This window comes from Octopus bimaculoides, chromosome 9 (genome assembly GCF_046866305.1).
Source record: "Octopus bimaculoides isolate indiv1 chromosome 9, ASM4686630v1, whole genome shotgun sequence".
Taxonomy (NCBI): domain Eukaryota; kingdom Metazoa; phylum Mollusca; class Cephalopoda; order Octopoda; family Octopodidae; genus Octopus; species Octopus bimaculoides.
In genome coordinates this window covers 36,634,287-36,706,375 of record NC_142936.1, presented here as the reverse complement: position 1 = coordinate 36,706,375, position 72,089 = coordinate 36,634,287, and the positions used below count along the sequence as shown (strand labels likewise).

The 72,089-nt window shown below is 36.9% G+C and overlaps 2 protein-coding genes across 2 annotated transcripts; one reads left to right on the top strand and one right to left on the bottom strand.

Annotated features, from left to right (window-relative positions):
• Window positions 1-14,796: 14,796 nt before the first annotated feature.
• LOC106874404 (sperm-associated antigen 7 homolog) lies at window positions 14,797-43,647 on the bottom strand. Its single transcript, XM_014922131.3, has 7 exons — window positions 43,449-43,647; window positions 41,916-41,983; window positions 29,257-29,345; window positions 28,523-28,607; window positions 26,723-26,812; window positions 25,330-25,483; window positions 14,797-17,306 (listed from the first exon to the last, which is right to left on the bottom strand). Exons 1-7 carry the CDS (start codon window positions 43,525-43,527, stop codon window positions 17,161-17,163), a joined length of 711 nt encoding a protein of 236 aa, XP_014777617.1. The 5' UTR covers window positions 43,528-43,647; the 3' UTR covers window positions 14,797-17,160.
• Window positions 43,648-44,226: 579 nt separating this feature from the next.
• LOC106874405 (uncharacterized) lies at window positions 44,227-63,870 on the top strand. Its single transcript, XM_089357443.1, has 2 exons — window positions 44,227-44,324; window positions 58,837-63,870. Exon 2 carries the CDS (start codon window positions 58,837-58,839, stop codon window positions 59,164-59,166), a length of 330 nt encoding a protein of 109 aa, XP_089213569.1. The 5' UTR covers window positions 44,227-44,324; the 3' UTR covers window positions 59,167-63,870.
• Window positions 63,871-72,089: the final 8,219 nt, after the last annotated feature.

Here is a 72,089-nt window from a genome sequence, read left to right as displayed (position 1 = left end):
TAACACCTCCCCACTGAAATTGATGCTACACAAGAAGTATCAACAGCAAAGTCTCTCTTGGGTTTTACGGGTTCTCTTGGATCGTCTTGAGTTGTCTGGTCCATACTCTGGAACGGGTAACATGGCCTTGGGTCTGGTTTGTCTTTGAGTTAGTGGCACAGTTTCCGAGATCTCCATCGGGTGATCTGTTGCAAATTCAAATACAGTGTTTTCTGCATCACCAGGTTCATTGTCTTCCTCAGTTGTGTACCGCGGTCGCAGCTGTTCCCAGTGTCGTCTCCACATCGGGTCATGAGGTATGACCTTCACGTTAAAGCAGCGAGTACCCAATGACTTCTTAATGATTGCTGGTACCCATCGGGGATCTTTGTCTCGGCGAGGTCCATAGTATAGTGCATACACAGGAACTCCGGCCTTGTACTGCCTAACTTTAGCGACATCAGCCGAGCTTGGAGTCACCTGAGACTTATCTGCTTCCTTAGACTGTTTGCCTTGAGCAATGTATGCTGGCGATGGCAGCAGAGAATCAATCCTTGTTCGTATCTGTCGGTGATTCAAAAGTTCACTTGGAGAGAATCCACAGGATGTCGGTGTTCTCCGGTACTGCATCAAGAATTCTTGAAGTGCTCGTGTCGGCGGAAGAGAAGACTTCCTCAGAGCTTGTTTGAAGGTTTGCACCAAACGTTCTGCTGCTCCGTTGGTAGCTGGGTGGTAAGGTGCCCCTGTCAGGTGTGTGATCCCACGTTCTTTGCACCAGCTCTGGAACTCCCCAGACGTAAAAGTTGGTGCGTTATCGGTGACCAGTGTGTGAGGAAATCCGAAGTGCGCAAAGTCTTCCTCAAGCAGATTTAAAGTGGCTTTGGAGGACGTGGAGGAAGTAGGATGAATGCATGGGTACTTGGAATAAGCATCTGTGATTACCAGCCAATCTCTACCCATAAAATTTATTGCGTGGTCTAGGTGTAAGCGGCTCCACGGCTTTTCTGGTAACATCCATGGGTGAACTGGAGGCTTAGATGGCTGCCTTTGATGTTCGTTACACGAATCACATCGTCGACTGGTTATCTCTATAGCAGCATCGATACCAGGCCAATAAACAGCAGTTCTTGCTAGTTGTTTCATGCGTTCCATGCCAAAGTGTCCGAGATGCAGAAGATTGAGGATCTTTGGCTGCAAGCTATGTGGAATCACAACTCTAGATGCATGTATAAGGCATCCATGACAGATACTAAGTGAGTTTGATAACTTACGGAACTTGTTGACTTCGTCATTGATCTCCATGTTCTTTGGTGGCCAGCCTTCACGGACATAGCGCATCACTGTAGATATCACTGGATCTTTCCCTGACTCTTGACGGAGGAGATTAGCATCCACAGGTTGGACTTGAATACTAAGAGCTTTGATGGCACACACCATGTCTATGTCTTCACCATTTTCCCTTCTGTCAAAGTCATCGTCATCACCAAATGGCAAGCGACTGAGGGCATCAGCATTGCCATGATCTGCTGATTTCCGATATTCAATGGTGTAGTCAAACTGGTTCAGCCACGGGGCCCATCGTGCTAGTCTGTTAGCAGCGAGAAGTGGCGTCCCTTTCCTCGGACTGAATAGTGATGTCAGTGGCTTGTGGTCAGTCACGAGTACGAATTTACGACCGTACAAATACTGGTAAAACTTCTGCAAGCCAAATATGATAGCCAAGGCTTCCTTTTGAATTTGGCTGTAGTTACGCTGTGCAGAAGTGAGAGTCTTGGACATATTGGATATTGGGCGCTCGCTTCCATCAGGATAGCGGTGAAACAGGACTGCTCCAATACCAACGTTTGATGCGTCACAAGCCAATCCCAAAGTTTTGTTTGGATCGAAGTGTATCAGAACTTGACTTGATGAAAGTACATTTTTCAAGTGATCAAAAACTGACTGTTCCTCATCTCCCCACTTCCAAATAGTTGACTTTTTTGTAAAGCAATAGAGTGGCTCTGCTATACTGGCTAGGTTTGGGATAAACTTTCCATAAAACTGAACTGAACCTAGGAAAGATTTCAAGCTTGATTCGTTCGTTGGAGATGGCATCTTTAAGACTGCTTCGACCTTGGATCCCTTCGTGATCCCTTCAGCCGACAAAATGTGTCCAAGGTATTCTACACTGGGTAGTGCAAACTGGCACTTTTCACGGCGACATCTGAGTCCATTGTCGTTTAGACGTGTGAGCAGACACTTTAGGTTGTTTAGGTGACTGTTTGCATCTTTCCCACTGACGAGCATGTCATCCTGGAAGACGGCCACTCCAGGTAGATCATTGGTCAGGTTTTCCATGATCTCCTGAAAGTAACCAGGTGCTGACTTGATTCCGAAAGGGAGTCGTTGTTGCAGGAGTACTCCACGGTGAGTGCTGAGTGCAAGTCTGCGTTGACTCTCTGGAGCCAGCTTGATCTGATTATAGGCATCAGCAAGGTCTACTTTGTATATCCGAATCCACCTCCGAGTTTCTGCATCAGTTCAGCAGGGAGTGGCATTGGATGACGATGATCAGCAAGTTGGTCATTGATTCCCACAGAGTAGTCACCACAAATTCGTAGTTTGGGTTTCAGGTTGCTTGAAGCGTGTGCTTTACGAATCGGTACCACTGGCGTTCCGTATTCGTTGAACTGAACTGGCTTCCAGATTCCCTTGGCGATGCCTTCTTCGTAACCTTTGGCCAGGTCATCACGAAGAGCAAACGGGACCGGACGTGCCTTGTGAAAGACTGGTGTTGCGTCCGATTTGAACTTCACTTCCAGTTCAAAGTTCTTGAGACATCCCAATTCTTGCTTGAAAAGATCTGGAAATTCATCACACATGTTGTGACAATCTTGCTGCAGGGAAACATAGGGCTCACTTGAGGTCTTTGGATATATCCCTTCTGCACCTTCCCTTGGCTTGGCTGTCTATGCTTTTCAAACCTAGAGCAGTGTCTACAGAAATTCCCAGAGTCTGGATAGCATTTCGACCCAGCAAATTAAGATCAGAGATCTTGGTGACTATGTAAGGTATAAGATCCTGCTTACTAGTTGTTGGATCCTTGGTTTGGCCCATGAAAGTTCCTAGAACAGGCAGGTCATGCTTGCTGGCAGATTCATAGCGATGCTTGACATCTTGCAGCTTTGGTCTTCCAAGTTGTTTCCAGACTGACAAGGAAACAAAATTGCCTGTAGTAGCAGTGTCCAATTCCATTGTGAACAGTCTGTTCTGGATTGTTACTGGCACAATTAAACTATGAGCATCTTGGTAAACTTCACCTAGGATCGCCTTGACTAGCTCAGCTTTTGTGATTCTTTTTACAGGAGTTTGTGAATGACCATTGCGTTGCTGGTGTTGTTTTTTTCTACACACCGCTTGTAAATGTCCCTTTTTGTCACAAAAATGACATTTGGATTGTTTGAAAGGACAGTCTGTTGCTTTGTGGGCCTTTCCACATCGGTAGCATTTCTCCTGGTTTGTGGAATAAGACTGCTGATGTTTCTTTTGAAGACTCTTATTCTTGTTCTGTTGGACCTTGTACACCTGCTTGGTTTTGGAACCGTAAACAGTTTCTTTTGCAACCTTTGCTGCGTCTTCAGTCTCGATGGCAACTTGGACAGCACGGGCAAAATTTAATTCTGTGTCTTTTATCTTAAAAAGCGCCTTCAGAACCGCTTCATTATTGACTGAACATATGAATCTCTGTCTCAGAGCTTCATCCTGTGGGTTGGTGATCGCTGGAAAATCACAGGTAGCTGCATCCTGGCGTATACGTGCTGCCAGCTCCTGGAGAGTTTCGCCTGGCTTCCGCTGCATATCACTCCAAAACTTGAAACGCTCTCTCACAATGAAAAGTTTTGGGTCGAACTGTTCTTTCATGAAGTCAACGATTTCGTCCATTATCAAGTTGTTGATATCTTTAGGCGGATTTTGTTGGGTAGCCAGGTTAGCAAGTTGCTTGTAAACAGTCGCAGTCTGATTGGTCAGGAACACTTGTGCCATGCGTTTTTCAGGTACAGCATTAGCAGCCACAAACGTACGGAATCTTGACCAGTAATCAGGCCATAGTTCTGTCGCTGAATCAAATGCAGCAAATGGTGGAATCGACACTGTTGTTGAAGCAGCTGAAAAATAGCCACTAGAATCGCCTTCAACTTGTCGAGCACCAAACAGTTTTAACAGAGCGTCCATATCTCTCTGATGTTGTTGCATTTGCTTGTCCATTTGTTCCCTAAACAATTTAATAAGTTCTACTGTCTGTTTTTCAGCCATTGTTATTACGATGAATAATTTTACGGTAAAGTAAGCATGTATCCTATCGTCGACGCCAATAAACTCTGTTGTATTTCCCTCGGATGACTCGCAGAGATAACACAACGAGTTATACAAATTTAATTATTACATTTATTATTCAATTACATACAAAGAACGCACTCACTCAATGTTCGTTATGAATAAACAAAAGTCATGTCCGCCATATATATATCAATGACATTTTACCACGACAGTCACACAAGACAACAACAATGAAACAATGAACTCAGACGAACCACAGTGACACACGGAACGTCAAACGAATGACACATAGATGTGTATATGTATGTACGTATGTATGTATGTATGTATGTATGTATGTATGTATGTATGTATGTATGTATGTGTCAGTCTATATGTGTACATATGGCCTAGAGGTTAAGGTGTTGCACTTACGATAGCGATATCGTAGTTTCGATCCCAGACCGGGCGGCGAGTGGTGTTCTTGAGTGAAATATTTCATCTTCCGTTGTTCTGCGATCATTTCGACTTCTGATGCGTGGCACAGTCTTGAAACTTGTACAGGCAATGTCAATTTGATGGAGTGTGGAGCTTATACGCGTCACAAACATTTGACTACCATAAACAAGGCATTTGTGCAATTGTTCAGTTAGAAATTGCAGAACCATCAGCCATCGTTTAATGAGAGGAGAGTCCAAAATACACATAACCAAATTGTTGATATACCAGCTTCTTCGCTGCGGATGTTTTAGCAGCCAATAATCAATACTGAAATAAATCTATCACTAACAGCATCTTAAGATGAACCGAGCCCCGACTATCTATGGTAATTTTGTCGTGCATTCAATGCATCAGAAATTCTTGGCAGATGTTGTGTGTGTGTGTGTGGTGTATACGGAGCAAATAATTCAGGAGAAAATATTTGCGAAGATATTATTGACTATCATTATCTAGCGTAACAATTAGAAATGATAACAATGGAATCAATAATATAGGCGATTGCAGGCCCCAAAAAGCATTAAATAACTGAAGGATTAAAACTGATCAAAGGACATACTAAGTATGTGTACCTGCTGGAAATAAAAGTCAAATCTCTTATTTAAATCGCCGAAAAAACTGATGATAACTAAGGAAATCAACCGTCTGCGGGCAAACGGGCTAGGACAATTTCAACACACATTCAAGTATTTGGACTCACGTGGACCGGGTTCTGGACTGGCATTATAGCCTTACTTTCCTCAGCACGCGTTACCATGATGGAAGAGCAATTGTCCTAGCCCGTTTGCCTGCGAACGGTTGATTTCTGTAGTTATCATCAGTTTTTTTAAAGACGATTTAAATAAGAGATTTGACTGTTATTTCCAGCTGGTAGACATACTTGGTATGTCCTTTGATTAATTTTTTATCCTTCAGCTATATATATATATATATATATATATATATATATATATATATATATATATATATATATATACATATATATATATCATATATATAAGGTGTCAGTCCGAGATGAAAGTAACAGTCTCCAGTCAAATTTCCCACGTCTATCTATCTATCTATCTATCTATCTATCTATCTATCTATCTATCTATCGTATGTATCTATATACATATATATATACGAGTAGGTACCCCAAAGTAATCGGAAACGTTCTCGGTGGGCTCTGTAGGACAAGCCCATCGTAGTTCAGGCTTCCGCACCTAAAAGTCACTTGATGCAACCCTTAGGCATGAGTCTGCCGACCGGCGTCGTCCAGAAAAGTCGTACTACCACGTGCTGCGTCTTTGTTTTGTAGTGCTTTGTAGTGTTTGTCGATTTTTTGCGATGGTTAAAACGAAAGGAACAACGTGTTTCCGTGATATTCTGTTTTCTGCCGGAGCAGATGGCAGCCGAAACAGTTGTCATGTTTCAAAAGCTTACAAGGACGCTGCCATGAGTAAAACACAAATTTACGACTGGTTTTCACACTTTAGGAATGGTCACTTGTCGCTTGAAGACCAACCTCGCTCAGCGCAACCGCCGACACCTCGAACGAATGAAAACATCACGAAAATTCATAAACTGATCTTGGAGGACCGTCGCCGATCAATTGACGAACTTGGTTCCCAGTCACATGGGTCTGGGTTCACTTCCACAGAGTGGCTCCTTGAGCAGGAGATTTCTACTATAGCCTCAGGCCAACCAAAGCCCTGTGAGTGGATTTGGCAAACAGAAACTGAAAGAAGCTCGTCGTATATACGCGCGTGCGCGTGTATGCGTGCGTGCGTGTGTGTGTGTATGTCTGTCTGTGTGTGCGTATGATGTCTGTGTGCGTGTGTGTGTAATTTTTGTACTGAAATATGTACAGGGGTTTTTTAGACAATCAATCACTGTTGTGGGTCATATTGCTTTCAGTTGTTCTCCCTATATAACCCCAAGCCTGCTCTTATCTGATATGATCCTGGAAACATAAGAACTTAAGAAAGAGTTCTAGTCGTGACCATCTCATCCGATTTTAAGACACAGCATGTCTTGAAATGCATTATGAAATGTGTTCTTCCTGGGACGTATAGCTGAAGGAAAAGAAGAGATGGTTATATTGGCAGTGGAAATATCAAAGATTGGCACTAATCCTCCTCCCCCTCCTACTACTACTACTACCACCACCACCACCACCACCACCACTTTCTCTGCTTTGTTTCCTCTTAATTTACGACACGTCTGTTCACAAGAAAAACAGTGAGGAAGGAAAAAATGAAATGAAGATAAAAGACTATATAGGTGTGTGTGCGTATGCGTAGGTATATGTATATACGTGTGTAAACATAGATCTGTGTGTGTGTGTGTGTGTATATATATATATATATATATTTATATATACACACATACATACATATATATATATACACACACATACACTTATAAATGTATGTATGTATATATATTAATATATATACAGAGAAAGAGAGAGAGAGAGAACAGAGAGAAGGAGAGCGGAAGAGAGAGAGCGTGGGTGAGTGAAAAGAGAGATGTAGTGGCATGTTATAATGCATGATTCCAGGCATATGTGAAGGCCAGGCTAATTATTCCAGTGTACTTAGACAACCCGAAACACCATGGATCAAGCGATGACTGGGGGACTGTTGATCAAATTAATATAGTTTGTTCAAGTGTGTGAGATGATGATATACCCTTAATACACTCTAAATATTAGTGTATTGAGGCATACATAGCAATTAACTAGTTATGTATGGAGTTGTTGCTATTTATCTTTTTTGTTTTATTGCTGGGGCACTGTCTCGAAGAATTTTTAGTCGAATGAATCGACCTCAGTATTAAATTTGCTTTTTGCTAAGCCTGGCACTTATTCTCTCAGTCTCTGTTGCTGAACTGCTAAGTTACGGGGACGTAAACACACCAACATCGGTTGTGAAGTGGTGGTGAGAGACAAACATCAACACACACACATATATACGACGTGCTTCTTTCAGTTTCCGTCAACTAAATCCACTTACAAGGCTTTGGTCGGCCCGAGGCTATAGTAAAAGACGCTTACGCAACGTGCCACGCAGTGGGACTGAACCTGAAACCATGTAGTTGGAAGGCAAGCTCTTTACCACGTAGCCACGACTGCGCCTATTGCAGATAAAAGATTCAGGTTGTGGATTTTTGGATACTTTTTGGTTATCTCACCCCCATTAAATTTGGGTTATCTTCCCGTTTTACAAGAGATATCGGTACTTTTGGTCATCGACCTTAGCTAAAACAAATATTTAACCCTCAATAAAACAAGAAAAATGAAAAATTAATAAACATGAAAACTGAAAAAATTAAACATCTTATTGAATCTGATAACATTTTTATAACAAATCATACCATACGTATAGAGGAGTCCAAACGTCAACAATGCGTTGAAGTATTGAATCAAAAGGATCTCCGGGTTCAGTCCTACTGCGTGGCACTTTGGGCAAGTGTCTTCTATTATAGCCTCAGGCCGACCAAAGCCAATATGATTGGATTTAGTAGATGGAAACTGAAAGAAGCCTGTCGTATATGTGTGTGTGTTTGTCTCCCCCCCCCCCCTACCATCGCTTGACAACCGATGTTGGTGTGTTTACGTCCCCGTAACTTAGCGGTTCGGCAAAAGAGACCGATAGAATAAGTACTAGGCTTACAAAAAATAAGTCCTGGGGGTCGATTTGTTCGACTATAGGCGGTGCTCCAGCATGGCTGCAGTCAAATGACTGAAACAAATAAAAATAATAAAAATAAAAAAAGAATAACTCTTTTAATCCAATCTCTTGTCGCCACATTAACTCGATTTTTTAGTGGGGAGATAACCCAATTTTTTAATGGGGGTGAGATAACCAAAAAGTACCAATACTTGTTGTCAATGGCGAACATTTGTGGTTTGGGTTCGAATCATGACGGGGTTAGGCTGGCCTCAATCTTTCTATGGACCTATCTCAAAAAAGTGTCAACCAAATAATGCTTTTATAACAGATTACAAGATTCTTCCAATTTAAGTTGGTCTTGAGGAGCAGAGCGGCGGTGTGGTACATGCTGTAGAGTATTGCACGAAATGTGTGTGTATGATTATTGCCTCACCTTGTCCAGACGATAACAGTCTCACATTCAGCCTTATCGTGTTGATTTACTTCCATTCCTGCTTGGGCGCGGATAGTTGCCAAGCATCAATCGCTGTAGGATTTTATAAAATATAAAACGGATCAAGAAATAACATGATAGTGAGAAATCTGTGTTATTTGATTTCATGGAAAAAAAAAATTTGGACAACATTTTTGCCACACCTTCGATCACCATGGTAGATTTCCAGTGACGAACATTGCAAGACGACTGGTAACATTGTAACTGCAAGTTTTTGTCAGAGTATCTTTCTTCAAGAACAGCTGCCTTCATCCATGGCTTTGTCAAATGCACGCACACACACACACACACGTGTGTGTGTGTGTTCCTTCTATAACAGGTATAGACCGAACTATCGGTTGTTTTACACTAGTCACAATGCGCTTCCAATTATTTCTTGATTGCGTCTTTCTTTTCCACTTTCGTCCAAGTCGTTTAATCACATCGTCTTCCCATTTTCGTGGAGGTTTTCTGAATGCTCGTTTCTGATCTATCGGATACCACTTGTCAACTGTATAAGTTCCCCTTTTGTCTGTGAACCTTGTGACATGTCTGGCCCAGTGGGAATTGTGCTTTCAGTATTCTACGATCACGTCGTTCACCACGCTTTGATATAGAATTACTTTATTTTGAATATGCTTTTGCAGTGATGTTCCTAGCATAGATCTTTCCATGTCCTTTTGCGTCGTATCCAATCGATATTCTTCTCTCTTCGAGTAGCCCACGTCCCACTTGCATTTAAGATCGCCGGTAGGAAAGAGGCCATTGAAGAGACGGGTACGTATGGTCTTGACCAGTTTTGTTTTGAGAACATCTTTAATCGAGGTAAATACTCTCCATCCTACCTTTATTCTCCTTGAGATTTCAGTGTTCATGTCTCGGCGCGTATTTACTGTGTACTGCAAGTATACGTATTCCGTTACCTTCTCGATTTCATTGCTTCCCACTTCTGTATTTTGTTTTCAAACGGGTCATTTTAAGGCATACTATTTAGCTATAGGTATCCATCTCTGTCAACACGGCCTGCAACTGATCTGTAGTTTCGGAGATGAGTACAATATCATCTGCGAATCGGAAGTAGCTCACCGTTCAAAATCACGCCGCCTGTCTAATCAATGTTTCTGATGAACATTTCTTGACATGCAGTAAAGAGCTTTAGCGAGACGCTCTTCTCAGTTGAATCCCTTACAGGTAGCAATAGCAGAGCTATATCGGTAGGGCATCCTGAGTTCGTACCCCATAGCAGTTTGTGTATTGCGCCTCGACTCCTTGCATTTCCAGAAATTTCAGCACTGCAAACATTTCGGCGAATATCAAGGACTTTTCGTCGTCTACGAAATCGATGAACGATCATAGACTGGAAGCTGATGCACGTTGCTGAGAGAAGGAAGAGTGTAAAACGATGCAAAAGGGAGATGATACTCTATAATATAAGAGGACGGCGCTTAAGAGCAAGGATGGGTTGACGGTGACAGACAAAAAGGAGATGGAAGAGGCATACAAAATTTTCTACACCATCCTTTTTATATCATAGGTGAAAATCGATTTTCGCCGTCACAAATGTTGGCAGATGTGCCACTTGTTTTGGTAAAGGAAATTGAAAATGTCGTCAAGCGGATAAAACTCCAGGAAAAGATGACATAAGAAGGGAGGAGTTAAGAAGTAGAGAAGAACTGTGGAAACTCTCGTTCTATGGTTCAATGGTTATCTGAAGAGGAGTAAAATACTCTCGCTATTTGGGAAGGAGTCAGAAACCATCTTGCTTCATAAGAAGAGTGATAAAGTAGATCTAAGGAATAATCGCCCTATATGCTTCTTCCTTTACCTCTATAAACTATTTACGAAAGTCATAGTCATCAGACTATCGAAACACCTCAATGACTAGCAGCCGAGGGAGCAAGCAAGTTCCCGTGTGAATTACAGTACGATGTATCACATATTTAAATGAATACAGCGTGCCTCTGTGCATATGTATGTATGTGTGTGTGTGTGTGTGTACACACACGCAATACACACAAAAAATCGGTTTGAAGATTGAAAATACACGTAGGTCTTATAACGAATTATAATTTTTTCTTTAATTTTGTTACAATACTATACCGGTTTCAACGATTTTGCTTTGTTTTTAAATAGTAATAAAAAAAAAATACGATGAAAACTTAAAGGAAAGTGAATTCACAAGAAAAAGTTTCAAAGCGATAAAATATTCTCAAAACTCATATATTCAACAAGTTTCAGAGTAAAATTACAGGATGAAAATTCAAGTTTTCATTAAGTTTCATAGAAATAAGAATTGATGAAAGTTTAACTGTTCGATAAATTTCATAGCAGTAATAAATACATGATAGAAATTTGAATGTTCAATAAGACTCATAGCAATAAATTATATTAGCAATTAGATATAATAATTAAAATATATTTAAGAAAATGTTTTGTGAGCTTTATCCTGTTATGTGAAGTAGAACTGTTTGTCGTTTGTTTTATTAGTTCGAATGTTTCAAGCTGATATTGCCTCGTATACATTAGTTGTAAGACATAGTTTCAAGTCCTAATTGGTTACTTAAGACGTCGCTTGCGTAGCCTGACGTTCTGTTTGGCCAACTGCTTGGGGACGTCCGATCACTTGTTATTGTCCAACTCTCCGGTTAGCTAACGGTCTGAATGTCATTTGCTTATCAAATGACCTGGTCACCTGTTTTGTCTGACAGTAGACTAACGTTCCGGTTGACTGATTCTCGTATGAAATAAATTTTCAGTCAATGAAATGTATAACAGCATCGCCCTTTTTCTTCTTTCTTTCCCTCATCGTTTAGTTTCAACCAGAAACAATCCGGTTGATCACTCTTAGCATTATGTCAGCAAAGAGGGTGGTAAAAGGCAATTACACATCTTTTAGAAATTTTCTTGCTGTGAAACTTTTCTTGTGCATTCTCTTTCTTTTAAATTTTCATCTTTTTCTTTAGGTGTTTTTTTTTTATTAGGAAACAAAAGGTTGTTGAAACCAGTGTGATGTTTGATAATTTTTTTTTAAATAAAAAGAATATATCATTTTAAAAGAAAATATCTAGTTTATACAGGCACTGAGCAGAGTGGAAACCAAGGCACAACTCTGAGGGAACCCAGATCAAACTAGGGAAAAATCAGATGCTGAGCTCCCAATCTGAACTGTACAGACTGTTCCAGTGTACAAGGCTATCATCAGCCCAGTCAGTTGAGAAGGTATACACTGCAGCCCCAGAATCTTCCAAAGCACATCTCTGTCCACTGAGTCAAACATCTCCTTCTGAAAGGTCCGCTTGCGTTCAATGAGTACGCGAAGAGCAAGGATCCTATCAATTGACCTCTTTGGCGTGAACCTCGACTGCTCAAGCCACTGAAACGCAAGAAGATATTTCACTGTGCAGAATGATCCTCACAAAGACCTTACCAGGCACTGAGAGAAGTGTAACAACTCAATAATAGTTACAGTCGTCTTTACCTTTCCAGAGTGGGATAATTATGCCTCTCTTCCAGTTAGGCGGTATTATGATGCTGTTCCAGACTGACCAGATGATCTGCCGACAGAACAAGACTGCAGCAGACTCACCTTTCCTGATCATCTCCCCATAGGTGCCACAAACACTGACTGCCTTTCTGGTCTTCAGCTGATTTGCCACTGTACGAACCTCATCTTTGGACAGCAAATTATAACGTGTATGGATTGAATACTTGACCGAAATGTGGCTCGATCAAGTTGTGATGCGCTCATTGTTGAAACTAGGATTACAGACCTAAATTTTGCTGATGACGCAGTTATTCTTGCTAAGTCTTTGGATGTCTAAAAGAGCATTCTCCTTTCACTGAGTGAGGAAATGGAACCACTTGGCCTTAGAGTTTCTTGAGTAAAGACAAAGATCCAGTCTTTTAATGGCTTTTTGGTGGACTCCACCTTATGGCTTAAAGCCAGCTATTAATGTTTTGACAACTTGAACACTACATCAGAAGTAAACACACATCCACACAATCTCCATCCCACAGTCCCATCTGCAACTTTCAAAATCCTACCAATTGTCAACTGGGAGGATCTACCTTTCAAATGCCATGCTGTATAGAGCCATTTTCACACCACCCAATGGTATAACAAGATTTTACATGGGTATGACAGCCAACAACTTCAAGAGGAGATACTTGTAGGATATGCACTCCTTCACATGCAGGCACAGGGAAAACTAATTCCTTGTCCTGCTACACTTGGAGACTATGTGACCACAGCAACAACTCACGCAACATCAATTGGAGTATATTTACAGGGTCTCACCTTACTTGCAATTGTCAATTCTGCCTCTGAAAAAGGCTGTACAGATTCCAGCAGCTGGTAATATCCATCAATGCAAAGACTTGAGTTTCATACTGTTCTCACAGAAGACAAGCACTTTTAATATATTTCAAACCATTGATCCCTGATAATCTTGATACACCGCCCTCAACCAGGCTACCTATATTTGTTATCCATACAGACACTATCAACATTCTTGCATCTCAATGATCCAGCAGACATGCCACCTATATCTACATCAAGCAGCACACACTGATGACAAAATGGCATTCATCTATTGTCACTGAGTTATTATTACGTCCATGTGACTGGAACTGACCACTGGATGTTAAACTTTTTCTGTTATGCAGAAGCCACTCCTTAACATCTCATACCTTAAGTAATAATGCTATGCTTCATTGACTAAACAACATTAATATCCATGTGGAGGGTTAGAGCAATTATTACAACAATGTGACCCAAACTGACAAATGGAGGTTAAATTCTCTAAGAAAGAAGCCAACTTGGTTTTTCTCCATTTTGTCTAAGGAATTGGTTATGTTTTCTTCAAATCCATGAAACTTGAAACATGAGGAGTTGGAAGGGCATCCAGCCATAGAAATCATGCCAAATCAGACTGGAATCAGTGCAGCCTTCCACCTTGCTAGCCCTGGTTAAATTGTCAAACCCATGCCAGCATGGACAATGGACACTAAATGATGATGATGATGAATTCCAACTACGTGTTAAGTGCTACTTTTTTTGTTTGTTTGCTCACTAACGTGTGTGTGTGTGTGTGTGTGTTCGGTGCATCTGTAAACTTTTGCAGCATGACAGTCCCCTTCTGCTATAGACAACAGGAGATTGCAACAATTACAGCACCATCTACCACTGCTATCCCTAAAACAAAATCAAATAATGCTGATGCTACCAGTAAATATTTAATTGTTCTTTCAGCCTACTTCAAAGTATATGGGTTGGTTTCAATGTTGCTGTCATTATTGGCTATTTTACAGTGGACTCCACACCAAGGACAGTTGTAAACACCCAAACACCTAGTTTACAACTGGCTGACCATTTAGTTGTTCTTTACTCTCACCTCAGGACTTTCTTTCACACATGAGTGTTATGCATATAATAAAACATTCTCTACTATTCACTGATCCCTGCTATGTTGTTAAGTTCAATGTCAGTCAAAGAGTACACTCCTGATATTCCACCATCAGTTGAGATATTGTATAGTTTCATCCTCATGTCTAACTTCTTCAGGACCTCAAACTTCAGGTGCTTCTTTTTATGATGCACACTCCATACCTTGTGTAGTATTAATTCCACCCAAGTTGCACAAATACTACTTTACCACTGTTTCAATCATAAATGCAGTGAACCAGTGTCAGGCTCACCTATAACCCACAATACCATTGTACATAAAATTCAATTAAAAAATAAATATAAACATGTCTTTGTGGTTTGCAATATCATGTATAATCACAGCTGAATTAATCCAGTCCAGAATGAAAAGCTAACATCTCACCAGATCCACCACCTTCACTGAAGTTTATACTGTCAGACATGCAAACTATGAGTCTAAAACGTTGGACAATTAATTGATCATATGGTGATCTTTCTTCTTTTATTGATTTTCATCTATTTTCTCAAGGTTTTACTTGAATGGGGAGAAGTAAATTTTTATACATAGATACCATTCCATTGTTGGAAGTTGTTCCTACTGCTGTTGGATTTCATTCCTACAGCTAGATACTGTCCCAACCAGGGCTGGTTTTAAGCCACTTGGACAGATTTGTTCAAATTGGGCCCCATGTCAAGAGAGGGCTCTGTGTATGTGCTCAAGTGGATATACTATGATGAATTTTTAGTATTTCATTGTGGCTGATGATGGAGCCTCAAGCCCTCAATGCATTTTGGCTGAGACTAGCATACTACATGAAGCATAAAAAATCAATCTTCAGCTTTTGTAGAGTAGAAGGCCCCACTAACAATTCTCTAATTGGGCCCTTCACTCCCTAGCACCAGCCCTGGTCTCAACTGCCTAATCACTGAATAATGAAATGGAACTTATTAAATGTCTACCAAGTAAAACTGAAATAATCAGATTGTGTACCTTGTTCAGGATAACACGACACAATAACTGCAACAATTAAGTCCAATACTTTAACGTCTAAAGTAAGGCATATAACACTGCTTCTTTCAGTTTACATGACGAAAATTAGCAGCAGTTAGTGATAATTTAATCCTTCATTTCCTAGCCATCTTTTCATGTATCAAATATTTGAAGGGTTTAGGTAAACAAACATTTTCATTAAGATGGTGTTTGGAATACAGAACACAACACAAGGTTCATAAATAAAAATTAAATATTTTAAAATAGGAAGATTTGTATAACAGTTCTAGAGGCAGCCTCATGCAATTTGAAAATCCAAAGTGCTTAGCACTATGAAAACTGTCCAACTGTTACATTTATGGCAACAAAAATTATTACACCCATGTTAATTATAAATTTTAAAATTAACAAAAATCATCATGCTCATGTTGCTTAAAAATATAATTAACGTTGTTTTGTTGATATTCAAAAAAAAAAAAATTAACCGTACAACCATCTATGTATCATACTTAATTCATATATGCTGTTGAGAGGCATGATGTGGTTTTTACCCGGGAGAAAATCTCTTCATAGATATGTTGTTAAAAACACAATATCAGAACAAGATAAAATATTGTCTCGGCAGTGTTCATAAGATAACCAGAAGCATTTCAGCTTTCTTGGGCCTTGTCAATGACATGTACTCATTAGTCAGATGCCTAGACAAAATCTGTCCCCTATGATATATAGGAAACAATAGATAATACTTACCAATATTGTGAATAGCCACTGGGCTGAATAAAGACTTATGACTGCAACTGAAACAGCATTAAATTAAAACAGCTATCAAGATATTATACGTCATGTATATACACAGTTAACAGGCAAGATAGTGTGGTTTTCATCTGAGAGAAAATCTGTATATAAATATGCTGTTTTAACCCTTTAGCATTTAAACCGGCCAAAATATTCTATCTGTTTTATATTCAAACTGGCTAGATCCAGTCATTCAAACTTACCCTGCAATGACATTCTAAAAATAAACAATCACATTATTGTAAACCCAAAGCTATGAGATAATGCAGGATTAATTCAAAACAAAGTGAATAAATAAGCATTACATTTGACAGAATAATCCGAATGCTAAAGGGTTAAAAGACAGGATATATACAAGAGAGAAAGAGACAAAAAAAAAAGAAAGAAAGAAAATCATCCTGCCAGTGACTCATGAGAACACAAAATGCATTTTGGCCTTTTTGATAGTTGTTTGAATTTTGCTTGGCAAGCTTTTTGCAATGTCAGTGAATGCATTAGTCATGGTTTCCAATATGTTGAAGGGGACAGATTTTGTCTGTGCATGTGACTACTGAGTAACAAGGCCCCAAAAAAGGGCAAAATACATCTGGTGTTTTTTATGAATCACTGCTAGGACCATATTCACCATCCTCTGATATATATGTTTTCAACACAGCAGGTCTACAAAAACAGACTCAGGCAAAAACCATACCATCATTGTCTTCAATGGTGCATATATGTTAAGTATGACGTATAGATGGCTATATAATATGATGCTGTTTCGATTGTATACACTGAGATTTTAACAATATTCTTGTAAATTATGATCAACATTTAACAAATTCTTATATTATTTTACAGTTCATATCATTTAAAAAAATGAACAACTTTGAAATATTATCAAATAAGATGTGGAAAGTTATTAAAAACAATAATAAAACTTGTTAAGTTGTTTTGTATCTTTTTTTAAAAAAAAACTATGATATTAATGGAGGTAAAAAATGAAAGGGGAGGGAAATCTGAAAAAAAAAAAAATTCTATAGATACAATAATTAGAAGACGGGTGTCAAGGCTGAGCAGTATCTTCAGAGGAAGAAGTGACCACGGAGGGATCTGGGATTGAACCAGTGTCAGTCTTTAGTTTTTTCTTAGCTCGAGTGTCAGCCAGGACCTGTTCAATAGTTCTGGAGTCTCGCTTGTTTTCACTCGGAACTGTCAGAAGATAGAAGACAAAAAAGTAAGCAAAAATAATGTGTTTTAAAAGCAGAAAAAAATAACAGAATTAAAAAAAAATTAACAATAATCCTTTCTGCTATAGGTACAAGGCCTGAAATTTTAGGGGATGGTGTTAGTCAATTACACTGACCCCAGTGTGCAACTGGTACTTATTTCATTGATCCTGAAAAGATCAACCTCAGTGGAATTTGGACTCAAAACGTAAAAGCAGACAAAATACCACTAAGCATTTTGCCTGCAGTGCTAATAATTCTGCTAGCTCACCATCTTAATAATAATGATGATTTCAAATTTTTGCCACAAGGGCAGCTTGGGGGAGGGGATTAAGTCGATTACATTGATTCCAGTGCATAACTGGTACTTATTTAATCAACCTCGAAAGGATGAAAAGCAAAGTTGGCCTTGGCGGAATTTGAACTCAGAACGTAGTGGCAGACAAAATACCACTAAGCATTTTACCCGTTGTGCTAATGATTCTGTCAGCTCACCATCACAATAATAATAATAATAACCATTTGTCATCGTTATTATGATCTTCATCATGATCATGTCAAAATCATCATAATCCTCAATGAATTATCACCTGAATAAATTAAGGAAAATGGTCAAACAAAGAACATCCAAAAGATATTGTCAGGGATATGGCACATGCAACCCAGTGGCACTCAGGTAGTGCCCTTATGGTAGCTCCAAATGCTGGGTCCCACTATCAGCAAGGATCTCTCTCACCAAAAGCACGTCAGTAACACAGTTTAGATTGTATCCCTGAATCTGACCATTCTTTTCAGAACCAGAAAATATTTCTCTTTATCATCACCCAGCTACGGATGATGGATTACTGCTTTCACATCTACAATGGTGCTGCTGACATTCACAGAACCCTTGATCACATTTAGAGAAGGGCTACACAAGAGATTGGCATTAAATCACAAATAAACAGGCTCCATCCTCTGGCCCATAGGCATTGTATCTCCTCTCTCTGTCTGTCTTTCCCATCATTACTATAAGGCCCTCTGCTCGTTGGAGCAGTCTGGTTTCATACTTCCACCATTCAAGCACTCTCAACCCACTCATCTCTCTACCTTTCATCACCCTTAATCATCCATCCCAACCCAGCTGCAAGTTAACCACTACGCTCAGTCTTTCCTCTCCCATTAGAATTTTCTTTCTGCTCATATCTTTCCTGCAAGTGCTAACCTGTAATAGTTTAAATGAAAGTTATGGACACATAAAAGGTGCAACAATATCAGAAGAAGGCTAACAAGGAAAATAGTTTTTGTTTGTGGAAGGTGCACAGGTACAATAAACACTAAAACAGAAAATAGACTCCATCCACTGTCAGAGGGGAAAGCTAGATGTAGTCAATAGCTTCTGTTATCTTGGTGACCAAGTCAGTAAAGGAGGGGGATGCTCCAAGAGTGTAGCTGCTAGAATAAAAACAGGCTGGGCAATGTTCGGAGACTGCCTACCTCTGTTGGTAACAAAGAGCCTCTCCTTCAGAATAAAAGACAGACTGTATGATACTTATGTGCGAACAGCCATGCTACACAGCAGTGAAACATGGGCTGTGACTGCTGAGGACATGTGTTGGCTTGAAAGAAATGATGCTAGTATGCTTCACTGGATGTGCAAGAAAAACAACTGTGCTGGTATGGTCATAGGATGCATATGGATGAAGACACCTGTGTAAAGAAAGTGCCGATCACTAACTGTGGAGGGAACCTGTGGAAGAGAAAAATCTAGGAAGACATGGGATGAGGTGGTGAAGCATGATCTTCAAATATTGGGTCTCATGGAAGAAATGACAAGTGACCGAGACCTTTGGTGATATTATGTGCTTGAGAAGACCTGTCAAGACAAGTAAAACTGTAGTCATGGCCGATGCTGTCACGTAAGAGGCATCCATGCCAGTGATACATTAAAAGCACCATTTGAACATTGGACCTTAGGGAGGAGATAAGTGACCAAGATCTTTGGCAATATGCCATGCTTGAGAAGACTTGTTAAGCCAACTAGTGTCACATAACTGGCACCCATGCCAGTGACATGTAAAAAGCACCCATTACACTCTTGGAGTGGTTGGCGTTAGGAAGAGCATCTAACCATAGAAACCATGCCAAATCAGATTGGAACTTTTGGTGCAGCTCACCAGTTTCGGTCAAACTGTCTAACCCATGCCAGCATGGAAAGCAGACATTAGCTGATGATAATGATTAACATTATTAAGTCCACCAGTCTTAGAGGATCTACAAAGGATATGGGCCCTAAACCTTCCTCTAGACTTACTAAGTAAAATTAAAAAACAAAGGCAAGGGTGATAAATGGAGGGAAGCAGATAGTGTATCAGGTAGGAGGGGTGAAGGGACAGTGGACTTTGCTAGAGTAGAAGCCACTACAATGAGCTGGCAGAATCATTAGCATGCCAGGCAAAATGTTTAGCAGCATTTTGTCCATCTTTACATTCTGAGCTTAAATTCCACTGAGGTTGACTTTGCCTTTCATCTTTTCAGGGTTGATAAAATAAGTACCACTTGAGGGCTGAGGTCAATGTAATCGGCTTATCCCTTCTCTCAAAATCGTTGGCCTTGTGCGCCACAATTTGAAATCAATAATAACAGAAAACATTAAGAAGAGAAAATAACAAAACATTAAGAAGAGAAAACAACAGCAAACATGGCACAGTTCCAGAATCAAGAAAGTGGAACATAACACGAGAGTGTGAAGAGAGTTGGATATCAGTGACCTCTCAATTAGCAGCAGGTAAAAGCATGAGTTTCATCAATGACACATTCATGGGTGTAAGGGTTTGTGCATGTAGCTAAGGGATTTTCTTGTTACATTAAACTCAGGTCACACATATAGCATGAGGCCTGAGGCCCAAATTGTTCTAAGATATTTAGAATAATTCTAGGGAAATAATATACTTACTCAAGAATGATGATGGAGGTGAGTACAGTGTTTAAGTAATTCATTATTTCATTTAATCATAGACATGGACGATAATTTCAGTTCTAAACTTAATAATAATAATAATAATAATAATAATAATCCTTTCTACTACAGGTACAAAGCCTGAACTTTGTGGGGAGGGGACTAGTCGATTACATTGACTCGTTGTTCACTGGTACTTAATTTATAGATCTCAAAAGGATGAAGGGTAAAGTTGACCTCGGTGGGTAAAGTTGACCAGAGTGATTACGTGCCAAGGGACATAACCCACGAGATTTTTTTTTAATTCATTCCATTTTAAATGTAGAAAAATTGTTTTCAACATTCGTAAATAAATTGATTGCACAAATTAAAAACAAACAGACCATTATATTTTTATACAGTAAATAGTAATGTAGTTGTTGCAAACATTTTCTTGATGATAAAATGTCAGAGTAACAGAACAGAATCCAATAAAATTGACAAATACTAAGTACCAAAGTTCACAAACTGGAATAAATTGGTTTACAGGGAAGAAGAGGAGAATTTTAATGTTTTAGCTAGGAATCCTTCGTGTGTGTGTGTGTGACAGAAATGGTTTTAGGCAGAATATTTCCTCTCTTGAAAGATTCTACTAGAAGTCCTTCACTAAAGACATTTTTCAGCCACCCACCAGCCATCTATTTAAAGTTATATATATTGCTATGGTACATTCACACCTACAGTTTGCATCTAGTCTGGAATCCTCATTATATCCAGAATATCAATCTACTGGAAGCTTTCAAGATAGGTGCAATTAGGTGAATATCCTCAGTTAGCCATTTACCATGTCTTGAACATGTTGCTACTCTAGACATCGATACATTAAAGTTTTGACATCTTTGTAGCCCACAAGATTATCTATCATCTTTATAACAACTTTGACCACCTCACACTTACTGAATATTTGTTTCTCACTTTAACCAGATGAAATTGTACCAAGTGTTAATTCACAGTCAAATGGTAAATAAACATTTACATTTAGAGTGATTACTGTCCATTATATTTCTAAAATGTAGGACAGTGAGTCTTCTGGATTACTCCAAGGACACCTCTGGAAACATCCTCCATGTGTAGTGTAATCTCTAGATTATACTACACGTACTACTACAGGTAGATTTGTCTATTTATGCATGTGAAGCTTGAATCAGGCAGATACTGTGGAAGAAACCTTCATGATTCAACAGAGGGAAGACACTGCAGCAATGCCTTGTGGAGTGCAGAGGGTAAGATGAGGCAAGTAAGACATCTCGGTCATCTACTGCATTCGTTTACATCCGCATTTGTCTTGACTTGGTCTTGCCACTGGATTGAAGATGATCACAGCCAAGAGAAGGAAGTTAACAGTGCATAACTCTGCACTTTAAACACAGTCGCTGCACAAGTCATCAGTCATCCTTAAGGAGGACTCGGTGGTCCATATCACTTTTCACTTTCATAGACATTATCCACAGTACAGCAAGCTAAAAAAATTCTCGGTCACTTGTTTCTGTTCGGGGTTGTACCTTTTTTACAGTTTAACGAACTTTGTGACTAACAAGTGTATATCTGATGACAATATAAACCCTTAACTTGTCACTGGCTGTCCTGAAGTCCACCACTGCTGTCCCACACTCTTCAATATACAGTATCATCATCATCATCATCGTTTAATGTCCGCTTTCCATGCTAGCATGGGTTGGACGATTTGACTGAGGACTGGTGAAACCGGATGGCAACACCAGGCTCCAATCTAAATTTGGCAGAGTTTCTACAGCTGGATGCCCTTCCTAACGCCAACCACTCAGAGAGTGTAGTAGGTGCTTTTACGTGTCACCTGCACGAAGGCCAGTCAGGCGATACTGGCAACGGCCACGCTCAAAATGGTATCTTTTATGTGCCACCCACACAAGCCAGTCCAGGGGCACTGGCAACGATCTCGCTCGAAAATCCTACGAAGGCCAGTCAGGCGGTACTGGCAACGGCCACGCTCAAAATAGTGCATCTTATGTGCCACCCGCACAAGAGCCAGTCCAGGGGCACTGGCAACAATCTTACTTGGCTTGCCGGGTCTTCTCACGCACAGCACATTTCCAAAGGTCTCGGTCAGTAGTCATCGCCTCGGTGAGGCCCAATGTACGAAGGTCTTGCCTCACCACCTCAGCCCAGGTCTTCCTGGGCCTACCTCTTCCACGGGTTCCCTCAACTGTTAGTGTGTGGCACTTTTTCAGGCAGCTATCCTCATCCATTCTCACCACATGTCCATACCAGCGCAATCGTCTCTCTTGCACACCACAACTGATGCTTCTAATGTTCAGCTTTTCTCTCAAGATACTTACACTCTGACGGGTATTCACATTGACATTACACATCCAACGGAGCATACTGGCTTCATTCGTTGCGAGCTTACGCATGTCCTCAGCAGTTACAGCCCATGTTTCACTGCCATTTGCAATAATGCATTGACTAATTCTATACCTTATAAAAAAAAAAAAATTTTAAGTAGCTAATGACTGCCTCTGTAGAGTCATCAAACCTGCTAGAGATGAAATAACAGCCAAATATCTCTCTTGAATCAAGCTTATGTGACAGAAACAATAAAGTAGTTCTAGATACACTACATAAAGTGGTCGTGGTTGGATTGCCTTTGATCATAAGTCTGTACAAAGTTGATTTATTGATTTGCAGGTAGACAACAGCAACAACAAAGAAAAAACTGAATTTGAAGCCTTCATTCATGAATACACTCTAAACTTCTATCTAAATCCATCTCCACCCTTTCTCACCATATGTACCCCTCACTCTGCCCCACTGCCATTCACCCTATTCTTAACCCTTTACCAAATCCTGCTTCCATTTATGCATTTATCTTGCTTTTTATATATTTTTGTATTGTGTTTTAAGAGTGTGGGTATTGATTATGTCAACCCCAGAATTTTGTCTGATAATTTTTTTATCAAATCCATAAAAGAGTAGACTTGAATATGAAGGGAAGTAATTGCTGTAGATTCTTTTTTTTTCACTCCGCAATACACACGCGTTTGTGTGTGTGCGTGCGTGCGTCCTTTTCTTAGCTTCAGTTACACACTGTGGCCATGCTGGGGCATACATTTACATAGATATAGCTGTGTGGTTAAGAAGTTACATTTCAACCATGTAGTTTCAGGCTCAGTCTCACTATGTATCACTTGGACAGGTATCTTCTCCTTTAGCCCCAGACTAACACCTTATGAGTGGATTTGGTAGAAGGAAACTGAAAGTAACACATCATGTGTGTGTGTGTGTGTGTATATATATATATATAACTGAGAATGTGTGACTGTCTGTCGGTCTATGTGTGTGTGAATCCCTAAAACTTGAGAAATATCCAACCGATTTCATTCAAATTTTACACATGGTTTACTTGGGGTCCATGGAGTGTCATGGGCCAAAAGAATTTTCAACTTCTTGCCTAATGCAAGCCCAGAGCAATTGGTATTGCAATGCCAAAAGTGAAAAAATATGATCTATATTGTAATGTGATATGATAGTGTTTCACTTTTATTCCTGCACTTTTAATTCTAATGTGATAACATTAAAATCATCTTATTTCTATTATATTTGAAATAAATAATTTATATCCTAATGTGAACAACATTATGCATCGGCATCTTATTTGTCCATGACAGCTTTTTTTCAGCAATCATTTTCTTTACCTCCATCCCCAAGATGGAGCAATCATTTAGCTGAGCTTAAAGAACACATTTAGTTAGCAATGTAGGAACTAACTCCTGAAATGCTTCAAAATGTGTTTCAATGCAGGGATACAGACATGTTAAAAATTTTCAATAAAAGTTTGACATAGGATTTATAAATCTATTTGTTTTGGTATCACAATTAAGTAATAAGCATAAAATTCTGTCAGTTTCTTTTAAAATGTGCTCAATTTCATTGAAACTGATATTTCATTCTGGAATACCCTGTACGGTGTAGCATTGTTAGTTGTTGCGTTGGTCGAGTAGATATTAGAATTTATAAAAATTCTCGCCGTAAACATCCCATCTTTTTGTAAAGCATATTGTATCAAGGAGTATATTATCTAAAATGTATCTCTCATTTGTAGGCATGGCTGTGTGGTAGAGAAGCTTGTTTTCCAACCATGTCGCCTTGGGTTCAGTCCCAATTCTCTTTTATTACAGCTCTATGCGGACCAAAGCCTTGTGTATTATATAATTGCCATTACTGTATTGATATACAAAGTAACAAATACAACTCCGTTATTATTGTCATATAATAAACAAACAGAAGTTCGTGTATGAAACTGATCTTTTTTCTACTTCAATTATTATGTTTTTCTCTTATAAAATACATATATACAGGATGAGTAAATTATATATATAATAACACTTTGAATGTGGCTCCCAAGAAAGAGTAAATGTAATTACTCGATCAACGACAGGTATTACTGCTAGTATGTATATAAATATGTATGTGTGTGTGTGTGTGTACCTCATCTTGACATCACATGATATTTGTAAATGAGTGTCATGGTTATACAAGAGGTGTCTATCATTTCCAAATGTCCATAAAAATATATCCGGTTAAGGGGAAATATATTTCTTGGGCAACCTGAGGCTATGCTAGAAGACACCACCTATGTTTTCCAGCACAGTGCTATGATAATCAAAGACTTCCCCAAAGTGATCACAGGTCATTAGCCCTTTTAGTGCAGAAATCAGATATATCCATTTAAAATGTCATTACCCTTTACTGAAGGAAGCAGTTTTATACACAAATCTACTTTTTGTTGAGGAATATGATGTGAAACTATTTTTTTTTAGATATGCCAAGTTTAATGAGGCAACACAACTTGCAGAAAATACTAATTCTGTTATTTTGGTCAATATTTAACATCATTGCCGGAATAACTATGAAATTTAATTTTACAGTTAAAAGGTTAACAACCTCACCCAACACCAAACTATTCCACATGCTCTAATGAGTAAAGTCTAAACAGTTTGTGAACATTGACTTTAAGAATCATACTTGCTTCACAAGAAGTTCAAACACTCACCAAAGCCATAAGATTTGTTTGCAGTAGTCTGCTTGGCAGCATCTTTTGCAGCTTCTTCACCAATTAAATGCTTGTATTTGTCTTTATAGTTGTGGGTAGGGTTGGAAACAATTTTAGATTTTGAAGATTCAGCTTCCAACTGCAACTCAGCTTCCTGAAACAGTAAAATAAATCTTTACATGTTGAAATATAGAACTGGTAAACAACTGTTATCACCTATGCCCTTCCATAATTTGTAACCTACATCTCTGTAAGAAAAATTGCTTTCCAGTATTTCTTCAGGTCTGGCTCTTTATGTTCTGTGTTCAAATCCTGCTGGAGTCAACTTTGCTTTTCATATTTCCAGTCTCAATGATACTGAATCCCTCAAAAGTGCTAGCCTTAGCATGTTGGACAAAATGCTTAGTGGCATTTTTTCCAGCTCTTTACATTCAGAGTTCAAATTCTGTTGAGGTCAACTTTACTTTGCACCCTTTTCAGGGGTGATAAAACAAGCATCAGTTAAGCACTGGGTCAATGTATTCAACTAACCCCATCACCCAAAATTTCAGGCCTTGTGCTTATAGTAGAAAATAATTATTAGTATTAAAGCAGTAAGCTGGCAGAATCATTAGCATGCTGGAGAAAATATTTAACAGCTTTTCCTTCAGCTCTACATTATGGGTTCAAATCCAACTAAGGCCAACTTTGTCTTTCATCTTTTAGGGGTCAATAAAGTAAAGAACCAGTCAACTACTGAGATAGATGGAAACAACTTGCCCCATCTTCCTAAAAAATTGCTGGCCTTGTACCAAAATTTAGAAGCATTACAAAGGCAAGAAGCTGGCAGAATTATTACCATGTTGGACAAAATGTTTAGTGGCATTTTTTCCAGCTCTTTGTGTTCTGAGTTAAAATTCTTCTAAACTCAACTTTGCCTTTCGTCTATTTAGAGGTCAATAAAACAAAGTACCAGTCAAGTACTGGGTTCAATGTAATCCTAGCAACGTTTCCCAAAATTTCAGACCTTGTGGTTATGTAAAAAAAATTATTATTATTAGAGTGGTAAGGTAACAGAATCATTAGAGCACTGGAGAAAAGTCCTTGTTGTTGTTTACTTTCTAAGTTCAAACCCCAACAAAGTCAACTTTGTCTTTTATCCTTTTGAAGTTGATAAAACAAAGTACTGGTCAAGTACAGAAGTTAGAATGTGTGTCGTTAGCCAGTTGGAGGAGATGTGTTCCTGGGGCTATAAACGTCAGTAGCACTGTCCTGTACTGGACGCCACACTTGGTTGGCAATTATATGTTATGATTGCATACTGCTACTGTTTATATCTTGCTCAGAGATTTAATATAGTTTTAGGAGTATTTTTACAAAAAGGCAAACTGTTTAAATAAATAAGGCTGCTGACCTTTTGTTTAGCAATCTCTTTAGCCTTTTCAGGATCCCATTCTTCGCCCCTTCGGTAAGCTAGAACTTCTTCATCAGATGGAGTAAATTCCTAGATTTTGTATAAAACCAGGTAAAAATAGTAACAAAAAATAACAAGAAGGTTGATGATATTGAAACATAACAATAGTCAATAGATAAGCAATATTAAAGTAGTGAACACACAAAATGTTGGTGGGGGGCATTTCTGAGGAACCTAAAATGAGAGAGAGAGAGAGAGAGATTTTGGTAACACTATATTGCCCAGTCCCTTATCAGTGTTAAATCTGAACAACAAAGAAGTATTATCATATTCTAAGCCTAGAAATGACTGAATTTTGCATTAAATTTAACACTCAGAAAATACTTATTCATAAGCAAACAAAGGTTTCTTAAATTTTGCAATTTTCATTGGTTGGTGGGAGAGGCCATGTTGTTAGCTGAGAGGATTAGTAACAACTGTAAAAGTAGTGGAAAGAGGGAAGACAACATATTTATGGGTTTGAGGTTTTGATGAGTGACTTCATACCAATCAGTCATATGATCGTTCTGTGGTAGCAGTCCAAGATGTCAGAATGTGTGGCCTATATTTTGGGTACCTTTTGACCTTTCTAATGAGTTAGTAGTTGTTGGGTTGGAACGGACACGGTATTCTATGGCTCTGAAGAGTGAGAGTAATAAGAGTAAGGTCAGTGTTTGTGTTGAGAATATACTTTGTTAAGAATCATCTAAATGATGCAGTTAATGTTGAGGGATCTTGTTGCATGCTATTAATGTAAGGGGTGGGGTTCTTCAAATGTATAACAATTCTGACTTTCTGCTATTGAAGGGGACAAAATTGGCATAGCCACACTAATGGATGTTTTTGAACTCCCTCTTTATAAAGTCAGTGTGGGTTTTGTGTGAGAAGTCTGAATTGTATGTGGATGATACATAAAAGCAGAAAGTTATGGAGGAGAATGAAGGGTTCTGTTATCTGTGTAGGAGTGGATGTTGTTGGATGCAATAAGTAGGTTGCTGAAGTAGAGGAGTGTGGGTGAGGTGGACATTATAACAAAGCCCAGGAACATATCGAAGTTGATAGGGACGTGGGTCAGAGAGAACACCATTAGCACACACCTTGATGATACAATAGGATTCTAAGTCACCAATCCAAAAAATGAACAGATGGAGCCTGTTTTCAGACAGTTTTGCCAGGGGATTTTGCATTCTAGACATAGTCAAAGTTTTGCTAATGTTGAGGGTAACAACACTGTTTTCACTCAATTTTTCTAAGACAAGAACCCATGTGAGTGAAACAGGAGAATAAGAGAGTAAAATAGCTTTATGAAAGGTGACTTTCATTAATCAGGTCTAGTGAAGAGTAGGCCTTCAGTAGATCTGTCTTTATGAAAGCCATTTTGTGTCAATTAAAGAGGGAGAGGGATTCAAGGCATTAGAGGAGATTGTTGTTAATGGCTGTCTCCATCAACCATTGAGATGTTGGGAGTGCGATAGGATGACAGTTGACAGGGTCAGAGGAGCAGCTTAATGGTCATTCCTTAATCTTATGAGAGGAAAATGCCAAAATTGAAAGCTTGGCTAAGCTCTAAGGATTCTTTACATTTGGACATTATTACATACAGACAATTATGTTTGCTGGTTGCTACAGAATTACTAACATTTTAATAATTTATAAATATTCAAAAATATTGTTTCTTTTATATCAGACGCAATCCTTAAAGTAGCCAATAAATAATTTTTCCTGGATAACGAAAGTTTAGGTGTTAGAGACACACGTTACCTTTTTCCATAACATAACATATCTGTCTTGTTCCTCTAGACCAAATGAAAATGATGTAAGCCCTGCAACATCAGCTACTTCATGGCTGCAATACAAACGTAGGAAATATTTGTCTCATATTTAAAATATCTCATGTTACAATAAATTTTTAAATAATTAAAAACACAAAGCAATTATATCATTAGTATACATTAACATCCTTGCTGATGCTGAAAGGATCTGACAGCATCCCCCCTTTGCTTGTTGCAGTGTTTTGTCATCTCTCATCACACAGCTAGAGACCAAATGACCAGTTATTGCTGCTGTTGCTAATGCCATTGTCTGGGATAGTTTTTAAAACTGGAAGGCTTCATAACACTGTCACCAGTATGAACTGGGCATATTTTATTGTACCACCAGCATTAAAGAAGTTGCCTGCAGCAACACTGAGCAGTCTTTTCTACTTTGTATCAGTTTTACTTCATAACAACTGGTCTGCTTTTCTTATCACACAAAAGTATCTTATTTGAAGTTTTCACATTTAAATCCAAACATTCAAGCACAATTTTAAACAAGAACGGTTTTTTAAGCTATGTTCCAAACATCATTTTTACAGTTAAAACATTAGTTACGTTATTAAAACACTCAAAAAGTCATGATTATCTTCAAAATTAATTAAGAATTAATAAATAGTGTAGTTCAGTAGAAATATGATTCTGAAACGGTTAAAGAATAAAGAAGGGCACAATACATACATAATGGCACGGAATACTTTGTCCATTGGTTCCCATTTGTATTTCTGTTTATTACTGTCTGTTACAAATGCATGGATTCTCTTTTCAGTCTGTAAAAATGACAGAAATTTATTTTAAAACTGTTGAAATGTTTGAGACGAATTGCTGTAAAAAAGACAGTAAAATTTCTTCCTTACTGCTAACTCTGATTTTTATAATATTATAACTAAATTAATATTATACAGTATCATAGCTACATTAATATTATACAGTATCATAGCTACATTAATATTATACAATATCATAGCTAAATTAATATTATACAATATCATACCTACATTAATATTATATAATATTACAGCTACATTAATATTAAATATTTTATTATAGCTACATTACAGACTACATTAGTGAAGGCACATGGCTTAGTGGTTAGGGTATTCGAATTGCGATATTAAGATGGTGAGTTTGATTCCTGGTAGCGTACTGTTTTCTTGAGTAAGTCACTTTATTTCATGTTGCTCCAGTCCACTCAGCTGGCAAAGATGAGTAGTACCTGTATTTCAAAGGGCCAGCCTTGGCAAATTCTGTGTCATGCTGAATTTCCCTGAGAACTACATTAATTTCATGAGCAGGCTGTTGTGTTGATCAGATTAACTGGAATCCTTGTCATCATAACCGGTGGAGTGCCAGTTAGTTACATTACATTAGTTTTGTGTACAAGTGTCATAAGGTGTCTTATTCCAAGATCTGCATATAATCCCTCAGTGGACTTGGAGTAGAATCATCAGTCCTAAACAAAAATAGTCATGTCCTTATCTGCTAAAGCATGCATTTTCGAAAATTATAATCATACTTCAAAATAACCAAATCTCCAGGCCCTAATCAGCCCTACAGTGTGTACCAGATATACGATAGGAACCTAAACCTAGTCATTCATTTATCAAAATAGTTTATAGTATTTCCATCTCTGCTGCAGTAAAATAACCTTTTCCATGGGAAGGTGGGGGAAGAGTCTATGAAAAGCTTTAAAAAAATGAAAAAAAAATCTCAAATTTTATGTCCTTACAGGGTAAGGAGAATCTAAAGGCACAAAACATTTAACAGATGGTGATGAAGGCGACAATGGTAGAAGTGGAGATAAATGATTTATGGTCAATAGATGACGACGACGACTATGATGATGATTACTACTACAAAACTGAACAAATAGAAATCTTGGTTACAAAAAGAAGTTAAACATGCTTCAGTTTCAAAATCTCGTATTTCATTTATCAGATCATTCTAATAAACAAAGATCCTGATTTGACGCAGCATATTCATATATGGGTCAATGTTTCATACATCATCATCATTATTTAAAGTCCACTTTTCCATGCTGGCATGGGTCAGATGGTTTGATAGCATCTGATGGGTCCAAGAACTTCATTGTGCTTCATTGTGGCTAAGGTTTCTATGGCTGGATGCTCTTTTGAATGCCAACTACTTTACAGCATGTATTGGGTAATTTTCTTGTGTCACCAGTAATAGTGGAGTTGCCATGCAGCTTGCAAGACTATAAACCCTGTGAAAGGAGGCTTTATGCTAAGAGACAAGAGGTTACAGTATGAGGGAAAGGGCCAGAGCAGAACAGATATCTTGCTGTAGAGGAGCTACATAGTTATTCACATTTTAGAAGAAAGGGTGAGAGCAATCAGACTGGAGCTGGAAAGAGATAAAGATAGAGATGCAGTGTCAGGTGTGGACCCTCAAAGTATGAGGTAAGTAGAAATTAGTGGGGATAGTAGTGTGTGTGTGGTGGTGGTGGTGGTGGTGGTGGTGGGGGGCTAGAGTTTGCAGAAGTGTATGGAAGAATGAGAGATGGCAAATGGATAAAGTACTGACTGTAATGAATGAAGAACAAGTGCTGACAGATGATAAATAGGGAAAGTAGGGAAGTAGTGACAAATGGATAGGGTTCAAAGGTAGCTGCAGTGAATGAGGAATAATGAGTTTGTGGGAGTGACCAATGATGCATGGGAGTAAAGAGCAGCAGAATAGAAATGATGACACTGTAGGCAGGGGAGGGGAGGGGGGTGAGAGAGAGAGAGAGAGAGAGAGATGGAGTGTGGTTGGATAGGTTGCAGGAGTGTGTGTGAAGAGGGAGATGCAGGCAAAGTACATGGAAAGGGGGAGATAAAATGGTAGTGGAGAAAGAGAGATAATTTGGTGGCTCAGAGGTGGGGAGGGGATCAATGTAAAATGTGAGTGGAGAGGACAGTATTAAGGATGGGGTATGGATATCAATTGAAATGGTTCCATCCAAAGCTGGAAGTTAGGTGATTAACTGGTAGAAAGTATTGTTGGTTAAAATCTGATATAGTTTGGGTTTGATCCATAATATGAAACCATTGTTACCACAACTATGATAAATAAATTCGAGAAAATCCCTTAGATAAGGACAAACAATCTAGAGAGAACTTATTAAGGGTAAAGCTCTACAGCAGTGTTTCTCAACCAGAGTCCTCGTGCAAGCAAAATGGTAAATTTATATTATGGGTCCATGAAAAAGTTTTGCTTTAGTGCATTTATTGCATTTTACATAGTTCAACTTACACGAGTTAATGTTTGAAAATAAAATAGGAATTCTGAAAGAAGTATCTATAAAACTAGTTTTTAAACACCGAGAAGTTATGGGGGTTCACCAGAGTAAAATAGTAATCAAAGGGGTCCATAGGTTAAAAAAAAAAAATGGTTGAGAACCTCTGCTCTACAATGTAAAAGTTTATAAGAAAACTAGAGATGGATGTATGGTGGTGATGAAATAGCGAATACATTGTACATGTAAGTGCTAATGAAAGCCCTGACTTTAACGAGCTTTTCTGCAAGTAATCACACAAAAATTAACAAATAGATATAATGAGAAGTTCTGCTTGATGAAAATTAGATTTTTATATTAAAATCTGTTGAGAAACTGCAGAAGTTCAAATCTAGAAAAGTCAGTCTTCTCTGAGACAAAAGATTTGAATCATCATTATGTCTCATCTTCGACTATGTAACAAGGGACACAAAAGTGCAATAACAGCTGAAAACTGACCTTGTTTAACATGTAAGAAGGAAATTGGTTGGAACTGAAGAATATGTAAATAGTGAAAATAGTGTCTAAATAAAGAATATCATAGGATCTCTGGCAGATTAACAACATTAAAATATAACAGATGCACTGGAATATTTTACAGTATGAGAAATCTTAAAGTAGAGGGTTTCTCAGAAAGAAACAAATTTTTCACCTAGATGACATAGTTGAACTATGGAACTAGTAATAGCTTAATATTTAAGGCTTGAAATGTTTAGAAGCAGTTCGGAGAATTCTTATCTCTATTGATAACAAATTAACTTTTCTATCTTTGCATGAAAGACAAATTGTAGAGTATTGTGTGAACTATATGTGAAACTGCATGGCAGTGAAATACAGTGAATGCAGAAATTTTTAATTTGGTAGGAATGAATTGGTTATGGTTTGTTTCATCAACACCATCATGTGATTGTGCTTATTGCATGGATCACCATGACTTGTTCTCACCAGTCAGTTCGGTCTGCCATTGCACATGGAACAGCTTCTCAGGTGCATTTGGAGTCCTTTACCAGCATTTGTGTACTCATGTTTCAGTTCCCAGAGAAGAATGTTGCAGATCATCTTACCCTTTTCTCTCCAGCAAATCTTGTTCTTTCTCTGATGATGTGTGATATTGGTGGTAAATTACAAAGAGAAGTTCTTTCATAGGGCATTGCCTTCAGATGTCCAAGGCAGCTCAAAGCATTCTTGTCTAAGTTCCGTCAATGTTCTTTTCAAGACATTTTGTTTGAGTCCTCATTGTACATCCATATGACAAAGCGGATAGTCTATTTAATACTACTCAATTTCTAAAAAAGCAGTTGGGGCTTATATGCATTGGTCAATGTTTGCAGGAGAGATGACTGGAACTGATCAACAACAGAAACAGAGGAGACATTCTAGATGAAAAAGTACTGTAAGTTGGTGATAGAAAGTATCACTAGAAATGATAAACCAAGGAAGACTTGAGAAGTAATTAGGTCAGATTTATCTAAGAACATTGGATCTGGCTAGATAAAGAGTCTCTCAATAAAATTAAATAAAATTAAATGAAATAAAACAAATGCTACTTAATATTTCCAAAATAATTAATTTTTGTATTTTTATACATAAGAATAAATTTTCTCTCTAAAATGGTCTTTGCTTCATTTAACGTTTTATCAAAATTAGGATGATAGGTGTTGTCTATGAAATAAAGGTATGGATTCCACACCAGCGTGATGGAAGAATGCAGATCCATCCAACTTGTGCTGAGAGAAAACAATGGCGAAGATTATATCAGTGCTATGGTTCTAATGTCGTGAAGATTGCTGAGAAGACATACTTAAGGTAGTCATGAAGGAAAAGTAAATATCTGTGGAATAAAATAAGATTGTTTCTTGAACTATTTCTTTTATCTTTTGCTTATTTCAGTCACAGAGCTGTGGCCATACTGGAGTACCACTTTGAAGGGTTTACTCAAACAAATCAACCTCAGTACTTATTTTTTAAGCCTGATACTTATTCTATCAGTCTCTTTTACTGAACCACTGTTGCACAGGGGACTGAACCCAAGACAACATGGTTGGGAAGAAAGCTCTTAACTACACAGTTACACCTGCACCTCATTATAAAGATTTTAATTACAGATAATACGAGTTAAATGAGTGGGCTGATAAAGTAGTAAAGTACAATCCCACGAAATTTGAATTCAAATATGTTACCGGTATTCTATTTCATACTCAGGTAGATCAATTAATTCATTGTGTCATTGCATCCCAAGTTATCTTCAGATGCGAGAAAGAATCAGTAGGAATAGTTATTAATAAATCATCTCTCTGAAGCAATAAACTATTTATTACATTAGTGCATTATCTAAATAAATATTTATCTCCTATTTATATTATAACTAACCTACTTAATGTTGAATGTCAAGTGGTTTATTATCAACAGATTGCGATGATAACAGAGATTGTGTCTTGTACAATGCAACATGGTAAGAGCAACGTTAGAGAAGTATGATTTCTTGGAAAGACAGTTACACAGTTAAAGTGGAACAAACTGGTTTCTAGTGCTTTAACCATCATTGGTTGCTTGTGAGAGGTCATATTAAATAAAAATATGACGATATACAAAAATTGAATAAAGAACATTTAGCAATTACCAATGACAATGGGAACTAAATTTTCTGAACAGCAGAATAAAAATTTATTTTAAACAGTCTATATATAAACTAAACTGCTTACATATAAAGTAGAAAACATAGAAAAGATAGAAGCAGTGCAGTGTACAAGTAGCATATTGTTCATTCATTCATTTTATGCCTGTTCTTCTCTGCTAGCATAGAATACCCTACCTATCATTAATGTCTTCAAAGGTGCAAAGCCAGTGGATGGGGAAAATGACAGCAATGTCACTGCTTGTAACTGAGAGATTATCAGAGAAACACAAATGTAAACAAACATACAGATATATACACCCATCATGATCATCATCAATTAGCATTTCCTAAGCTGACATGGACTAAACAGTTTAACAGTATCCAGCAAGTCACAGGGCTGTGATGTGCCACAATGTCACATATATAACAAGTAAAAGAATGGCAGTATTGGTATCAAATTCATTCCTTGGTTACAACTGTTTCAACATATGGGTTAACCCTTTAGCATCTACATTGGCTATATCTGACCCATATATTCTACTTGTTTTATGCTCAAACCAACTAGAACCTGCTTCTCACACCTACCCTCCGATGTCATTCTAAAAATTAACAATCACATCACTGAAATCTCAAAGCTACAAGATAAAACACATTTAATTTAAAACAATGTGAATAAATAGGCATTACATTTGAGAGGGTAATCTGAATGCTAAAGGATTAAATAGATCATTTAACAAGTTGGAAAACATGAATATGAGCAAAGATTATATAACAGTGATGATATAATATTGATTATATATTGTAAAATCCATAGACATTTCATCATGACCTAACAGATATATCAATATTATTTATTAATAAGAGCATAATGAAATGACAATAAATTTTACATTATATAATCGATGTAACATAACTAATGTTCATATTCATGTTTTCTAACTTGTTACACGAGTTATTTAATCCATATGTTGTTGAAACAGCTATAACCAAGGAATAAATGTCATACCAGTACCTACTTTCTTTAGCTTGTTATTTCATACTGTGTGACTGAAGAAAACCTCCTGGACTTTCAGTTTGTGTAAAACACAAACTTCTACTGAAGCATTCTTCTATCCAATACATTCTGTGAGCTAGTATTTGCAAGCATGCTGACTGAGGTAACTGCCTGGATTCCTGGTTCCCCTTTCATTTATTTTATGCATATATGTGTTGAATTCAATCCTACTGCATGGCACCTTGGGCATGTGTCTTTTACTGTAGTGTCAGGCCAATCAAAGCCTTGTGAGTGGATTTGATAGATGGAAACTGAAAGAAGCCTGTCATATATATTGGGGCATCCCATAAATAATGTGGTTTTTTATTTCTCAAAATTAAGATAAATAAAGTTCTTTTTTAATCTAAAATATACTCTCCTTCATTTTCTACAATGCTCTGCTATCTATCTGGTAGACTTCCAAAATTCACTTGTCCGAAATGAAAATTACTTCTCCAGTACTGTTATGACCTTGTCTACAGAATTCATAATTTTTCCGTCCAAATGATTTTGAAGACTACGGAATAAATAATAATCAGATAGGGCATCGTTTCCCATTCAAGTTGTTCCAGCCTTTGGAATGTCATCCTTGCATTATCCTGATGGAAGAACACCTTTTGTCTTGAAACCAAAGATGGTCATTTTCTTCTAGTGCTGACTTAAGCTGCTCAAGCTGCTCACAGTAGATCTCCTTTGTTATTGTTTGGTTTGGGTTTAAAAGTTCAAAGTGGAATAAACCTTTCATATCCCACCAAACACCTTACATGGGTGAAGACCTTCTTTAGCCTGGGGTGCCAGTTCCTCCCTTTGCTAGTCACTGTCTTCGGTGCTTGACATTTTCATAGGGAATCCAATTCTTGTCACAAGTCAGTATTCAGTCCAAAAAAGGTTCATTCATGAGATGCGACAGCAAAGAAGCAAATACATTCACTCGCTGCATGTGATTAAACTCAGAAAGTTTGTGAAGAACCCATTGACCCAATTTGCTGACTTTTTCAACGGCATGCAGGTGTCAATGAATGGCCAATCCAGACTTCTCTGCTAGTTCCTCAACAGTTATAATGGGATTTTGTTCCACCAGGGTTTACAGGAGTCCTCAAGCTCTACAGATCTTCCAGGATGAGGCTCGTCTTCTAGGCTGTAGTTTCTGGCACAGAATTTCTGGAACCAGCATTGACACTGACTTATGCTTACTGTCTGATTCCCATATACTGCATTAATATTCTTCACACTGTCTGTTGCATTATCTTTATTGAACTCATAAAGCAAAATATGCCAAATATGTTGCTTTGTCACTTCTATTACAGCTTTGAAAAAATAACTGTTAAAATCGAACTGCACTCTTCAAAACTTACATTGAGAATAAATACAAGGTAAAATTACTACCTGCCTTTATAGCAAGTTGACGCAAGTATTTTATCCTGTTCCCCTCTGACTTTTAGTCCATGCAATTGAAAAAACTGCATTATTTATGGGATAACCCAATATATGTGTGTGTGTGTGTGTCTTTGTGTCCATGTTTGTTCCCCCATCACTGCCTGACAACTGGTGTTGGTGTGTCTATGTCCCCTGTAACTTAGCAGTTTTGCAAGAGACTGATAGGATAAGTACTAGGCTTACAAAGAGTAAGTCTTGGGGTCGATTTCTTCGACTAAAAGCCCTTCAAGGCAGTGCTCTCACATGACTGCAGTGAAATGACTGAAACAAGTAAAAGAATAAAATCATCATCATTATTTAACATCTGTTGTCCAGTTTAGCATGGGTTGGATGGTTTGACCAGAGCTGGTAAACTGAGGGGCTGCACCAGACTCCAGTCTGATTTGGCATGGTTTCTATAGCTGGATGCCCTTCCTATCACCAATCACTCTGAGAGTGTAATGGGTGTTTTTATGTGCCACCGGCACGGGTGCCGGTTGCATGACACCAGTATCTGCCATGACTATGATTTCACATGGCTTGATGGGTCTTCCACTCGTGTATGGCATATTGCTGAAGGTCATTTGTCATTGCTTTCATGAGGGCCGATGCTCAAAAAGTCCTTTTGTGCCACCAGCACAGGTGCTAGTTATGCAACACTTGCATTGGCCATATTACCTCTGTGAGGCCCAATGCTAGATAGGTGCTTTTTACATGCCAGTTACAGGACACTGGCATTGGCCATGACTACGATTTCACTTGGCTTGACGGGTCTTCTCAAGCAGGGCATATTGCCAATGGTCTTGGTCACTAGTCACTGCCTCCATGAGACCCAACATTTGAAGACCATACTTCATCTTGTCCCATGTCTTCTCGAGTCTACACCTTCCACAGGTTCCCGCCACAGTTAGAGATCGGTACTTCTTTACACAGCTGTTCTCATCCATTCCCACCACATGACCATACCAGTGCAGTCGTCTCTCTTGCAAACCACACCTAATGCCTTTTATGCCCAACTTTTCTCTCGAAATGCTTACATTCTGTCATACATGCACACTGACATTGCACATCCAGCAAAGCATGCTAGCTTCATTTCTTTCACGCCTACACGTCCTTGGCAGTGACAGCCCATGTTTCACTGCTGTGTAGTATAGCTGTTCATATGCAGGCATCATACAGTCTGCCTTTCACTCTGAGGAAGAGGCCCTTTGTTGCCAACAGAGGTAGGAGCTCTCTGAACTTTGCCCAGCCTATTCTTATTCTCACAGCTATGCTCTCAGAGCAACCTCCTCTGCTACTGACTTGGTCACCTAGATAACAGAAGCAATCAACTACCTCTAGCTTATCCAACTGGCATTTGTCTATTGGAGTCTATTTTCTGTACATTAGTGTTTATTGTACCTGTACATCTTCCACACACAAAAACTATTTTCCCAGTTAACCTTCCTCTGATATTGCTGCACCTCCTATGTGTCCATAGCCTGCACTGGGCACATCTTAAGGAATTTCTACCTACACCTTTCCTACAGATCGAGCAGGGCCATCTACCTGAAAGCATTTGTGGTTTGTCTGTTTTCCTACTCACTAAGACTTTGGTTTTTGGTAGGTTAACTCTAAGGTCCTTCGATTCTAGACCTTACTTCTACATCTGAAATAATAACAATAATCCTTGGATAGAATTTATAAACATTTAATGCATCACTATACGTGTTTCCACAAATCACGTGTTTGTGTGATCTTAAGACATGATTCGTGGAAACGCGTGTAGCAATATATTTATAAATTCCATCCAAGGATTATTGTTATTACTACTATCTATATATATAAAAATGAGAATGTGTGTCTGTCTGTCTGTCTGTCTGTGTGTGTGTTTCCCTAAAACTCGAGAACTACACAACCAATTTCATTCAAATTTTACACATGTCTTACTTAGGGTTCCGGTTGTGTTTTAGTCAAAAAAATTTTTTAACTTCTTGCATAGTTCGAGCCCACAGCAACATCATATCACCTCCACTATTTAAGTATTACGTGTCAAAAGTGAAACAAAAACACTCATGTCAAATACTTTCACTTTAAAAATGAAACTATTCTACTAACTGAAACAATCACATTTCTATACTGTAATGACAGATACTTTCACTTTAATGGTGTGTGTGTGTGTATATATATATATATATATATATATATATATATATATATATATATATATATATATATATATGTTGTTGTACTTGAGGATGGTCATATTGCCAGTTTAGCCAATAAAAACACACGCACTGTATATTTGGTGTTAATTTGCTTCAGCTTTATATTACATTAATCTTAATCTTATTTCGGCCAGAGTTCTTTCGTCACACTTCTGTGACCTCATCAGTGGTCCTATGTTTCCTTCCTTCTTATGTGTGTCTCACCTTGCTAAATATCAGCCATTTTGTATTTTGTATTCCTATTGTATGTGTCTACGCATGCGTGTCTTTCAATGTGTTTGTGTCTTTTGTAAGTGCATGTGTGTATGGGGAGTGTCTGTATCACCTATATACTCTGTTAATACGTATTCGTTTGTATTTGTTTTTATTTATTTATTTGTTCATGTGTGTGAGAGATGTATATGTACACGTATATGTATAGATATATATATATAGATATAGATCTATATGCATACATGTATATGTATACATATGTGTAGATGTATATATATATAGGTGTACATCTAATATGTACACATATATAAATGCATACAGATATCTATACATATATACACCCATACACACACACATATATATGCACACAAACACACACATTAGTCATTTGTTTTCTTATCCAAAACTACGTCAAAAGTATTGAATGGATCTTTAAGAAATTTGGAAATTATATTCTATGCATAATGGCCATAACCCCCATGAAAATTCATATATTTTTGATGTTGATGAAATTTTAACCATACAGATTACACACAAATAAAGTAATATTTCTAAAAATTTTTCTTCTTAGAAGTTACAAAGACCCCTTCATGGGGATTTCACACCCACAATTTAGTCATTTTTCCTAAGCAAAGACGAATACAGTTGTACCATTGGTAGCTATAGGGTCACCCGAACATAACAGATGAGCATTATTTGTAATTTAACGGTACAACAGTGTAAGACTACCCTTTCAGATATACTTACATTGTGATTTCTGCAATGTGGTGCATAAATTGTCAAGTAAATGAAACTCATCTTTGCCTCCACTGATTCACTTGCAAAGTGATGAGTAAAATTATTTCGTTGCAGACCTCCTTTGAGTCTTTTTATTACCACTGTGACACATATAGTCCCCAGTTGGTAACATTGATTTCAAGGCCTTCCCAGATGAGTGACTGGTTGTTCTAAGACATTTATTGATTGTAAATATTTTCTGCCCAGTTACCTATCGGTAGAGTGGTCATTTGCAAACTCCAGAGGCGACACTTTCATTTCCCTTTACTCCAAATGTCACACATTGTTGTTTCTATTGAGTCATGCCCTTCCAATTGCTATAGATCCATAATGCATCTTAAAGCTGTACCTGTCACCTGTATGGTGAGGAATCCTACATTGGGGAGTAATAACGACTAGGCTACGGTAGCTGACTGATTATCGTGATCATTCGTCTTTGGCTTTCCTGTAGCTTTGCTCTCTTTTACAAACCCAGTGAACATACATATATTTCCTATTTTAAAGAAATTCAAACAATACATATTACACACAAGTTAAAAAGATTCCCAACAATTAAACTTCTCTGGTTGACATTAATACACCCATCACCAATAGGGGCCTTAACTCCCACAATTTTCAGCTCCATGAGCTCCATTTTTCAGGAGCAAAATTCTTTTAAGGTCCATGTAGTGTCTTAGGCCAAAAAAGTTTTTAACTTCCTGCATAGTTCGAGCCCACAGCAATATCTTATCTCCTCCACTATTTCAGTATTATGTGTCAAAAATGAAACAATAACATCACTCTACTGTAATGTCAGATACTTTCACTCTAACACTGAAACTATTCCACTATTTCAGTATTACCTGTCAAAAGTGAAACAATAACATGTCGCTACTGTAATTTCAAATATTTTCACTTTAATATTTTCAATTTCATACTGAAACTATTAAAGTGAGACTATACTCTCACATATATAGGGGCATACTATAAGACCCAAGTAAAAACATTCCCAACAATTCAACTTCTCTGGTTGACATAGGGGCCTTCATTCCCACATTTTAGAGCTCCATGAGCTCCATTTTGCAGGAGCAAAATCTTTTTTACAGGTTCCAGAAGACTGAAATTTTGGAATATGCGCATAAAGATCAATAGTATGGGATACATGTCTCATGATTAGAATTTTTTTAGGGTGTGTAAAGAGGGAAAGAACCCTCATGTGCAATTTTGATGAAATTTGAATCATATGTATTCCAGTTCCTTACAGAAAATATAACAGAAAAGTCTCATTTTTCAATTGCATGTAACACGGGCAACGCCGGGTATCTCTGCTAGTATATATATATATATATATGATAGATAGAGAGAGATTCTTTTATCAAATCCACTCACATGGTTTTGGTTGACCCCAAAGCTACAGTAGAAAACACTTGCTCAAGTTAGCATGCGGTGAGACTGAAACCAAGTTGTTGAGAAGCTAACTTCCCAACAACCATGCCTGTGCATATTGTTGTATGTATGTGTGCATGCATACATACAAGTACACCACTGCTTTATTGTGCAAGAGAATTTGATTATAAGTAGGCCAATGAGAAATTAGAATCAAATAATTCAAAGTGATGTGAAGCCAGTTCAAAAACAGTTACTTTACTTTGGAAAACATAAGAGGGAAACGATGGAGACAGATAATCAGTATATATTATATACATGTTCAGTATTTTGAGGACATACATCATTAATGATGGTTGTTCTCATTTATGAAAACAGGAAGGAAAGATGAGGGTGGGTGGTAAACAAAGATTTTAGAAACGTTTTAACTCTCACCTGAGCCCGAAATTGTTCTAACCTGTTCTTTTCGTCTTCCTGCTTTTTCTTCAGCAAAGCATTTTGTTCTGTAGGAAAATAAACATTAGAATCAGTCATTTGAAGAATTCCTACATATTTCAAAACGCTTTCTTTTCATATTATCTTTGTCTTCTGATAGCAAATCCACACCAATCACAGCTTACTGCATAAGATACATATCTTTTGAGGCTATATTCATAGGAAATTTAATTATTGAGGAAAACCATGCATGTGTGTGTGTCGGGGTGATCATGACTGGAATACCTGTGATCAAAAGTCGGCTCGGACAGGGCTGTGACGGCAAACCTACGACAAGTGTCAACATTGACACGTGAGTTTTTAACTGAAACGCGATGGACTTTAAAAAAAAATCTCCCTGCAATACCGTATAATAATAATAAAGAAAAAACAATCAATAAGTATATACCTACAACTAAAAATAAGTATGTCACTCCAATAGCTGGATTATTAAAGAAACCAGAATTTCGAAAAGCCAGGTTGAGAAGTTCACCACTAACAACAACAATACCTTACCAAGTATCGAAAGAGAATTTTTGGAATTAAAAAAACACAGTTGAAATCATTTACTTTTCTTTTTTTTTGTCTGATAAGACAGCGAAATTCTAGTCACAACAGGGAAATGAAAAAAAAAGTAAAGCTAAGGACGTAGATTGCTAAAGCACTGCCTACCAGTTTAATAATGCTGATGAAGTTATTATTGATTAAAGCATACGTATTTGTATATTTAAATTCAGTACGAATGTACATAGTCTTCAGACAAGAGGATTAAAAACAAAAACAGGCAGTTTGCAAGCGTGTGTGAGCGTGCGTATATGTGTGTATATATATATAATATATATATCCGATATGTTCGGATTTTTATAATTGCTTTCCAAACCATACAAATTATTTTCGGCACAGATGTATTTTTACATGATGGTGGGTACTGAGAAAAGTCTAGTGGTTGGAAAGCATTTAAAACGATCCCATGTTTCAACTATTGAATCTCCAAATACGTTTTGTGCGTGTGTAGATATATATATATGCATATGTGCGTGAAATATTACATAATCGAAGTTATTGACTCCATATTTTATCAAAACTTGAATATAGGTGAAGCGTTTACAGTGTTTTGATAGATATATGTACATTCACACACATATACTATGCATGTTTTATATAAATATACATATTACTATTCATTATAATTACACACCCAAACACTAGATAAATGTACTATATAATTATACACATAAGTATACAGTAAACACGCCAGCATATATACATCAACACTATACTATACAAATTTATTTTGTCTGGGAAGGAAAAAGTGGGAGACAAATTAGCATTATAAATGCCAATGATCTAACTATAGTTAGCTTATATATATATATATATATTATATTATATTATATAGAATACATTAGATGAATTCGTGCAAATTTTCCTAACAATGTGTGGTTATACAATTATAAACAGTAATTTCAATTAACCTCTTAAACTGATACTAACCTTTAACTCTTTTTTTAGCTTCATCTCCTATAGATGGCGGTGGTTCCATGGAACCAAGTATTGAACCTAACAAATCCATTTTAAGTAGTCTTTTTAAAAAAAAAAGAAACAAAATATGTAGCAAGTGATGTGAGGTTATTTAGAAATGGAAGCTCCTTGGAAGATTTAGCGGTCAACAAAGAAAAGCATGTCCGACTGCACCGTATTTCAGCGTATTTCAGAGTTATCCCCCTTACAAGCGTATCTCTCCGGAGCTGGAGTTTATCATCTAACCTCTATTTTTATCCCGATTATTTCATTCCAATCAAATAAATAATAAAATTTAATTTCTAGATAAACATTTCTAATTGCTTCCCAACTATATGGTTCCAGTACAGTCTACTATAGCCCCGGGATGACCAAAGCCTTGTGGGTGTATCTGGTAAACTGAAAATGAAAGAAAACCGTCACACACGTATGTATGTATGTATGCGCGCGCGTGTTTGTGTCTTTACTCCACTACCGATTGACTACTAGTGCTGGTTTGTTTACGTCTCCGTAACTTAGTAAAAAGAGGCCGATCCAATAAGTACGATACTTAAATTGAAAATAAGTACTGGGGGCGATTTGTTCGACTAAACCCTTCAAGGTGGTGCCTTAGCATGACCGCAGTCCAAAGACTGAAATATGTAAAATATAAAAGTAAGAACGTTAGCAACAAGCTAAGAAAGTACTAAATTTCATCTATGAAAATAGAGTAAGAAAATGATTGCCTCCCTTGTTGTCACTCTTTGTCGTCATTCTCCCCCTGCGGAGTTCCTCCTGCATTTAACTGGGTTTACTCTCGTCGTCTGCACAAAGTGAAAGTAGACAGTCCCTTACCTTATAATCTCCAAGGTGAGTGGTGAATTATTTGTTCGTTCGCAACACTTGTTTAATATAATCTTTCTTTTTATTTTAGTTTTCATCAAAGTAGCTTTTGTTCTGAATATCATTTCCTTTGGATACAAATACTAAAATGGAATTGATTTATTCATGCTCACGATCGGCTTAGAACAACTTTATGCTTTAAATACAACCCTGGTATCCTCTCGGCCCTCTTACTGATTGATATTAATTTGTATGTATTGGGTGTGAAATGTATAATAATCCTTTGATCAAGCTCTGCAGTTATATGAAGTATCAATTGGTTTCGAATGTTATTTAGCATTGAACGCCCACAAGAAGTATATTTTAATATAATTAAATTGTTTGCTTTCAATAAAGGCAACAAGAGAAATACAAATGTAAAACATTTTATTTATTTATTTATTTTAAAAACTGTCGCCTGGGGAAATATACGAAACATTATTGAAATTGATATTGGTGATCAATTAAAAAAAAAAAGGAATAAAATTATGTCGTTAGATTATTGATAATTTATGTATTTCGAATTTTCCAGGTGTTTTATGGTGATCTGTGATATTATTGACTTTTATTTTTATAATCAGTATGAACTACAGATTACAGCACCTAATAATACCATATATATATATATATATATATATATATATATATATATATATATATATATATATATATACACACATATATATCATATATACTGTCTTGTTCTCACTGTCCTGTTCTTGTTAACACTTTCACCCTCCGCAAAAAATCCCAAATTTTATTTAATTTGCTTTGCGGGAAGTACTGTTTCAACAAAGTCGAGTATTGTCCTTGCCTTCGAACGCGGAGTAGATGGAACAGGGACAACTGACAAAGGGGTATACTCTTTATGTTGCATGTCCCGTTTCTCTGTTTGTTTGGTTTTTTTTTTCGTTGTTCGAAAAAAAGTTAATTTTCTATGTTTACGTTTTTGTTTTCATTTCTCATTGTGTTTAACGTTTTTTTTATGCTTTGTACCCATATATGCATGTATGTATACATACGGATGTAGGTATGTACATATATGTATGGATATATGCATATATTTATATATTATATATATATATATATATATATATATATATATATATATATATATATATATAGGCATACCTTAAGTCGGTAATTCATTCTAAGACACGCGACTTAACCCGTAAAATGATGTAACACGAAAAAACAAAGAGAATATTATTTGTATTTCTTAAAAGAAATCAAGTTGAGAAAGACGTAATGCGAAACGTCGTAAGCTGAATGAATGTGTGTATGTGTGCGTATGTCTGTGTGTATACACACATAGATATATACGTACAAACATACATACACACACACATATATACTGGCAGTGATTGACGTACATCAGTGCACCTTTGAGTTGGCTTTGGTATTACTAGATTCCAGTTCTAATGTATTCCCCTGTATCATTAATTTCTTCAATATTATCATCATATTGATAGTAATAATTTATTCTTGTTGTTATTAATACTCTTGTATGAATGAATGTATATTTGTATGTGTGTATGTGCGCGTCTCTTTGAGTTTCATTAAATGCGCGGGCGGGCATATTTGTGGAGGTATCTTTCAGCTGTACCATGAGGAACCCGGCATTAAGGGCAAAAAAAAAATGTAGTGTCCTCTTTTCTTGTGACGCAAGAATGAACTTGCTTTGTTTTTTTTATTAATCCTATTCTCAACATAATTAACAATTTAAATATCATTTCATAGAATACCTGGATATATTGACATAAAGGCGGCGAGCTGCTAGAATCGTTAGCACATCGGGCAAAATGCTTTGCGGCATGCCGCCTGTCTCTACGTTCAGAGCTCAAATTCCACCGAGATCGACATTGTCTTTCATGCTTTCGTGGTCGATAAAATAGGTACGAGTTGAGCACTGGGGTTGATGTAATCGACTTTCCCTTTCCCTCGAACTTGCTGGTCTTGTACCAAAATTTGTGCAAGACGCTTAGCGACAATTCCTCTATCTCTACGTTCTGAGTTCAAATTTGATAAAATAAGTACCACCTCGCTGAGCACTGGGGGTCGATTTAATCGACTTGTCTCCACCCCAAAACTACTAACCTTGTGCCAAAACTTGAAACCAGTATAGGCCTATACTGACATTGTAAACATCGTTTCAAGGGTAGAACACCTGGGCGTAATATGGATGTTTAAAATACCTTTTATCTTTTACTTGTTTCATCATTGGACTGTGGCCATGCTGGGGCCCTACCTTGAAATACTTATATTTATTTTAAGTTTGGTATTTAAAAATAACAATAATAAGGCTATTGGTTTCTTTTACTGAACGGCTAGATTTCAGGGTTGTAAACAATCCAACACATAATGATGATGATGATGACGACGACGTTGATGATGATTTCAAATTTTGGCACAGCTGGTACTTAATTTACCGATTCCGAAGGGATGAAAGACAAAGTCGACCTCGGAGGAATTTGTAAGCATGGAAGAAATTTGCTAAGCATTTTGTATGGCGTGTTAATGATTCTGCTAGCTCACCACTTAAATAATGATGATGATGATGATGATGAATGCCCAGATACAATACCCGGCACTGTCTTTCATAGCTTCTGATCTTAACTGATTGGAAGTGTTATCAAGTACATGCTTTGTTTTGGTATAAAAGATGGATTATAGCAAATATTTTGCTCAATACCACAGATTTCCTTGTCAGTTGTTTGACCTTAACCAGTTCAGCATGTCCCCTTAGTAGCTGACGATATGTGCATCTCTGAAGTAGTGGGGGAGCATCACAGCCATGTGTTGAGAGGAATTCTTTGGGGTTTGAATAATTCACCACTGGAAACATGGGTGTTTCGTTCAACATCCTTAAACAACCTTTATTCAGGGACCTTTTGAGCTGGATGGGTTACTCAACCTGAAGAAAATTCTAACTGGGTCCCACCTGCAACGTCATGCACTGTTGATTTTGATATGAAATCACCATGTCGTGCACATACAGTTGTGATGCTGTGCTGGTGTACCCTTATCAGACAAGGAGTTATGATGGTTATATTGGGCTTCGTATATTTGTACCCCAGTGTCACTTTGATGGCACGTGCTGCGCTCTCACTCAATAATAATAATAATAATAATAATAATAATAATAATAATAATGTTTTAGTATTATTATCTAATGGTATGCACAAATGTATTACTTTTGGAATCAGTGTCCTTGATATCAAGTCACAACTAATTTCTGTTTCTGTTCCTCATAGAACAAATTTCTGTATTAATGAAATTCTTGTAGCTACTCTCATCTCAAGAAGGAACCCACCAAGTCTGTTGGTAATGGTACCAATGGCACCAACAACAGAAACCCTCCACAGTCTTTGTATTTCCCTTACTGAGTCTTGGTGTTTTCCTATTTTTTCCTTATCTTTGTTGTTGTTGTTGTTGTTGTTAAGGCGGTGAGCTGGCAGAATTGTTAGTATGGTAGGTGAAATGCTTAGCTGTATTTCGTCTGCTGCTATGTTCTGGGTTCAAATTCTGCTGAGGTTGACTTTGCCTTTCATTTTTTCAGGGTCGATAAATTAAGTACCAATCAAATACTGAGGTCAATGTGATCAACTATTTTCCCTCCCCACCAAATGTCAGGCCTTGTGCCTATAGAAGAAAGGATTATTACTATTGTTATTGTTATTATTATTATTAAGGTGGTGAGCTGGCAGAATCGTTAGCACGCCGGGCAAAATGCTTTTGTCTGCCTTTATGCTCTGAGTTCAAATTCCACCAATGTTGACTTTGCTTTTATCTTTTCAGGGTTGATAAAATAAGCACCAGTTGAGCACTAGGTTTTATGTAATTGACTTACCCCTTATCCGGAACTTGCTGGCCTTGTGCCAAAATTTGAAATCATTATTATTATCATTATTTAGGCAGTGAGCCACAGAATCAACAACAACAACAACAATAATAATAATAATAATAATAATAATAACGAGCACTCAGAGAGCGCAAACCTCCACCAAGGCTACACCAACATCCTCTCAATGATTAGCGAGAGATAATTTTTAAAATGAGAATATCTGAAATAAACTTGACTGTTCTCACAAATGAGAATACTAAAAATGAACCTGACTGCTCTTATAAATTAAGTAAAAAAAAAGGGAAAAATAATCCAGAATCCTTGTCTGGTACCAGATCGATCCCAAAATCTAATCAGTTTGTGCCAGTCACAAGGCCAGATGTCCCTAAAAGTTTCATCCGAATCCATCCAACAGTTCTTGAGATATCTTGTCCACGGACAAACAAACATACATGACAGAAAACAATAGGAAATGCTTAGTGGCATTTCGTTCATCTTTACATTCAGAGTTTAAGTTCCATTGAGGTCGACTTTGCCTTTCATCCTTTTGGGGTTGATAAAGTAAGTATCAGTGAAACACTTGGGGTCAATGTACTTGACTATACCTCTCCCATCAAATTTCGGGCCTTGTGTCTATAGTAGAAAGGATTATTATTATTATTATAATTAGGGAGAGGATGGTGAGCTGGCAAAATTATTAGCACATCAGACAAAATAATTAGTAGCATTTATTCCAGCTTTTTATGCTCTGAATTCAAACCCTGCTGAGATTGACTTTACTTTTCATTCTTTCATGGTCAGTAAAATAAATTATCAGTCAAGTACTGAAAGCGATGGAATAGACTTTCCCCCTTCCTCCTCTCCTCAAAATTTATGGCCTTATGTCAAAATTAGAAAGAATTATTGTAATTAGAAAAGAATCATTAGAAAATCAGATAAAATACCTTGCTATCTTTGTTCCAGCTTCATACATTCTGAGTTCAAATGTCACTGAGATCCACTCTGCCTTTCATCCCTCCAAGGTTGATAAAATAAAGTACCTGATAATTTTGAGTGTCAATGTAATTCACTACTTCTCAAAATATTGCGTTATTAGAAACAATTATTGTTGTTATATTGAATAAGTCCCATTCAAGTTAAATATTACAATGTGTCTATGAACACTGATGGCAATTTCTTATTGCTGCATAGAATATAATCTACTCAGGAAGATATGGGATGAATAGTGAAAGACTATCTCATAATTTTCAGCCTCTTGGAATAGATGACAAAAGACTAAGGTGACTGGCAATATGCAGTGCTCAAGAGGACCACTTACCTTAGTGCAACTGAGGTTCTGGAAGCATAGTTGGGCCCCTAACCCTACTTTTCTCATCATGCCTTTCCCATCATCCCTCTATCACTGTCACTGGTCCTGTCATCACTAGCCTAACTACTATAGTATTCTGTTGTACTTAAATGAGAGCCAAACTACATGTTTCATCATTCTATTCTGTACTACCAGTTAGCTCTTCCACAACTTGGAATCATTTCATTTGACATCCATCTTTTATTCTTGGTATTGTCCCTCTCTGCTTGCATTTTACATTGATCTCTCATCTAAGTTATCAATTATTTCTCTTCTTCTCCCCTGAAGCACTTCCTGTTGACTCATCTCAATCATCAAATATCCCTCACTCTCCCTACACACTCCTGCAGCCTACCTGTCATCTTCCTTTTAATCATCCATCTTTTGTCTACTGCACTCTCATTATTCTACTCCTCAATGGAGCAGTGAGCTGGCAAAATCGTTAGCATGCTTGACAAAATGCTTAGCTGTATTTCACCCATTGCTACATTCTAAGTTCAAATTCTGCTGAGGTTGACATTGCCTTTCATCCTTTTGAAGTTGATAAATTAAGTACCAGTGAAACATTAGGGTCGATGTAATCGACTAGTCCCCTCCCTGAAAATTTCAGACCTTGTCTCTATAGTAAAAAGAATTATTCTACTTCTCATTACTTTCCTGCACTGACCTACTTTCTCCAACCATCTCCCTAACTCATATTTATCACTTACCAACCCTCTGCCCTCGTTCACCATAAATTACATTCACCCTCCCCACCTTTATTTAATCTCTGACCATTGCTTCTGAATAGGATTTGGGGTGAGTTGTCTTGCCCTGCTATGACTTTCAGGTATTTTAATTCCCAACACTTTGAGAGAGTCATCCCCACCACACTAAACTACAGCCTACCAGTGAACAAGCAGAACACATACATTGACTATATCTGGTCATGTGGTAAGATGCTTGTTTCCTAACCATATGGTTCTGAGGTTCAGTCCCACTACATGGCACCTTATGCAAGTGTCTTCTACTATAGCCTTGTGTCGACCAAAGTCTTGTGAGTGGATTTGGTAGACGGAAACTAAAAGAATTTCTTATATACATACATACATACATACATACATACATACATACATACATACATACATACATATATATATATATATATATATATATATATATATATTTATATAAGGGCATTACTATACATAAATGCCTCACGCTAAGAGGGACTCTAAAGTCAAACTACCATAATAAACACATTTTTACCGAACGCGAGGGAATGCAACTCTCAAGCCTGGCTCTCTAAAAACAGACTAAACGGTAAATCATGATTTTGTAATTTCGTAATTACGAAATCATGATTTACCGTTTAGTCTGTTTTTACGGGACTAGCTTTGAGAGTTGCATTCCCTCGCGTTCGGTAAAAATGTGTTTATTATGGTAGTTTGACTTTAGAATCCCTCTTAGCATGAGGCATCTATGTATAGTAATGCTCTTATATAAATAAATATATTTATAGGGAATAAATGATGGAACTTTCCCTTATGAGGTTTTTTCACGCTAACTACTCGATAAATTCTTATAAAGATTTTATCCTATACTTGAATTGTATATATATATATATATATATATATATATATATATATATATATGTCTGTGTGTCTTTCTGTCTGTTTGTCTCCACACCATCGCTTGACAAATGGTGTTGGTGTGTTTACGCCCACATAACTTGAAAGTTCAGCAAAAGAGACCAATAGAATAATTACCAGGCTTAAAAAGAAGTACTGGAGTATATTCGTTCAACTAAAATTCTTCAAGGGGTGCACTAGCATGGTCTCACTCTAATGACAGAAACAAGTAAAAGATAAAAGATAATATATGTGTGTGTGTGTGTTTATACATATATATGTGTTTGTATGCATGTATATAGGTATGTATGTATCTATATATAATATAATTTTTTATGTGTGAATATGTGTGTGCATGTGTTGATATATGTATGTATATAAATATATATATAAATATATATATATATATACACATACATACATACATACATACATACATATCTACATATATAAATATATTTTTATATATGACGTTCACCACTAACGTGGACATTCAATGTGCTAGAAATAGATCACATCTTGTGTCTAATAAGACCTAAATTGTTCTCAACATGAAATATAGCGTGATACCAAAACGTAAGCGGGCAAGACATTTAAAATCACCGAAAAAATTATTATTAAACAGGGACCGGTTTCAAAATTTAACAATCTTACCGACTGTCTATTTCTCTTCAGCCTGATTTGTAATGCAGCCATAATCATCAGAACCCCATACAGATATACTATCACACACACACACACATACACACATATATATATATATATATATATATATATATATATATATATGGTGGTTGTCTACTCCTTAAACAGAGTTTGACCACCTCCTGCACCTACACCTTAGCCCTTTCATGGCGTCTGATGTGGCTTTTTAAACCAGACAGTGTTTTGAAAAAACACCCACACAGATTGCACCTCTGATTTGCACTACCAATACCTGCAAGTAAGTTCTGCTCATTGTGGATCCTAACATGTCTTTTAAGACCCCCATTGGATTTGCAAACCCTCTGGCACACACCACATTCAAACGTGTGCACAGACATATAATCAGAATAGCTGGGTGAGGTTTGTTTTCCATGGGTTCGCAGGTGAGATTTGAGGCCAGCCAAGGACAGACATGGTCTGTCACAGACTGTGCACACAAAAAGGTCCTTGTCATTCACCTTCTCAGTCTTCACCTTTTTCCTTAAATGTCTCTTGAGCCCTGCTTGCATCATCCTGGCCTCTTCAAATGCTTTCACTCCACTCCACACCCTTGTTCGCCATCCAACTCGATCTGAAGCGAGGACTTCTATATCTTTTGGAGCCATTCCAATTGACTTCATAGCAGTCCTTATGCCATCCTTAAACCTTTTTTTAGGTTTATGCCGATAACGTTTCCCCTCTGCAAGCTCACCATAAAACAGCTGTTTCGGCATGCGTTCATCTGCCATTCGAACAATATGGCCACACCATCTCAATTGGTTCCTCAAAATCATGGCTTTAATTGAGGGGATGCCTGCAGATGCAAGGATATCTGTGTTTGGAGTAAAAGAATTCCATTTAATTCTTAAAATATGACGAAGGCATTTTTGGTGGAATTTTTCTAACATTTTAAAATGCCTTTCATAACAGGTCCAAGTTTCACAGGAATACAATAGGGATGTTAAGACAAATGATTTGTAAAGAGCCAGCTTTGTATTGTTATTTATATGTCGCTGGCGCCAGACGCGTGACTCCAAGCCACCAAATGCTTTTGCTGCCCTTTGAATTCGCAGGTGTATTTCCGTATCAAGATTTCCATCATCTTGAACAGAGCTTCCCAGGTAGACAAATGAATTGACAACCTCAAGTAACTTTCCCTTAACAAAAATTTTAGGGAGGTTACAAACAGCACCATACGCAGGTTGATACATCACAACTGTTTTTTTCAGATTGATGGTCAGGCCAAAATCATCACAAGCTGCATCAAATGCAGATACAAGGGATTGCAGACCCGATTCAGAATGACTAACCAGATCGCAATCGTCAGCATACAAAAGTTCCCTAATAAGTGAAGTAAAAACCTTCGTTTTAAACTTCAGTCGGGTCAAATTAAAAACATTCCCCGTTGTTCGATATTTTATGTAGATACCCTTCTCAGAGTTTTGAAAGGAATGTGACACCACAACGGCAAAGTATATTGCAAAGAGGGTGGGTGCATCAAGGTCTCCCTGCTTTACTCCATTTTCCACAGCAAAAGATTCAGAAAGCCTACCACCAAAATTAACCCTAGCTCTCATATCCTGATGCAAAGCCTTGACCATGTTTATAAACTTTTCTGGGCAACCAATTTTCCCCAGAATTAGCCACAGAGCACTTCGATTAACAGTATCGAATGCTTTGCTCAAATCAACAAAGCAATGGTACAGAGCAAGATTCTGTTCAATGCACTTCTCCTGTAATTGTCTGACAGTAAAGATACAATCAGCTGTGCCCCTGGAGGAACGAAAACCACACTGAGACTCAGACACCATACTTGGAACTATAAAGGTATTTAAACGTTCTAACAAAATGCGGGCGAGCACCTTTCCAACCACAGACAAAAGGGAAATCCCACGAAAATTACCACACAGATCCTTTGGCCCCGATTTATATAAGGAGACAAGAATGGCATCAATCCAGTCTTGAGGCACTTTCTCACTTCTCCAACAGTGACAAATTAAAATATTTAAGAGTTCCATCATTTTGTCACCCCCATATTTCAAGACTTCTGCACAGATTCCATCAGATCCTGGAGACTTGTTGTTATTCAGCTTATTCATAGCTAAATAAATGTCATTTAGAGTTGGTTCAGATGCCATCTCTTCTATAACTGGAAGGTGTTCAATTTTTTCTATCGTCCTCATATTAACGGATGATGGTCTATTCAAAAGTGCAGAGAAATGTTCTACCCAACGCTTATGAATAGAAGCGGTGTCAGTCAGAAGAAAACATCCATCTTCTGTTCTCACTGGAGCTACTGAAGAAGATTTTGGACCATATACCTCCCTAACATAAGAATACAAACAACTGGCATCATTTCTATCAGCTGCTTCTTGTGCCCCTTTTGCCCTATCATTCCACCATTCCTGTTTAATTTTCCTTAGAGCAGTTTGCACCCTCCTTTTCAGCTTTCTGTAAGTTTCATTTGAGTTGGGATTCAATGACTGAGAGAGCAGTGTATTGCCTAAGTTTTGTTTTTCTAAAAGTAGATCATGAATTTCTGCTGATCTATCTGAGAACCAATCTCTGGATTTATGAGATTTAAATCCCACTGACGAACTTGCAGCCTGAAATACTTTTGTTTTGAAATCTTCCCATAAATTGTTTGGGTCAAGATTAATACTTTCTATAGCGTCGTGGAATCTTTGCAAGTTGCTTGATAATTTAAAGTTTGCAACGTTTAACTTTTTGGGTATCTTAGGACCAGACTGTCGGTTTTTAGGTTTTATCGAAAAATCTATTTTGCCACGCAGTAGATGATGGTCAATCCAGCTCTCTGCCCCTCTCATGACCCGAACGCTAGAAACGTCTTTCATATCACATTTCCTAATCAAAATATAATCTATGAGATGCCAGTGCTTAGATCTTGGGTGCATCCAGGTGGCTTTATATTTATTTTTCTGCTTAAACAGAGTGTTGGTGACAACCAGATCATTCTCAGTACAAAACGTCAAAAGAGCTACTCCATTTCTATTGCATTTTCCAATCCCATGTCGACCTAAAACAGGCCATGAAACATAGTCCCTTCCAACTCTTGCATTGAAATCTCCCAAAATGACCAGCTTGTCAGAAATTGGTACTTTCCTCAATAATCTTGCTAGATTGTCATAAAACTGTCCCACAGTTTCCTCAGAATGGGACATTGTTGGTGCATAAATACTGACAACGGTAAGAAACCTACCTTTTGTCAGTTTGATACGGCATGACATGATCCGGTCAGATATACCACTTGGAAGCTCTGCAATGGAGGACACTAATGTATTCTTGAGAGCAAACCCAACACCAGATTCTCTACGCTGACCCTTAGGTAGGCCTTTCCAGAAGATAGTATATCCATAAGCAGATTCCATTACTTGACCCTCACCAGAGAGACGAGTTTCAGAGAGAGCAACTATATCAAGGGAATATTTCTTTAGCTCACATGCAATAAGTGCAGTACGCCTTTCTGGCCTCTTCGTGAAATTATCATCAAGAAGTGTGCGCACATTCCAACAGCCAAAATTCAAACGATGTTTATTTTTACTTTTTCTTGAGGACTGTTTGACCACAGTGGCACAATGACGACCTAGTCCAGCCTGTGATACACTGGGACACCTGCCGGGCCAGACCTGTTCCCCTGATGTTCCCAAGCCTTTTTTGCCATTTACTGAATTTGTTTCAGACATTTTAAAATAAGTTACAGGTGCATTTTTAGGTTTCTGCCAACCAACCAATTGAATGATTTTACTAAGATTTGGAGTACAGGAAGTACCTGTGCAGATGAATAATTTTTAGTATGTGTAGCTTGCACTGCACTACCCCCACTTATTAGCCCAAGAAGACTTTCACCGGTGTGACAAGAGAATTGACAAAACCAGGAATTTCCAAGGCCTCAGGTTTTATTTCGGAGATTTCCTTCTCCTATGTAGATTACCAACCAATGTTAAAGAGCTTCTACCTGCCCATGAGGTAAGCCGTCCCATTCCAGACACCTAACCGACACTCAGACACTCTGTAAAGTGAACAAATATCACTCCGGTAACCGATGTGGAGCAGCTCATCAAAAAAAATATATATATATATATATATATATAAAAATAAAAAATAAATAAATAAAATAAATAAATAAATAAAAAAATATATATATATAAATAAAATATAAAAGATAAAAAATAGTATATATATAAAATTAAAATTATTCATATATACATATTTACAGACATTCACACACATATACACACCCATACATATATATATATATATACATATTTACAGACATTTTGTTGGATGGTCGTTGACTGTTCAGGAGTTCATCCGCCCTTTGACAGGTCTTATTTTTCGTCCTGTAGGGTGTTCAACAACACCCTCCTCACCAAGCAAGCCTGGTGGGGTTGCCAGTTTAGTCGCCGACGACCCGACCATGCAACAGGTTGTACTGGATTACATGTTACCAGTAGCACTGAAGAGCGACCTGACATATATGTATATACATACATACATACATACATACATACATACATATATATATATATATATATATATATATATATATATATATATATATATATATATATAAAACAAATAGTAAATGAGTATATGCATATATACGTACAGGTATGTGCATACCGACATCCACCTGTATGTATAGGTGCATATGTGGGTACAGGACATTGCAAACAAAACGTAGACGAGAAAACACACAAGCCACATAGAGAACATTCTTCTTCATCAGCTACCCCTGTTTTAACACCGGCGTACACACACAGAGGCATATATACATATATATACATATATACATATATATATATATATATGTATATATAATTTATTAATGAGGGTAGAAATTGATATTAATCAATTAAAACCAGTGGTCTAGTAGATGATTCGGCATCTATTTCTAGCATATAGGAGTCCACTTTTGCTGGTCATTCCTCTTATTTTTGTATATATGTATATATATGTATGTATATATATATGTATGAATATGTGTATACATATACCTTTTCACACACACACATACATGTGTGTGTGTGTGTTTGTGTGTGTGTGTGTAAAGAGACAGAAAGTAGGGATGCTTCTCTAAGGAAATCTTTATAAATATTTCTAATAAAAATATATTATGCCAACAAATATATTTATTATGAAACTAAACTATTTTTGCAGAAATGAAAATAATATATTCGTGTTTAATTTCTTGTCTACAAACCTATTTTGTTAAACTATAAACACTTATTCATTTCAATATTGGTTTGTATCAATGTCTCAATGGGATGTTATTTCAAAATGTAAAATTGAATTAGCTTATGTGTACTGTTAATAATATTCAATCATGAAAGAATGATGCTGTGAAAAGTTCGTCATACATTCTTAGAATGGTAATAAAAGCTAAAGATAAAAATAGACCTTTTGTAATCACAACATTTCAATGGAAGTGTAACAATTATTGATCTTTATTCAACCAGGAGTTTCGAGCATCTTAGAGAAAACTAACAGTGCTGATGTTGGTGCCATAAAATATTCTGAAACTGTATAAGTAGCTTGCCATTGATAAAGTGCAGCACATCTGATGCTGTTGATTGATTTTTTAAATTTTGTCTGAGTAAATATTACATGAGGTTATTGTTAGCCTTTTCCTTGTAAGTATATAATACATGAAGACAGACAAACAGGTAGATGGATAGACAAGTAGAGACATACATATGTACGTACGTACATACATACATACATACATACATACATATATATATATGTACATACATGCATAGAATGTAGATAAGATTATAACCCAAAATGTTTCTTCATGATGCACATTTGTGAATTTCTTCTAGTAATTGTATATATGTAGATGTTTTATTTTAAATGAAAAAAAAAGGTACAAGTTGAAAGTTCTTGTCAAGTTTGTTTTAAGAATACAGACTGATCACTTTTTAATATCTGTCTGTCTGTCGCTCTGTTTATCTATCTATATATGTGTCTGCCTGTCTGTCTATTTATCTGTCTTTCTATCTATCTATCTATCTATCTATCTATCTACTATATATATATATATATATATATATATATATATATATATATATATATCCCTCTCTCCCATCAACGGAACAGCCTGCTCATGAAATTAACGTGCAAGTGGCTGAGCACTCCACAGACACGTTTACCCTTAACGTAGTTCTTGGGGAGATTCAGTGTGACATAGTGTGACAAGGCTGGCCCTTTGAATTACAGGCACAACAGAAACAGGAAGTAAGAGTGAGAGAAAGTTGTGGTGAAAGAGTACAGCAGGGTTCGCCACCATCTCCTGCCAGAGCCTCGTGGAGCTTTAGGTGTTTTCGCTCAATAAACACTCACAATGCCCGGTCTGGGAATCAAAACCACGATCCTATGACCGCGAGTCTGCTGCCCTAACCACTGGGCCATTCTGCCTCCACACACATATATATATATATGTAATAATAATATTAGGGATAAAAATCCAAAATTACAGGTAAAAACTCAATTAAAATCAATTTATTAAAAATTAAAATTAAATTAAGTTTCACAGTATTAAATATTAATATATGTATATAGTTTTAGGGAAAAGAACCAAGGTTCATGAAATCATCGATGAAAATCCACTGTCACATATAGAAAAATTAATAAGTAAAAGCACAAAAAATAAGTATAATATAATACAAAGTAAATATCATTAGATAAAGATAATATTATCTTTATCTTATGATATTTACTTTGTATTATATTATACTTATTTTTTGTACTTTTACTTATTAATTTTTCTATATGTGACAGTGGATTTTCATCGATGAGTTCATGAACCTTGGTTCTTTTCCCTAAAACTATATATATATAATAACAATATTTATAATAACAATATTTATAATAATTAAGAGATTTTAATTGATTTAATCTTATGTATAATTTTAGATGCCATTCTCCATCTTTCTCAGAGTATTTCTGTTGGTCAGGAACAGTCATAAAGGAAATGTTTACTCTTTACAGATGTCTGCTAAAGGGAAGATCAACGTTGAAAAGTGGGACCCCAATGCAGATGGAGAACTGAATGAAGTGAACTTGAGGAAAAAGTTGAAGAAGAAAGGTTGCAACTGTTTGACCTATGAATATCCACCGGGCACTGTGTTTTGTGACCACACCTATGGTCACTCCAAGAAGGATGCTATCCTTACCGGGCAATATGAAGTGTTCATGTATGGACAGAAGGCTGTTCTTCAACCTGGAGACATGATTGACATTCCTGCTAACACCATACATAACACGGCAGTTGTTGGGAATAAGTTTGTTCAGTTTTTTGATGCGAGTGTAATTTATTAAGCATGTTTAGATTCACTTGAGGTCAAACTATTTTATCTTCTTCTTTCACTTTCAACTCTAAAGAGCATTGATATTCACGTTCACAGCCATTTTCTTATATTAACTTTATTTCAACATGACAGTTTTCCTCTTTAATCTAACTACTCACTATTTCTATGAAGAAATTTCTCTATTTGCTGCACTCTTGAAATACTTTCAGGGGAAACTGGCCAAAGTTAATTTTTTTACATTTTGACTTACTTTCTGTCTTTGGTTTATCAAAGACTATTGGAAATAGATTATATTGTTTTTCTCTCTCCTTTTTTAAAATTTCCTCAGTTTAACAAGAATATTTGATAAATGGATCAACATAAAACTTTCTTTTTATATTATCAATTGATAGGGTATTTAAAAAAAAACATACTTTAACTGTGTTTTTTAAACATGCCAATCTATTTCTCTGATTTATTATAAACTGATATGTTGTATTAAAACTTTTGTTTTTTTTTGAGAAGAAATTTTCTTTTGGTTGGGTTGGAAAATATGTTACCTTTTATTAAATTATTAATTAATATTAAGGCAGCAAGCTGGCAGGATTGTCAGAACAGTGGACAAAATGCTTCTTGACAGGCATTTTTCGTAGCTCTTTACATTCTGAGTTCAAATCCTACCACAGTCAACTTTGCCTGTCATTCTTTTGGGGGTCAATAAAAAAAAAAGTACCAGTGAAGTACTGGGGTCAATTGTTTCAACTAATCCTCTCCACTCAAAATTGCTGGCTTTGTGCCAAAATTTGAAACCTTTAAATTATAAATTGATATGGTATGACTATGCATATTAGTTTATTATTTAATTTATATTCTTTCTATAAAGATAGTTTTCTTTTTATCAAAACATCTTAATTAGAAGGAATATTCATTCTTTTTGGTTTGTTGACACTTTTTTTGAGAAAACCAAGAAGGAAAAATTCAAGTTGTTTTTGTTTTTTTTCTTTCATATGTATTCTCTTTGTTGGAAGATTTAACCTAAGACAAAAGAAAAAAAAAACGGAAAAAGAACAAAAACTTCTCAGAACAATGTTCCTGTAGTTGTTTACTTTGACCATTTTTAATCATGGTATTTTTTCCCAAAATCCTATGGTAACATCATGCAAATAGACAAGTTACGTGATCCATGGTCAGATGTAAAATAAAACTGAGGCTTTCAAAAATGGTTCAACTTAAAAGAAAGGTTTCCTGACAGGAATAAAGAGTGAATAAAGACAGAGATTTATAAGTGATTAAAGATTACCCAAACAGTCCCTGTGATTTAAACTAAAGCATCATGACTGACTGCATATAGCACATTGTACACATATCACACATTGTGGGTGTTTCACATTATGCACATTATGTATGTATTACACAATATGTACACACTGCACATAGTTCACACATATTGTACATTAGGTATGGATGACATCTAGTTTTCATATATATAACATATTGCACACATATCGTATATTGTGCACATGTTGTACAATTTGTACATTGTGTTCATACTGTACACAATATTGCAAAAATAGTGCAAATACTGCACATAATACACATATGTATATTGCATATAGTTGGCATATTGTACAGTGTGTATATATTGCATGTAGTGCACATGGGAAAATATTAAACATTGAAAACAGTGCAGATATTTCGTCGTGTGAGTACAATGCACTTTATGCAGACATCATACATGTAGTGCACAGTTTGTGTATGTAAGGTACATTCTGTGCATGTAATACACATTCTGTGCATATAGTTCACATTCTGTGCATGTAGTGCATATTGCACTTAGTGCATATGTGTTAATACCACTATATGTCCTCACACTATTCTGGCACAATGGTCGTGAGGTTCACATGTTGGATTACTGACAACATACACAAGAATTTAAACCCTATGAATATTGTGTTACCTTTTTAGGAAGACACATTATTCTGTCTGCTTCATGTGGCCTTGCAGAAAACTAAGCACTGCTGATTCCACAGTTAAAAAGGTTTAGCTGTATAAAATGGTATCCCACTCTATATATGCATAATATTGTTCTGATAATATGCAAATAACTAAATGAGCAAACAGTGTCTCATCAACAACAGCAAAACAAATAAGAACAAGTTAATATCAAAATCTATTATATCAGACTGTCAAGAATATTTCAGATTTATATGAGTGTGTGTATATATATACATATATATAACATAGAAAAATCAAAGTACTAACCACTGTATTTATATTACTTGGGGTACTGTGTATACAGCAGAGACGAGAAAACCAAAAACCAAAATGAACAAAGCACACAGAGCTGTGCTTAATAGTGCAGTGAATATATGTAATAAAAATGAGTCTACTGAGTAATAATAATAAAAACAACAATAATGATATTAATAACGAGAATAATAATAACAATGTTGATGATGATGATAATAACAGCAAAGACGACGACAATAATCACAGGTTCCTTGGGGATTGATGAAAAAGAGATGCAGATGAGTATATGATATATATAATAAATATAATGCCACAATTTACATATATGCTCAAGGTACAGAAAACAGTACTGCTTAGGTACTGCATATATTGTACATGTGGTACGTTGTATTCAACATAACAAAAAAAGCACTGCACATACCCAAAGCCCACAGAGCTACACTCAGTCATGCAGTGAAAGAACATACTAAAACTGGACTATTGAATGATAACAATAATCATTATTATCACTATTGTATTAAATATTTAAATATATGATTAATACTTATAAGAGACTGTTCTTTCAATATCGCACCTTCAAATCTTTCGATTTTTATCAAAAACTATTTTTGAGAAGTATAACGTGGCAAAGAATTATCTGTCACTTTACTAGGTGATTGTCTGCTTGTGTGAAATGGTACCTTAATGCAAGTAATGAGAGAAAACTGATTTATAAGATGAAATAAAAGGGATTTCAGCATCATTATCAGTGTCTTGGAGTTTGAAGAATATGGGATGAAAAGTAGAGACAGAAACCACATAAATACATGCACATTTACACACACACATCTACATAAACATACATATGCACATACATGTATACCTATATACATACATACATACATACATATATGCAATCATGTCCGAATATATACACACATGCATGCACACTTATATACATATATATCTATATACGTACACATATATACACACATGCATGCACACATGAATACATACACACATACATGTATACATCGATACACCCAAGTGTACATCCAGCCATCCATCTCACCATTCATTCATCCATCCATCCACACACACACACACACACACACACACACATTATATACATCATCATCATCATCATCATCGTTTAACGTCCGCTTTCCATGCTAGCATGGGTTGGACGACTTGACTGAGGACTGGTGAAACCGGATGGCAACACCAATAATATTCTAGTGAATAATGCAAGAATGGATTGATGAAATGATAATATTGATGATGATGATGACAATGACGATGAAGATGATGGTGACGATTATGATGATGATGGTAGTGGTGATGATGATGATGATGATGATAATGATGATGATGAAAGAAGATAATGATATTGATGCTGAGCCAAAATCAAAAGTTGGGAGAGCATTTTATCTCCTACTGAAAATTCATTTCTTTCTCATACATAGTACCAATATGTATTCCCCCAAATTCTTTTTAGTGAAGAAGATCCTCAAAACTTTTGTTGGTTTGAACCAGTTTACCTTTTATTCTGGTTCCGGTTAGTTTGAACCAGTTACCCTTTTGTTCTGGTTCTGGTCAATTTAAACCAGTTTTGTTTTTATCCTGGTTCTTTTACACGGTTGTTATGTTTTTAAAGAAATAATTTATATGTATTGTTTTGTTTTCTTTTATAAAGTTGTAAGCTGTATTATCTAAATTATTCATTTGTCAAGCTCCCACCACAGTAACCCCCTAAAACAACGTATTTTTGTTCCTCCCTACTTTTGATCCAGGATCTCCCACCTTTGTTTTTGGAATTGAGATATCCAGATATACAGCAACAATTCTGCAACAGATATTGACCAAATGTTTGTTTGTTGTTGAGAGGCAGAAGCTGTCTTCCATGCATCACTCATTTACTCATTTTGAGCTAATGAGGGAACTGCTATGCTATGTGGGTGTTTGGCCTGCTAGAGTTAACAGTCAGATCTCCCTCAGATCATACTCTAACTATCTTTGGAAAGGGAAGGACACATCAACTAATGTAACTGTATATAGCCCTAAAAAACTGAGATGATCATAAATGAAATATTTTTTGATCACTAGTTGACCCGGGGTTAAATTACAATGACAACAACAAAAACAACAACAACAACTATTTACTCTGTTGTTAGTAGAGAAATTCAGCCCACATTTAACTTATTTAATTAGATTATTCAGTCACCCACCCATCCCCACCCCACCATAATAAGATATCTCCCCACCCTCTTCTATGACTACTACTAGTGCACCCACCCTCCTTCATGGTTCAATTCTCTTGTATTATGCATTTAATGGTTTAACTATGGTTCTACTGTGGTTCTCACTTTTACTAAACAATTTACATTTTATTATTGCAAATCTTTATAGAACTTTTTTGTTAAATGTTCTTTACTGATCTCAATCTACCTATTGTTCAATTTAAAATGAAATTAAAATCATGAAAAAAAAAAAAAAATTCAACAAACACGTCTTTGTTATTTTCTTAATTTTCATTTATATTGTGATTTCTATTTCTTTCTATTTATTTGTTGATGAGGATGACAAAGTGTTCAGGGAAAGTTGCAAGTTCAACTAAGAGCTCAAAATAATTCGAAAGACAACTGGAAGTTGTAGGAAGAAATACCATATTTTCAGGCTTACATTGATGTAGCATAAGGAGTAAGCCATGTACTGTAAACATTCAAACATCAATACTGTCTTCCCAAATTCTTCTGTATTTCACATGGAAATTTAGGTCTCCCAAAAGTCTCTGTTTATAAGTTGACATACCGCTTTTGACTGTAAATTTTGGTCTGAAAAATTCAACTTGTATGCTGTAAAATATGGTTTTTGTGATAGTCCTGCACAACATTGAGATGGGAGAGTTGTAGAGAGTGAATATTTGTAATAGGCCTGCACAACATAGAGATGAGAGAGCTGTAGAGAGAGAATATGTGTAACAGGCCTGCACAACATAAAGCTAGGAGAGTCATAGAGAGTAAATATTTAGGATATGCCTTCACAACCTACAGAGATGACCTTTTATTGAGTGTTTTCTTTTACAAGATCTCCTGCATTGATACAGATGTACAACCCAAGTGTTAGGTTCAGAGTTGGAAATCTGGTGCAAATGCAAGCAACAGAAAGGATCCATTAAAGGGAGCAAAGTGTCTCGTGGTGATCAAACCCAGAGCTATGTGATTAACCACTCAGCCCACCCCAACACACACTAGCAAAAACAACACAGACACAAGTACATACATACAGGCACACATATGCACATATATATATATATATATATATATATATATATATATATTATGTATGTAAGACACAAACACATACATATATACACATACACACATGTACACACACACACACATATATGTATGTATGTATACATATATATAAAACAAATAATAAATGAGTATATGCATATATACGTACAGGTATGTGCATACCTACGTCTACCTGTATATATAGGTGCATATATGGGTATCCAAGAAAGTTAGGGGTTGTGAATCCAACCCACCAAGGTTTAATATCTATCCAATATACTGCTGGAAGAATACCCAATTATTATTACACTAGTGTTTTTTCATTACAAGGCAATTACATTACCAAGTGCAATAAATGGGTGTGGGTAAAGAGTTATTTTACCATTAATTTATATAGCAATAAGAAAATGGAGGGGATTAATAGGTGGTATTCATCAACTTGCAGACATTGTATTGTGTCAATTGACTTGTTTTTTTGTTTACTAAAAGGACAATAATTTCGCTTTCGCTTGCCCCTATAAGTCTTCGCAAGCTGAGTTTCGTGTCCAATGAAGGAGACGACGTTGACATGGGTGCCAGTCGTCGAATTTAACTTGATTTCAATTTCATTTGTCTCAACAGGTCTTCGCAAGTGGAGTTTAGTATCCAATTTAACTCGATTTAGATTTCACTTGCCTCAACAGGTCTTCGCAAGTGGAGTTTAGTGTCCAATGAAGGAAGGTACGCATAAGTGGACTGGCTGAGGCCTTACATTTAGGTCTCACTTGGCTTGCTGGGTCTTCTCACGCACAGCATATTTCCAATTGGCAGAGTTTCTACAGCTGGATGCCCTTCCTAATGCCAACCACTCAGAGAGTGTAGTGGGTGCTTTTATGTGCCACCGGCACGAAGGCCAGTCAGGTGGTACTGGCAATGGCCACGCTCAAAATGGTGTATTTTATGTGCCACCCACACAAGAGCCAGCCTAGGGGCACTGGCAACGATCTCGTTCGAAAGTCCTTACACATGCCGCGGGCACAAGTGCCAGAAAGGCGAGACTGGGCACAGGTGCCAGAAAGGCAACGCTGGGCACAGGTGCCATCACGATTTCGCTTTCGCTTGCCCCAATAAGTCTTCGCAAGCTGAGTTTCGTGTCCAATGAAGGAGACGACGTTGGCGTGGGTGCCAGTCATCGAATTTAACTCGATTTCGATTTCAGTTGCCTCAACAGGTCTTCACGAGTGGAATTTAGTGTCCAATTTAACTCGATTTCGATTTCACTTGCCTCAACAGGTTTTCGTAAGTGGAGTTTAGTGTCCAATGAAAGAAGGTGCGCATAAGTGGACTGGCTGAGGCCTTACATTTAGGTCTCACTTGGCTTGCCGGGTCTTCTCACGCACATCATATTTCCAAAGGTCTCGGTCAGAAGTCATTGCCTCGGTGAGGCCTAATGTTCGAAGGTCGTGCCTCATCACCTCATCCCAGGTCTTCCTGGGCCTACCTCTTCCACAGGTTCCCTCAACTGCTAGGGTGTGGCACTTTTTCACACAGCTATCCTCATCCATTCTTGCTACATGACCATACCAGCGCAATCGTCTCTCTTGCACACCACAACTGATGCTTCGTAAGTTCAACTTTTCTCTCAAGGTACTAATACTCTGTCTAGTATGCACACTGACATTACACATCCATCGGATCATACTGGCTTCATACCTTGCGAGCCTACGCATGTCCTCAGCAGTCACAGCCCATGTTTCACTGCCATGAAGCATGGCTATTCATACACATGCATCATACAGTCTGCCTTTTACTCTGAGTGAGAGGCCCCTTGTCACCAGCAGAGGTAAGAGCTCTCTGAACTTTGCCCAGGCTATTCTTATTCTAGCAGCTACACTTTCAGCGCACCCTCCCCGACTACTAACTTGGTCACCTAGATAGCAGAAGCTATCAACTGCATCTAGTTTTTCTCCCTGGAATGTGGCAGAAGTTTTTTTGCACATTTACAGTGTTTATTGCTCCTGACATCTGTTACATACAAAAACTAACTTCCTGGTTAACCTTCCTTTGATATTACTACACCTCTTATGTGTCCATAGCTTGCACTGGGTGCATCTTATAGAGTTTCTACCTAATAGAGTTTCTACCTAATAGAGTTTCTACCTAATGAATAAATCAAAAGTACCTTAGTGGGGGTGGCAAGAGAGGTCATTCAGATTTGAGGAACAGAAGCTACTGGAGCCGCTGTACATAAAGCCAGTGAGAGGACACAGCACATCTGTAGACCTAAGGTAATGAAGTGTGTCAACGAAAGTCTTCATGTAATCAATCGAGTGTCCTTTCTTTGGATGTGGTCTAGGATGTCTGTGTGTATATAGCAGCAGCTCCACTGCCCTAGAAATTGGAGCTGTACATCATTTTTGTTCTCAACCAGTATTGTAGATAGTGGTTAGGAACTGAAGTATTTTCTGTCTCTGAAGAACAAAATTAGTATTTGTGATACCTTCTGTGTAGAATTGAGGTTGTGTGTTTGCTAAGAAAAATCCTGTGATGGTAAGGTTTAGTATCTGTAGCAACCTCAGGAATTATTGGGTTGCAGGGTTCTAGTTATGTGGTGTTAATGTTAAGGGATAGAGTATGATAATATTTCTTTGATATGTGTAGTGATCTTGAGTTTGTGCTGTTAAAATAGATAATGTTCGCATGGCCCTACTGTCTTTGAGATCTCTGGTATAAGTACAAATTTCATGTGATATCTCTAGGTTGCATGTGGATGATGGCTGAATGCAGAAAGGAAAGGAGCAATGCAGAATGGCTTTGGGCATTATTGCAGGTAATGTCAAGTAAGATCATAATTGTGTAAGAAGAAAAGTGTCAGGTCAAAGCTAAATCATGGTCTACATTAGAGTTTATTTTGAGGTATGTATTAATGTGGGTTAAAGTGTGATATGACAGGAAGCTACTGATCCAAAAGATGTGAGATGGATGGAGCCTATTGGTGAGCTGTTTTGCGAGGAGATTCATGTCCTAGACATGGTCAAATACTTTGCTAATATTAAGTATTTTCTGATGAATTGAGCATGTAAGGAAGTTTCAATTCCAGCAGAAGGTAGACCTGAGACTAAATGTTTCTCTAGGAAATTACATTAATATATTTTTCTCTTGAATCATTAAATAATGACGATATTTTGAGACAATAATAGCTGTTGTTTACTTCTATAACTCTATTGAGTTATGTAGAGACATAAAAAAAGACCTATACTCTGTGTGTGTGTGTGTGTGTGTGACAAAGGAATTTATGAAAAACCAAAAAGGAAAATATAAAAAAAAACGTGCAACAGACACAGACAAGCTCAATCCCTCAGCTATTGACAAAATATCATTACGATTTCAACACCTTCCAAAAATATTTGGTGGTGTCAGCAACATAAGCTGTTGAGATACAAATGAGTGGACATGATAGAGGAACAAGGGCAGGAAAAGCGAGACAAGTAGTATAACAAGAAAAGTTGAAGTCTGTAGACTGAACATTAAATGAGGACAAGTTATGAGAGCAGGGGAAAATATATAACAAAGCAAAGAGACAAGGACAGCAACTGAATAAATACAAAACAACATAGAATTATTTGTGTGCATAGAATGTGTTTCAGTTTAGCAGCAAAAAAATAGACAATTCGTGCGAAATAATGCTAATAAAAAGCGTGATTCTTTTAGACTCCATGAAACATAATAAAATAAATAGAAATTAAAACCAGTGTGACAAAATAGGAACTAGAACTAAATTTAAAATTTCGGATAAATCAGGAGCTAGAAAAAGAAAAAAAAAAAATGGGATGGCCTTGAAAAGTGAAATCAACAAAGAATAGGTAGCTTGACAAACAAGAAGGGTTCAGAGATTGAAAGGGTACAGGAGGTTTAAGAAAAAAGACGGAGTGTGAGAAGGGCTGTTGCAGAAATAAAACAGTAGAGAGGGGTGAAACGAAGAGAAGGAGAGATAAAAATAGAAAATTACTATTTGTAAATCTCTCAACGAGAGACATTCATTGACAGTACTTTAGAGTAAAAATTATTTGCCAACATAACATGGCACTCCTGGTTAGGATGAATGATACTGCTATTTAGCCCCAGGAAACGTTGTCTTCAGCTGGCTATACAACACACTATCTGTGACCTTATATTTTCGAATAAGGGAGTTTAGCGTCCCCACTCAGCACAAAACAATATCTGTGTATTGTGATTTCTGGGTTATTTCCCTTCATCAGCATAGAATAACTGTTCAGCTAGAAGTGGTACTGCTAAATACTTGTTTGAAATATAAAGTTTTCAAAGTGACACACAATCACGGATGTTGGCATGTTATGTTGGCAAATAATGATTGATAGATAAAAAGTTTTAGATGAACAGAAACCATGAAAGAAGGAAAATAGAAAGATAACTGCATGCAAGCATTGAAAAAAGGGTACTTAAATAAAGAAAATAGTAGAGGGCAATAGAGAGGTAAGCATAAAGAAATAAGGACTAGATAGAGAGGTAGAGAGATAAGTTATCACATGATAAGGACAAAATGAGAGGGAAAAATAATGTGCCTTTTGGATTCAAGAAAAAAGACTTAGACCATGAAAACAGCAGAAAACTGGCCTCATTGATGCACACACACAGACATATACATACATGCTTGCATGCATACATACATACTAGGATGCCACATATATAATATATAGAAGTGTAAAACTTTGATCAGATAAGTTTATCCAAGCAAGTAGTAAATAGAAACTCCATTAATGTGAGTTTCAAACTTGAAAACTTTAAGCAAGGGGGATAACTCTAATGTAATCAATTGATCAAAATTTTTGAGCAATATAGACAATACAAATAAGCAATGAACTGGTATTTAAACCCAATTGATTAAAGTAATGAAGTAACAGACATGTTTCAATGTTATTTGGCCTCTTCAGCAAAGTATATTCTACTTAGTTATCAAGACAAAGCTGGTCTATCTATCTATCTGCCTGTCTGTTTGAATTTCCCCTCTCTCTCTATATATATATATCACCTACGGACATACAGACACACACACACACATGACTATGTGATACCAAACCACTGTTTATTGCAAGTACTTCCATCACAGAAGTAGTGGCTGCAATTTGAAGAACAATAGTAGAACAGCCAGTTTAGGAATTTGGGAGACAAATTAGATATAGTCAAATACAAAAAAAAAAAGTAACAACCATTCAGCATTTTTGGCACAGAATTTTAACTTTTCAAAACGTACATATAATTAGCACGATGTATTTATTTGCCATCATGCTATCGAAAGAAAATGGAAATAGGAGTTTAAATGGTAAATGGTGAGTGAGCAAGTGACAGTAAAAGTACAATGAAAGTGAATGGAAAGACGAGGTGTTTATTACAGAGTCCAGGGTGAAAACTAGGTGAGAAAAAGTGAAAGTGAGAATTAAAATAAGAATGAGTTCAAGTAAGAGCTTGTAGTAACGCCTGCGCATGCGTAGTTTTACGCATGCGTAGAATTAAACAAGCAAGCGTTTCCCGCTCAATTCATTCTCTTTCTCGCTGGCCAGCGATTGAGCATGGACGTGTGTTTAAAAGCTGTCCCTACATCTTTCGGTCTTATACTCGACAGCTCGTTATTCTCACCTCTAAAGATGTATAACTAAAGATTTGTATGTTTTACCAAGTAAATAAATGTTGTTTAGTCTGGAGTTCAGCGTTCCGTCTATTTCTTTAATTTTATAGTAGAAAGTCAGGTATACAATCTAAAGATGTATAACCCACTTTCTACTAAAAGCTGTTAGATTTATGTTGTTTTAAGTATGACAAAAAGTAGGAACAATTTTAATATACAGATAATTAATGAAAAATAAGGAAATATTTATGGAAAGTTCAGTTTTACTGAGAATATTGTGATAAAAGTACTTTTGAAATGATGATAATTACATGCAAATATTTCAATGTTTTGTAAAAAAAAATATTGTAAAATTAAAAATATATCATCATTTTGAATTAAATTTTCGTAACTATCATTACACTATTCTGTGGAACATAGAAACGTTATTAGCACAAAAAGCTGTTGTTTTGACAGTGCAAGTGCCAATGTGCTGCAATACCGTTCTGATCCATAATTTTCGATAGATGGTATATACAATGATATCTATAAATTATTGAAGTCAACTGTTGGATGTTGTCCAATGATACTAGTTAATCGTTCATAGACGTTGAGATGCGGTGCAAAGCTGAAAGAAAATGGCACCATCGGCCTTCCATGTGTCGAAGTAATACTACTGGCTTATATACTGAAGCAGAGAATTTCAGATGCTTATTTCGTTTCATAAATATTTTTATTTTATGTTGGGATGTTTACACACAAAATGCTGGTGTTGTTCAAATGCAGAAAACATCTTTGAACAGAGTAACTTAGTGTATTGAATGTGCACACACACAAAATACAGTGCAACTGTAATGGATTAAACATGGCGTATCATGAAAGATTATAGTCGCAGGCGAAAAGGTAACCATTTATTGTTGTAGTGGAAACAAAACACAAGTGGACTAAATCAATTGTTCCAAAATTGCTGGGAACAAGTTATAGTTTAAAGGTGATAATCCGAATTTGCTCCATGACCCCAATCAAGGGAAATCACCCATCTTAAGTTACAATTTTTTCCGTCATTGCTAGAGTAACTCCCTGGCTAGATAAAAAGCAATGGAGAATTGAAGGAAAAAATGGATATGGTTGGTAAACTGCGTCATGGAAAGGCTGATCCGAAGGTGAAATGGGTGTCTATGCCAGTAGCCATCAAAGGAAACGTAACTTGGTGCATTGAGAAAGAAATGTGTGACTATCACAAGAATGGAATATAAACATGTAGCGCAATGTGCCAGAAAACTAAGCATGCAACTAAGAATGCAAAGAAGAGTTCATCAGAAAAGGTCTATTGAAAGCACAATTTGCCTATAGCAAGGCAAACAGTCAAATGATACAGTAATAAATACAGTTTATCTGTATGTCAATTGACTGATTTAAATATAAAATGTTTTGGATAGTTTCGATGCCAATATACAGAGCGTATAACGTAAGATTTGGAAGGTGGTGGTGTTGGCGATGGTGGTAGTGAAACTTGTGGTGTAGGAGGTGTCTGCGAAGGTGGGTGGGTGTGGCTCAGGTGTATGAACGTCAGTGTATACCTTCTTGAGTCGACCAACTGAAACAGTTTCTTTTATACCGTGGTCTACGGTGAAAATTTTGTTTGCGCGTTGAAGAACTCGATAAGGTCCGGTTTAAGGAGTTATGAGAAGACCCCTCACAGAGTCGTTGCGTATGAACACATGGGTCCACGAAGCAATTTCCTTCAGTACTGCAGACTTCAGAGATTGTGACCGGGTGTTCATCGGTGGTAAATTGGAGAAGTATGATCGCAAACGGTCGACG

Bases quoted from the DNA above. Each gene is read 5' to 3' on its own strand.
- LOC106874405 (XM_089357443.1), top strand. From the start codon at position 58,837: ATGTCTGCTAAAGGGAAGATCAACGTTGAAAAGTGGGACCCCAATGCA.
- LOC106874404 (XM_014922131.3), bottom strand. From the start codon at position 43,527: ATGGATTTGTTAGGTTCAATACTTGGTTCCATGGAACCACCGCCATCT. The intron at 25,484-26,722 runs GTCAGCAGCCTT...TTACTGTTTCAG, and splicing joins AAGAGATTGCTAAACAAAAG to GAAGCTGAGTTGCAGTTGGA. The intron at 17,307-25,329 runs GTGAGTGTTTGA...ATCTTCTGACAG, and splicing joins AAACAAATCTTATGGCTTTG to TTCCGAGTGAAAACAAGCGA.